The following is a 72,089-nucleotide window of genomic DNA, read 5'->3' as shown; positions in this document are numbered from 1 at the left end:
TTCTGTTTGGAACAGTTTGGGCTAGCTTCCAGTATAAGCCACTTCAGTGAGTCAGCAGTGTGGTTGTGCTCAATGAAGTGCTTACACATTTTGGTGTTGTCCTTTTTGCATCCAAAATTACTGCGGTGTTCAGTAATGCGTGTTTTGATAGGACGGGAGGTCATTCCAACATATTGGAGTTCACATGGGCATCTTGTTAGGTATATGCAGTGAGTAGTGTTGCAATTGGTATGCCCCCTCAATTCCACAAGAAGGACTCTGTTAGCTGTATTGTCTTGTATGTAGCAGTGTATGGGCAAGCGCTGCAGGAACCACAAGGGTAATGCCCTTTCACTGGTGGTAAGTGCCACAGGGTGGATTGGGAGTTTTTTTTCAGTGTACCGGGTCTGGTCTTTATCAGAATATCCTTCACATTTTTTTACCTCTTGAAAGCAAACCTCAGTAGTTCGAGGGATAGACTACCAGTGTTCAAGATTTGCCAATGGTGTTTGATGATGTTTCTTACTTTAGATAATACTGGTGTGTAAGTGGTTACACCAGTCATAGGCTCATTCTCATCCAAAGTTTTAGCCCTATTTTCCAGAAGGGCCTCTCTGTGGTTGTTCTTGGCTCTTTTTTGTGCTTTAGCTATGTCTCTACAGGGGTAACCTCTCTCAGCCAGATTTCTAGACAGGATAGCTGATTGGTTCTTGTACTCAGAGAGCCTACTGCAATTGCGCCTTACTCTCAAGAACTGTCCAAATGGCAGGTTTGTATGTAGGGCTTTAGGGTGGTGACTGGAGTAATGGAGTAAGCTATTGCGGTCAGTAGGTTTCCTAAACATAGTGGTACTCAATTGGCCTTCCGTAAGTTTGATTGTCAGGTCCAGGAACGGGATCTGTGTTTCAGAAACTGTCATGGTAAACCGCAAATAGGGGTTGAGGGTATTCATCCAGTCAAAAAATGCTTTGTAAGAGTCACTGGTACCTGTCCAGAACACCAGGATATCGTCGATGAACCTCTTCCACAATTTGATGTTGTTGTGGTAAGGGTTCATCTGGTGGTGTATGAATTTCTCTTCGAAATCCGCCATATACAGACAGGCTACCAAAGGGGCAAAAGTGCTACCCATCGAGGTACCCTGTGTCTGATGGTAAAATCTCCCCTTAAACTCGAAAAGATTCTCTGTTAAAGCTAAAGCAGCGCATTCCATTATGAATGCGGGCGGTGTATTGGACCCCCAGATTTTGTTATTTAGAATTTCTTCAATCACCCCTAGTGTGGCCTTCTGTGGGATGTTCGTGTAGAGGGCCTCCACGTCCAGGGTGATGAGGAAGTTGATCTGTCTGCTTTCCTGAAAAGTGTCAAGAAGGCGTAGTACATCGGTGGTGTCCTGTATATAGGATGGTATCCGCTTGACCAATGGTTGGAAGAAGTGATCACAAAATTGTGAAAGCGATTCGAGTATTGAGTCAATGCCTGACACAATTGGACGTCCGGGTACTGGGGTGGTCTCTTTATGGATCTTGGGGAGTACGTAGAAATAAGGGACCCGGGGGTTCTTCTTAACTAAGAACTCCGCTTCTTTTTCACTGATCCATTCCTCACACTCTGCCACCTCAATCAAGCCTGTAATCGTGCATTTAAGGCATTCCGTTGGATCAGTGGGGATGGGGGTATAATAGCAGGGTCGTTGGCTTGGGACTCTAATGTCAGCATTTCGTTTCTCGAAATATTTTGGTGATTGTGCTGATAATTAAGAGTCCTCATTTCTTTAAGTACAGCCTGTTCGTACGTGAGGATTTCATTGGGGACCATTCCACTATGGGGAGTGAATGTGGAGGGATTATGTAGGCCAGAGTCCTCAATTGTTTCACTTGGCCTACCTTCAAAGAAAGCCCTGAGTCTTATTTTGCGGAAAAATTTCTGTAGCTCGCACATCTGTTAGAAATGGTCTACCTTAGGTGTAGGGACAAACCCAAGGCCCTTCTGTAGGACTTGTTCCTCTTTCTTGGATAGTTGTCGGTCAGAAAGGTTAACTACCAAGCTTATTTTCGTGCTATTCTGCTCCGGGTGTCCATTCCCTGTGGGGGAGTTGCTGCCCACTGTACTCTTTTCTCGGGTGCGCTTCCTCGCTTGCACCCGCGCCCTCTGCCCCAACCTCTGCCTAAAAAAGGTTGGTTAATACCTTGGGGGGCATTCATTTGCAAACTGGGGTGGGTATACGGGACCGTAAGGAGGTAGGGTCTGAGGGAATTGAGGGTATTACCAAAGCGGTGGCCCTGGGTAAGGGGGGTGTTGGTAGACCTGTTTTCCACGTCCTCCACCTCCCCTCCCCCTGCGTTGTTGATGTGGTTGCCAATCGTGTCCGCTGGAATCACTTCCGCTGTTTGAGCCCCTCCTGGACGAGGCAGTACTAGAGTCTGATTGGTAACTGGTACCTGGTGGGACAAAGTCGTCCTTAAGGTACGGGTACACCTTTTTTTTGGAGAAACGTTTGATATCTTTTCGTAATTTGGTTACCTTGTGGTTCATAAGGTATTCCTTATGTTCCGCCAGTTCTTGTTAAGTTCCATCAGTTTTGTTTTGAAACATGGGTTAGGGACGGCTGCCTTGAGGGTACTCTCAGCAGCTTGAATACGGATCAAAAGTTCCTCTGCCAGGCGTTTGGCCGTGTTTACAATAAGGATGAGCAGGTCGTGGGTACATTTCCATGAAATCTGTAACCATTCAATTTTTAATTGTCCATCCTCCCAGAAACCTCTTGGGAAGTTCTTCACAATGAGGCCATTAGGTGCAATTTTAGCCTTAAAGTATTCGGCCATCAGTGCACCATGTGAAGAGATTCTGACCCATTACCTCTTTAGATCGGAAAGGGCTTCCCAGTTAGCTGTGGTACTGCCTGAGGCCGTATCTACCTCCAGGCCAAGGATGGATGGAGTTCTCAGAATGGCTGCTGTATCTTCTTCCCCAAAACTCAACCCTTGGCCGTCCATCTTGTGGAGGCCTCCAGGGAATCAAAGGGAAGGTCGTATCCCCAAGGGGGAAAACCAGATGTACTGGTAGGGGTATGGGGGTGTGTGGAACCACTCATTTTAGGTGGTGTGTACACTTTCTCCATGATGGTAGAAAGGGTAATGTGGGGGATGGAACCGGTCTTACCCACCAAAGAACAACTCCCACGGTGGTTAGCCGTGCTAGGAATGTAAACAAAATAGGGAGAGAATGATCCAATCGGATCAATGAGGGCGAAAGTACCACTCAAAGGGGAGTGGAAGGTCCAGCCACAGTCCGTGCCCTGCGCAAATATATATCCAAGAAGATGGACCAGGCTGTTCCTGAGGGGGGTAGTGTGCTAGTCACAGGAAGGAGGAAGCGTGGTGGTTAGAGTGTGTAAGCCTACCACTGGGTATCCATTATGTTGGAAATAATTGCCTCACACACCTTTGCAGGTGTCATGCTTCAACATAGTCAGTGCTCCTCGTTGGGTAGGCCGTGCATACTTCATACTTCACAACATTACAAACCTAGACACCTTACATTCATAAGGGATTACCACCACTCTAAAATGGCCGCCACGTTCCCTACCTAACCCATGCAACATACTAACACACTGCCTTTCAATAGTTGGCCGCGCCTCTTGCTCTTTTAAATGGCGTCCGGGCGATCCTACCCCCATCTACTCGATCCCGGCGGAGATGGGTAGGACGTTCGTCCACTACACGGGAGACCCAAGGTGAGTGTTGTCCCCCTCGGATGAGATCAGATGCGGTACTCTCCGCACCCGACAACCGCTAGCAGTATTAAATCTCGCCTTCCTCCTTCCACAATTCCCCGGCACCCAGTGTTAATTTAACTTTCCTCCATCACCCGCCCCCATTGACAGCTTGTTACGGGTTAACAGCGGGTGGTTTAAACCGTGACGTCTGTAAATTTAAAACTTACTTCCCACTTTAGAATTACGTAGCTCTATCCATGAGTTTGGCAGGCATTTCTCATGAGAACGGGTGGCCATTTGCATTATACTTGAATTAAACACAGAAAGGATACTGTGATTTGCAGGGTCTGTGGCCTCCCCCTGTGTTACACGATTTTTCCTATCACATACTTCTGCAGTACTCAAGGAAATACTCTTCTTTCTTTTCCCCCTGAGATATGACCATGTCTGTTATATAGTGAGTAGGATCCATGTACCAGGGTAATGCACCCTAATACTCCATCGTCTCACCTGACCTTAGTAAGGTCCATGAATTAGAACAGATGGGTAGAGATTAAGTTTCACTATGTACTGCTTGTTTGTCTTTTATTTCCATCATCTAGCCTTATATACAGAGGCCTCATCCCCGATGTACGACCCGCCGGGCATTGATGTTGTATGTAGGTCTTGACCATTAGGTGAGTTTGGTTCCCAAGCCTTTGGGTACGACCAGATTGCTGCTCCTTTGTTTTTAATATTTTAATAATTAAATATTTTTTCACTTATTCCTTCACTGAGCGCCCTAATACTAGTGTTGGACCGCACAAGAGCATGCCACCCGGTCCACTAATTAGCGTCACGCATGCTAGTTCAAACCTACAATCTAGCATGTCACATTGCGTGCACCTGGTCACTACTGTTGAGGACATTATGCCATTATTACTCATAACCAGCCTTTTTTGTTCCCCACCTCAGGCAAGGAACAGTGCAACAGAGGTACAACGCTCCCCCAACTGGTAATGAGCCTATACTTCTGACATAAAATTTGTTGTTTGTACACTATACCACATAGGTCCTGAAGAATCGCGTGTCATTGTACCAATGCGAGAAACATGTTGACCGATTTTTAAACACTTCCGAGTCTAGGCTAGAGCTAGGAAACATTAATTTCCAGTAAGCCCAGCCTAGCTTCACTTTTATACTGAAGCAAGGGACCACTCGAATAAAGTAGTCTCTGGTACCCTTGGCTCCATTTTAATTTACATTTTTGTCTACAACCTCCTGGCCCCACACCCGCACTTCACCCATAGGCAGTTGGATTAAAAGATCTCCGATAATGAGCCCCTCTTAGAGGTTTGCCCGTTGGGAATTGCACCCCCTACCCAACGAGGAGCACTGCCTATGATGAAGCATGACACCTGCAAAAGGTATGTGAGGCAAATATTTCCAACATAATGGATACCCAGTGGTAGGCTTACACACTCTAACCACCACGCTTCCTCCTTCCTGTGACTAGCACGCTACCCTCCTCAGGAACAGCCTGGTCCATCTTCTTGGATAAATAAAAAAATATCAGGTAATCACTTATTTGAAAGTGATGAAGGGTTAAAATCACGCTCTGCCATCTGATCACTAAAAACAACACTTCTTCTCTACCTTGATAGCATAAAGGTCACACATGGCCCTACCCGAGACACTCTGAAAAAATGCCTTAAAACCCTCACCTTTTGCTATGTATGATCAACAAATTAAAATTCCACACATTCCCTGAATCCTGGGGTTACAGACCCAAGGCAAAGTCCAAAAAGACATGCCTTAGTCTAACAAAATGCACTAGGCCCACAATAATGTTAAACATGCATTTCTGTTGCACTGAAAAACAACAAGGTAAAATTGGCCCACCACGAAGTGAAGAACAGTAATTTTCCACAGCATCAAGACCAATGCCCACACACGTACACAAACCCCAGCTGGTACAGGTTGACTTATCTTGGGACTTTCCACTGAAATATTGTTTTGAAACTTAGCTTGCCTAACTAAAAGCCGCAACATCTTGCAAATTCTAGCACCTGGCATAAGTTCCGCTCTCACATGCATTTTTAGAAATATGTACAGGACAAGATGTTCTTTGTTTAAGTTCTGCGGTCAAGCATGACCAACCTGCTGTTAGGACACCTGACCGCCCCCACTGTCCTAGGACAATGCGGTCAAGCCACCTGACAGTTCTGCAATTTCAGGTATAAAAGATTCACCATCACAATCAGAGGGCAGAACTCTCCATGCAGTCTTTTGGTGGTTCTCCGGTTGACCGACTATCTGATTTGGGACTGCCAAAGCCTACTCTATCAGGTGATGCCCTCCCGAATAGGATAGCATCTTAAACTCTCTTAACTATCTAGACTTTGCCAAGTGCTTTTTTTCCATCCACACCCAATTCCTTGCATTTTTAAAATATCCTTTTTAGCAATAGATACTCTAGGATTCTTCTCCCTAGGTAGATGCTTTAAGGCACTAGGCCTTACAAAAATGTATTCTGTATAATCCAGCTAAAATTCAATTGTACCCTTTGAGGATCTTAGCCTGTGATATTTTTGTTCTTGCCTAAGTGCTTAAATCCTGCAATGATGGTTCTCTTCAGGAAACTTATGTGAACGTGTTATTGAACAGGTTTTAATGCCTTCCTAAAGCTTCTATTTAAACTAAACTTATATTTTTAGTAGATAGCCATTTCTGTTTGCATCGCAGTATTTTAGAAACAATTGATATCTTGCATATACTCCTGGCAGAGTGAAGCCATGTTTTTCTTAAAGAGTGTTATTTAGCAATATGCCTTATTGATATACATGTGTTTTGTGAAAATAAAAGTGCCACTCCAACGTGGAACGTCGTCATCTCACTTTATTCTTCCTCCTTTAGCAGTGCCTGATTGAGACGGTTCTCCAGATCACAGTGAACGTGACCACACCCTCAAGGGGGCTCGGAAGAGCCTCCAGTTTCCCCTCCCTCAAAAGGAAAGATTTCTCAGAAAGAAACAGATTTGGTTAAAATTGACAGAATGACCCAAGAACAAAAGGAATCAGTGCATGCCTATTATGAAAGGTTATTGCAAGTCTTCAAGCAGTACAGTGGGTTAAAGAATATTGGAGGCAAAGATATTGGACATTTTGTGTATTGTTTTGTGTTTTGAATCAGACCAGAGATTAGTACTATGATACAGCAACATTTCATATGTTGGCAAAGCAAAACAGTGAATGAGATCCTAAGGTATGCAGAGTATTGTAGTGATGAAACTGAATCCAAGCATAAAAAGTTGAAAGAGAAAATGATGTGGGCGCAAGTGAAGGTAGCAACGAGCAAGAAAACAGTAATAAGCAAACTGGTTGCCAGATGAATGGTCAGAATCAGAAAGTTCAGGTATCCAGTGGAGGTAGAGTCAGAGGTAAAATGAGTAGAGAGGAAGTTATGAAGAAATTTCCTTGTCATGTGTGCGGAAAGCATTGACATTGGAAGAACAAGTGTAGATCTGCCAAAAGAATAACGGGGCAAATCAAAATTTAATTCCACAGATGCAGAACGAGGTGGGTGTAAATCAACAGCAGCAGCAGCAGATACTTATCTCAGAGTTACAGGTGCCACAAGCTCCCATACCAAATATTGTGAATGCTCAAGTACAGAGGTACAGTGAGAACACTGGATATTACGGAGGTGACCAGATTGGTAAGAATCAAGGTGTGGTTCTGCAGTATTGGGTGCAATCCAATGGGAGTGATTCAGACTCATCTCAATGACGGTGCCTGAGGGGGGAGGAAGCAAGCATATAAGAATGCCAGTCACAAACCCAATTGAAGTTCATATTGGAAATTTCAGAGATGTGCATTGGTTTGTGGTATGTGACTTGAGTCCAGTAAATCTCTTAGGTGGGGATTTATTGTGTAAAATGAACTACACGATCTATTGTACACCGGATGGTATTGCATTTCAGACATTAATCACAAAAAAGGGGGAGAGGGTCGAAAACAAAGTCTATCACCCCGAACCCCCAAATATCACATGTAAAAACATAAAGGGGGGAGAGGACTAGACCCAGAGAAAGTAGAAAGATAAGCAGTGACACAGATGTGTTTTTTGAAAAACTGCCCTCACTCACACACAAATGTGTGTGACATGCTTCATCATCGGGTCTGCTTACAAAACGCCCCTGCCTAGCCACGCATGGGGCGGAGCATAGGGGGGAACAAACATAAAACACAAAAACAAGGACAAACACAAATGTGACTAACAGTGATCACAAATAAAGTGTTACCCCAAGACTGGGTATGGTGATAAACAGAAGTGAAGTAAGTTAATAGTGCTCATTAAAACTGTCTCATGGATACCTGTCAGACCTTTATTCATAGGTTCCAAGGTCAGGATTAAAAATAAGTGAAGGATGGAAAGTGTTTGTGGAGGAAATCAGGTTCCTAAAACGCTCCTCCTTAAACTGCGGTAGTCAACATGTTTCGACCGTATTATAGTGCCCACATTTTAACAGGTCACGTCGGTCTTCATGAGGACATCTATCCGTTACAGTCTTATCTCCCATCTTACCTTAGTCTGGCACTCTAGAGAATAATCACGTGGAGGGCAGTTCCACCAACATGGAATACAGTTTCGAGTTCATTCTTAAATTATACTCGAACTGGCGTCAGGCGGCGAAAGCTCCAAAGAACACAACTGTTCTATCAATCAATCAATCAATCATAGCATTTGTATGGTGCACTACGCACCCGGAAGGGTCTCAAGGCGCTAGGGGGAAGGGGTCTGCTATTGCTCGAACAGCCAGGTCTTGAGTAGTCTTCTGAAGGCAAGATGGTCCTGGGTCAGCCGAAGGTGGATGGGGAGGGAGTTCCATGTCTTGGCCGCCAGGTAGGAGAAGGATCTGCCTCCGGTGGTGGCTCTTCGGATGCGTGGTACGGCGGCGAGGGCGAGGCTAGTAGAGCGTAGCTGGCGGGTGGGCGTGTAGAAGGTCAGGCGGTCTTTGAGGTACTTGGGGCCCAGGTCATGGAGAGACTTGTGTGTGTGGGTGAGGAACCTGAACGTGATCCTCTTGCTGACGGGGAGCCAGTGCAGGTCCCTCAGGTGGCCGGAGATGGGGTTGCGTCGGGGTATGTCCAGGATGAGTTGGGCTGAGGCGTTCTGGATGCGTTGGAGTCTTTTCTGTAGATTGGCTGTGGTTCCGGCGTAGAGGGTGTTTCCGTAATCCAGTCTGCTGGTGACGAGTGCCTGGGTGACCGTCTTCCTGGTTTCGGTCGGGATCCAGCGGAAGATCTTGCGGAGCATGCGAAGGGTGTTGAAGCACGATGAGGAGACGGCATTGACTTGTCTGGACATCGAGAGGGAGGAGTCCAGGATGTAGCCCAGGTTGCGTGCGTGGTCTGTAGGCTTGGGAGTGGTGCCCAGGGCGGGGGGCCACCAGGAGTCGTCCCAGGCGGAGGGCGAAGATCCCAGGATGAGGACTTCCGTCTTGTCTGAGTTAAGTTTCAGGCGGCTGTTCTTCATCCATTCGGCGACGTCTTTCATCCCTTCGTGTAGGTTGGTTCTGGCGGTGTCGGGGTCTCTGGTGAGGGAGAGGATCAGCTGTGTGTCGTCGGCGTAGGAGAGGATGTTGAGGTTGTGCTGGCGTGCGATGGCTGCAAGAGGTCTCATGTAGACTTGAAGAGGGTGGGGCTGAGTGATGATCCTTGCGGGACGCCGCAGATGACTTCGGTGGCCTCGGATCAGAACGGGGGGAGGCGGACTCCCTGTGTTCTTCCGGCGAGGAACGAGGTGATCCATTCCAGTGCCTTCTCCTGGACACCGATGTTGCTTAGGCGTTGAGCTAGGGTGCCGTGGCAGACAGTGTCGAACGCTGCAGAGAGGTCCAGGAGGATGAGTGCCGCTGTGTCCCCGTTGTCGAGCAGTGCTCGGATGTCGTTGGTGGCTGCGATGAGGGCGGTCTCGGTGCTGTGGTTGGCTCTGAAGCTGGACTGCGAGGGGTCGAGGGATCCGCTCGTCTCGAGGAAGGCGGCAAGCTGTCTGTTGACGGTCTTCTCGATGACTTTGGCAGGAAAAGGGAGGAGCAAGATGGGGCGGAAGTTTTTGAGGTCGGCGGGGTCCGCTGTTGGTTTCTTTGGAAGGGCGCTGAGTTCGGCATGCTTCCAGCTCTCTGGGAAGGTGGTGGTGTTGAAGGAGGTGTTGATGATGTCCCGGAGTTGGGGTGCGATGGTGGATTCAGCCTTGTTGAAGAGGTGGTGGGGGCAGGAGTCCGTTGGAGATCTGGAGCGGATGGTGCTCATTGTGCGGGCTGTGTCTTCGGTGGTCACCGTGGTCCAGGTGCGGAGGGTGGTGGTGGGGGGCGTTGGTTTGATGGTGGGGTGCGTGGATGGTGTGTCGAAACTGTTGTTGATGTCGGCGATCTTGCAGTGGAAGAACGAGGTGAGAGAGTCGCAGAGATCCTGTGAAGGAGTGATGTCGTTGTTGCCGGTGCTGGGGTTGGAGAACTCCTTGACGATGTTGAAGAGTTCCTTGCTGTCGTGGGTGTTGTTGTCCAGTCGTTCCTTTAGTGATTTCTTCTTGGTGGTGCGGATGAGCTGGTGGTGCTTGCGGGTGGCGTGTTTGCGGGCGTCATGTTGTCTGTGGTCTGGTCGTGGAGCCAGGCTTTCTCGAGGGTGCAGCAGTTCTTCTTAGAGTCCTTGAGTTCGTTGGTGAACCAGGATGCCTTCTTGCTTCTGGGTCTGCTGGGAGGGTTCTTTAGTGGCGCGAGGTCGTCGGCGCAGGAGGTCAGCCACTGCGTGAAGTTGCGGGCTGCTTCGTTGGGGTCCGTTGTGCTGGCGTGTGGGTTCTGGCTGAGGGAGGTGGTGAGCTGCTCGGTGGTGATCTTGCTCCAGCTCCTGTGAGGGACCTGTTGCGGGTGGTGGTGGGTCGTTGTTCTTCTGAAGCTGAAGTGGACGCAGCTGTGGTCGGTCCAGTAGAGTCCTGTGGCGTGGCTGAAGGTGATGTGCTTGCTGGAAGAGAAGACGGGATCAAGCGTGTGGCCGGCGTAGTGGGTGGGGGTGTTGACCAGTTGCTTGAGTCTGAGGTTGGCGAGGTTGTCCAGCAGGGCAGCGGTGTTGCGGTCCTTGTTGTTCTCCAGGTGGAAGTTGAGGTCCCCTAGGAGGATGTAGTCAGCGGAGGGGAGGGCGTGCGGGCTGATGAAGTCCGTGATGTCGTCGCTGAATTGTGTGCGTGGTCCCGGGGGTCTGTATATGAGGGTGCCCCTGAGCGTCCTCTTTGGGTCAGCGTGTATCTGGAAGTGGAGGTGCTCTGCGGCGGGGAAGGTGTCGTTGGAGTCGGTCGTGATGCGGATGGTTGTCTTGTGCACGATGGCGAGGCCTCCTCCGGTCTGGTTGATGCGGTCCCTCCGGGTGATCTTGTATCCGTCTGGGATGGCGATGGCGAAGTCGGTGCAGAGGAGGCGTTCATCCAGGTTTCCGTGAGGAAGGCGACGTCTGGTGAAGTCGTGTCGAGCAAGTTCCAGAGTTCGATGGCGTGTCTGTGGATGGAGCGGGTGTTGAGCAGGATGCACTTGAGGTGGGTCTTGCTGGTGCTTGGCTTGGCGGGTTCGGTGCAGGTTCGGAGGCAGGTGAACTTGCAGGCCTTGCAGGTGAAGGGTCCGTGGATGCCTCTCGGGGTGGCCCGGCAGCAGGCGGTGTTCCGGCCGGCATTGAGTGTGTTGAGGGCGGCGGCGTTGTAGGTTTGTCGGCTGGTCTCGCAACAGCGGGGGCCAGGGTTCCTGGTGCTGGGCGCGGTCCAGGCGCTGACGGGCACAGACGGGCTTGCCTTTGGCGCGCCTTCGGCCCACAATCGGTGCGCCCGCTGCGCATTACCGCTGCGCGTTCGCATGGGCGTCATAAGAGAGGAGCCGGGAGAGAGGAGCAGTTGGGTGGTGGGAGCGGGGCGGTGAATGGGCAGGAGGGGGGTGGGCCGCAGGGAGTCAGCGGCGGGAAAAAGGAGGTCCGAGGGTGGCTCAGCCGCGGCTGGGTCGTCCGGGGAGCGAGTAAAGAAAAATGGAGGCAAAAGGAAATAAAAACGAAGGGCATGAGCACAAGGCTAGGCAGGCAGCAAAACGAGAAAGAAGCAGTGGTGTGTGGGGGCGACCTCGCCTGGTTACAGGCTCGGCGGTCGCTCCATGCGCCTGAGTCCGATCCCCTTAAGAGAGGAGCGGGGAGGGAGGAGCAGCTGGGTGGCGGGAGCGGGGCGGCGAATGGGCAGGAGGGGGGCGGGGCCGCAGGGAGTCAGCGGCGGGAAAAAGGAGGTCCGAGGGCGGCTCAGCGGCGGCTGGGTCGTCCAGGGAGCGAGTAAAGAAAAACGGAGGCAAAAGGAAATAAAAACGAAGGGCAAGAGCCCAAGGCGCCTGAGTCCGATCCCCTTAAGAGAGGAGCGGGGAGGGAAGAGCAGCTAGGTGGCGGGAGCGGGGCGGCGAATGGGCAGGAGAGGGGCGGGGCCGCTCGGAGTCAGCGGCGGGAAAAAGGAGGACCGAGGGCGGCTAAGTGGCGGCTGGGTCATCCGGGGAGCGAGTAAGAAAAACGCAGGCAAAAAGAAATAAAAACAAAGGGCAAGAGCCCAAGGCTAGGCAGGCAGCAAAACGAGGCAGAAGCAGTGGTGTGTGGGGGCGACCTCGCCTGGTTACAGGCTCGGCGGTCGCTCCCTGCGCCTGAGTGCGATCCCCTTAAGAAAGGAGATGGGAGGGAGGAGCAGCTGGGTGGCGGGAGCGGGGCGGCGAATGGGCAGGAGGGGGGCAGGGCCGCAGGGAGTCAGCGGCGGGAAAAAGGAGGTCCGAGGGCGGCTCAGCGGCGGCTGGGTTGTCCGGAGAGCGAGTAAAGAAAACGGAGGCAAAAGGAAATAAAAACAAAGGGCAAGAGCCCAAGGCTAGGCAGGCAGCAAAACGAGGCAGAAGCAGTGGTGTGTGGGGGCGACCTCGTCTGCTTACAGGCTTGGCGGTCGCTGAAGGGGTCTCCAGCACCAGTCGTGCCTGTGTACTGAACCGCCGTGTTTTCATTGCATTTCAGACACCTGATGAGGATGTCAAATTTAAAATGATGCTCACGAAGCAAGGGACAGAAGTGGATGAGTTGTTTTCACTTGTGACAGAAGATAATCTGCCTGATGAGTTGAAAAGTAGAGTAAGATCGGATGTGTGGGATATCACAGGAAAGGAAATTGGCCTAATGGCAAATGTAGATCCGATTCAGATTGCATTAAAAGAGGGTGCTGTATATCCAAACACACCTCAGTACAACATGAGTCCAGAGTAATGGCAGGAGTTTCTCCTGTGACCGACCATGATTGAACAGGGAATTCTAAAAGAAAATCTGAGCAGTCCTTGTAATTCGCCCATTATAGGAATTATAAAGCTCAACGGAAAATACAGAGTAGTGCAGGATTTAAGAAACATTAATCAAATTGTAGTACCTTGTTGTCCAATTGTGCCAAATCCAGCAGTGATCCTTTATCAAATTCCTGATACTGAATGGTACACAGTGATTGATTTGTGGCAAGCGTTTTTCTCAATTCCTTTGCATTCGGAAAGCCAGTATTTATTTGCTTTTCGGTTCGGAGACCGTATTTTGGCATGGTGCCGAGTTTCTCAAGGGTACACTGAGTGCCTCAATCTTTAATCAGATCTTGAAAAAATGTCTGGAGATTTTAATCATGCCAGGAAATTTGGTTTTGGTTCAATACATTGATGACCTATTGGTGGTATCACAGACTCAAGAAGCATGTGTGACAGACACAGTTGCCCTATTGAACCATTTGGAAGAAGGAGAACACAGAGTGCCCTTAGCAAAATTACAATTTTGTAAACAGGAAGTACAGTACCGAGGACACAAAATAGAAAAAGGAGTTAGAAAAGTCACCCTAGAAAGAATCAATGTGATCAAACAGATGAATCCACTCAAAACTCAGAAAGAAGTACGAATGTTTTTGTGAATGGTTGGATACTGTTGGCAGTGGATCAGTGATTTCTCACTGATTACAAAACTTCTACAGAGGTTGGTATGAAAGGATGTGAAAGATCCAATTGTTCTGGATGATGAAAGTATGGGTGCTTTTACAAAATTGAGAAGCAGTCTTTGTCGACCACCTGCATTAGGTATGCCAGATTATACAAAGGAATTTGCATTGTACTGTTGTGAGAGAGATGGATATGCACTTTCAATCCTAACTCAGAAACATGGAATGGCACGAAGTCCAGTAGCATTTGTTTCTGCTACTTTGGATTCAGGGGCTGCAGCATTACTAGGCTCTTTGAAAGCAGTAGCTGCCACTTGTGTGAGTCTTGAACAAAGTGAACCGATTGTGATGGGATATCCAGTCAAGGTGTATGTGCCAAATTCTGTTGAGATTATTTTGTCGCGTACCAGTACACAGTATTTAACTTCTTGTCGGTTGACTAAGTATGAAAGAGTAATTAATTCTGGGTGCTGAAAATTTGACTTTGGTTAGGTGTACGACTGTATATCCGGCAACTCTTTTGCTGAATTCCCGTTGTAAAGAAGTGAGAGAGGAAGCGAATCATGATGTTTGGATGTGACAGAATTGTGTACCAAACCTAGACCAGATAAAGAAGACAGTCCGTTGGAATAATCAGAATGTGAAATATTTGTTGATGGATCATGTTTGAGAAACGAACAAGGTGAATCATGCACTGCCTATGCTGTTTGCACCACAGCAGGGGTTCTTGAAGCATCCTGTCTAAAAGGAGTAAACTACGCCCAAATAGCTGAATTGATAGCTCTGATTAGAGGGTTCAAAATTACCAAAGGCCTGATAGTAACAATATTTACAGACAGCCAATATGGGTTTGAGAGTGTCCATGATTTTGGACCGCTATGGATGCAAAGGGGATTTCTTACTTCTTCAGGTTCCCCTTTTAGAAACAGCAACACTGTAAAAGAATTATTGGATGCTTTACAATTGCTCAAAAGAATTGCAGTGGTCCAATGTGCCGCACATAAACCAGGAGAGGATTATGTGATGAAGGGCAACACTGACCAAATAGCGCATTTCTCTGCACAAAATGTAATGGCTTTAAACGGGTCAATTGAAAGAGGAAATACCGAATGCCATCATATGTTCACAACCACATTTGAAACTTGGGATGAAGTTAGACAGATGCAAGAGAGGCAAGTGAAGAGGAAAAATTGAAAATTTGAGTAATTCCGGCTGTAGGAGAGCAGAGGACGAATTGTGGGTCCATATTGACGAAAGACCAGTTTAGCCAGATTCTTTACTGGCCAGGGTATACCATGGAATTTCGCATTTTTGAAGAGATGCAATAATCAGTCTCTTCAGGCAGTCATGGTATAACCTAGAGTTCAGGGTCCTCGCAGAGAGCCTTTGCCAGAGGTGCGTTACCTGTCAGCAGCAAAATCCAGGCAGAAAGACAGTTGTTAGTTGGAGAGGAATTGGAAGAGCAAGAGGTCCATTTACTCGACTCCAACTGGACTTTAGCGAACTTCCCCCATGTGATGGGTTGAAGTATTTGTTAGTTATTGTCTGCTTGTTCTCTCACTGGGTGGAAGCCTATCCCAGGAGAAGAAATGCAGCCTTACTGTGGCTAAAGTGCTTATGAGAGAACTGGTTCCTAGATACGGAATTCCAGTCACTTTAGAAACAGATAGAGGAACCCATTTTAATAATGAGATAATTCGGCTGATTTGTGCAGCAATTAATATTGAACAAAAGCTAACTTGTGCCTATCGACCTAAAGCCTCTGCAGTGGTTGAGCAAATCAATGGCACTATAAAATCCAGGTTAGGGAAAGTATGTGCATCCACATTACTGAAATGACCTCATGCTTTACCCCTTGTACTGATGAGTCTAAGAAGTATTCCTGATAAAAATAGGGGATTGAGTCCTCGTGAAATCCTAATGGGAAGATCCACGAGACAAGCATATATACCAGCAAACAAACTGATGAGTATATTTGATGATCTGGTACCTGACTATTGCAGAGAATTAGCTGAATTGGTACGTTCTGCGTCTCACCAGGTTTGAGAAGATGTCACAACAATACAGGGAAATGTGAGAAAATCGTGTTTAGAGCCCAGGTGGAATGGACCCTATCAAATCATACTGGTGATGACAACTAGGCCTGGGCAGTAAATTCCGTTCTGTTCGCGGAATTTCCGGAATTTGGGTAATTTTGCGTTCCGTGGAGAACGCGTAATTGCCCCAAATTCTACGTTCTGCGAGTTCGCGAAATTTTTTGCTTGTTCGTGTTCTCAAATGCACGTTAGCGACATATTTCCCCCTGAGCACGCAAATAGCGATTGCGAATAGTAAAAAAGCATCGCGAACAAGCAATTCAGCGTGTTTTGTGAATTTCTGCATCTTCGCTGAACTTTTTTACCGGTTCGCGGAGATTTGCGTAACGCGATTATGCAAATTGCGCCCACCCCTAATGACAATGGCTGTGAAGTGTGCCGGTCTGCCAAATTGGATTCATGCAAGCCCTACCAGACGAGTCCTAGATCCACTTGAATGACCAAAAGAGCAACAACTGGTGAAACAAAGTCAAAGACCAGTGGCTGAAGTGTGGGAAGCTGAAGAATCTAGAATAACAGATTCTGATAAAGAAACAGATGGTGAACAGTTGAGCACAAGTCAAGTAGAGTGGGTACCAGACTCTAGGACTCAAGAGACTGCTGTTGAGAAAGAGGGAAGAGAGTTCACTACTGATCCAGAAGAAGGTGAATTCACAGCTGAACCAGAAACAAGGGAGACTGTTGTTGAACCAAAGGGAAGTGAGTTCACAGTTTAAAGTGAAGTTACTGTTGAATCAACAGAAACAGAAGTTGCAGAAAATCAGGAAGAAGCAGAGCAGGTAGAAGAAAGGCCAAATAAAAGAACTTGAGAGCCAGACGCAGAAGGTGAAAAGATTGAAGTATACCCTTGTGAGAAGAAAGTCAAAGAAAAGCCCAGAGCAAAGTAATGAGGTCTCAAGTCAAACAGAATAGTAAGGAAAATAATTAGTATGGAAAACATGAAGAGTAAGAGTTCCAAGCAAGAAATACAGAGCACCTGAAATGTCATTGTGGAAGAAATTGAAAGCTCAGATCATAGGGAAGAAAAGGACAATTCTGCCACTGAGCAAGTTGATGAAAACAAACTAAGGCCTCCTTAAGAGAATTGTGACAAATTAAGGTGCAACCTTGCTGACTGAAAGAAACAACATTTTAAAGACTCCAAAAAATCTAAATAAAATAAATAATATAAGGGGGTAAAGAAGAAAGCATTGACGTGTAGCATTACCCAAATATTTTAGAATATTGTTTTAATAGATTTAGGATTTTTATAGTTTTAGATAGATTTGAGTTTTTGATAGAGAATACAAAATGGCTAATGCAGAAGCGACTGAACTTTCAGAATCTAGTCTAAAAAGTAGATGTATTAAAGCTTGCTTATGTAGTTTTTCTATTAACCCTCATGTGGTTATTATTAACTGTCCTTGTACCTATTCTAATGGTAACTGATAAAGGAAACAATACTAATGATGTAACAAACGAAAGAATAAATGATGTCACTAATGAAACCCCAAATACTAATGTGGTACAATTTGATGGAAGCGTTCTCCATCATGATAAATCAATTAGTGATTTCTCGTTAAATGTCTTTACTAAGTTACTTTATGAGTACATTAACACAATGGCTGTTATGTGTGCAAGCAATTACCTTCGTCTGTCTCAGAGGGTGTCACATATCACCACCTTCCTTTAACATATGGTGTGTCTTGCAGTATACTAACCAACCTGTTCTATGTGACGGGAAGCTCGAAATCCCACTTTTCCAATATAGATTTAGTATTTTCAGAAATACCCGTTATTAAAGAACTGAATAAAGTTTTAAGTAGTAAGAATGCACGATAAAACTTTAGATATAGAATATGCTTATAAGAACAACTTGACTTATAGCTTGCGGGTTGAAGAAAAGATTTTCATAGAAATGGTAGAAAATAGAAGAGAAAATTTCCAAAAGAAAGCTGCTGAACAGAAATCAAAGGTACCACCATGGGCTTTTAGAGAAGGAAATTATGAGAAGGGCGGGACATACACTGCAATGTCCTTGGACTGGTCTCAGAAGGGAAACATTTGTTTGTGTAGAATGAAAACTAACTATAACAATTATTTTAGTTCTAGTGAATGTAAGCATACTTTCCAAATTACAGGACATTGGGGATTGAAGGGTGGAACTGATCCTGTCTTTCTAGGAGTCTATTATGTGTGTTTCTAAGAAAGTCTATTATAGGTTGCCTGCACATTGGTATGGTAGTTGCTATTTTGCTATTGTCTTTCCTGAGGTCTATCACATGAACCGAAACAATCACAAATTGAATGAAGTGAAACAAGGACTAACATGTAACAAGAGAGCAAGTTTCTCAGAAATAGTAGGTGATATTTTTGGTGCACTGATACCCTCGGTTGGGTGGAGTTCTGAATTCACACAAGAATTCGAAAATTGTCCACTGTGGTTGATCGTTTATTGACAAATACTGCTGGTGGATTGTTCATGATTGACACGGAAATGGTTGCAATCAGATCAATGGTTTTGCAAAATCGACTTGCCCTTGATATTTTATTAGCAAAAGAGGTTGACCTCTGTGGTATGTTAAAAACTCAACACTGCTGCACTTATATCTCTGATAAAAGTAAATGATTTGAGGGATATATAAAGAATATCACGAAATTACACAAAGATTTGACCCAACTGGAGGTTGATGGTGTTTGGGAGAGAGTTGGTAAGAGTTTCTCTTCTGTAAGTACATGAATTTCTACTTTTGGAAGTAGTTTATTAGGAAAAATAATAATGCCAGTCGTTTCAGTAGCCACCATAGTTTTAGTGATAATAACAACATATAAATGTTGTAAGTGGAAGAGTGGAATAAGAGCCGTGACAGAATCAAAGAATCAACGAAGAGCAAGGAAGAGAATAAGAGAAGAGATAGAAATAGAAGTAATGAAAGGAGAATACTATGATATGATGAAAGATTAAGACGAGGGTGGCATAAAAAGAGAAAAGAGTTCTGAGTTTTAAATAATGGAATATGGTACTCGGTATGGTAGGTACTTTATGATGGCTCCTAAAAGCCATCAGAGGGGGGACAGATGTAGCAGGGTTTCGCAAAAAGAAACCTGCTCGAATTATACCCCCATTATACCTACTAACAGTAAGTAGTAATAAGAAACAAACGTACAGGTTACATAAACACTGGGGAAATTGCTTTTGCGCATGCATGAATTAACATGAAATAATATATGAAAGACTTAGAAGAGTAGTAAGCTTTGAGCCTTGTAAGAAACAAGACATATTGCATGATTAGGCCGCATGTGCATTATTAGTTTGCATGTTGCATTTTGCTTTGAAATAATAAATAATGATGCTTTTTGCTAAAAGCTGATGCTAAGTAACACTAATGGGGAATAACACAAAGGTGGGTTGTAAACAGTGAAGGTTGCATTAACATATAATTAATAAATGTTCATATTTAATTTAATATATTGAGCTGGTTGAAACGCCTCCTTAAGTTGGCTGAAGAGGGAGGGGGTGAGCAGAGGAGTAAATCCGATCTGTCAGAGGCAAGGGAGACGTGCTGTGCACTGCAAAAAAGATGTACGAGTCGAAGGCCAATGTAACGATTGACTGCCAAATGATGTGCCCAGTCGTGGGACCAGAGACTCATTGTGCGGATGATGCTAAAATTTTAGGAATAAAGATTGTTTAATTGTATCATATGTAGAATTCATGAGAATGAGCTGAGAACCAATCCCTGGGAAAGGATGTGGAATAATAAATTAACTGAATAGTAGGCAAAGTCACATTGGTGTGACAACGCCACCTCCCAAACCCACCAATCCACTTGCGAGTTACATGAAAGTTTGCAACAAATGTGGGATGGACATGTACGTTTTAGGGTATATTTGGGGTACCTTTAGGGGTGTGGTTTAAGATTAGGCTGGCAGGAGAGAAAAAAGGGAGATGCGTCGCTGTCCGTTGGTTTGCAGAGAGGCCTAGCTGTTCCTGACCTGTCTTGTTCCTGTCCCTTTTATTCTTTGTTCCCTGATCCAATTTTGGGGAACCCCCATCATCATCTAGGCCGAGGGGGTGGTTTTCTACAGACCATTAGGTTTGTATTTAGTTTAACTCGCTTTGAAATCTCATTTACAAATGTAATTTGTCTCTGAAACTTTTATCTCTTCACAAATCCACTCCGTCATTGATATATTGATAAGTTATTATTTATATGAAACTATTGTCTCTTCATCTATCCCCCTGTTAGGTTTATTTTTTTCTGCATATGATTTTGCAGAAATCTTTGCCTCTTAATCTATCCACTCCTTCATTGCATAAAGTCCTTGCTTATAGATGAGTTTGTATTCATTTGAAGTTGCATATGGTATCTCTCTCTTTGTGAGATTCATTGTTTGTATTTTGTGACCATATGCAGTTGAGCATCAATCTTATATTTGAGATAAAAAATATTATTAACTTTACCGAGAATATGTGATTATTTAGCTGACTGAAAAGTTAGTTAGATAGCATTATCGTTGCTATCAACTATTCAATTAATTGGTCCAGCGACCAAATGGAAGAAAGTTGATGTATAAGTTAGAAATGTATACTCAGATGTCACATAAGAATATATGAAAGAAAAGGATTGAAAGTACATATAAATTGAGCCCAGCACATCAGGGATTCTGGGTGAATGTGTATGGGCCATTGTAGTATGATGGTAATTAAGTATTGATCCCTGATCAGTTATTGGTGTCGCGCTGGATCTATGTGATTAATAATAAGCTGTTGTTGTAAGTTGTAGCTTAGTGAATAGTTGTGCAATATAATTGACTGAAAGTCTGTTCAAGTATTATGACTTGTTGCAGGCACGCACACGGCTCCCTCTTGACCCTGGGAGAGACTGGCTCCACATATCCATGACACGGCATGAATGCACCATCACCCCCTTCATACATGTGTTCTGGCCCACACAGACACAAGAGTCGAGTTGTGGGTGTGCCTTTTGTTCATTTCGAATCAGCCCGTGGTGGCTCCTCCACTAAGGTGGAGAGCATCGCCCGACTGAGCAGGGCAAAAAGGCAAAAAATAAAATAATAATAACGCATTATTATCTTTTTATTTTTTGTCCTTGCTCAGCTCACATAGCAGGGAAGGAGTGGTTTGATAACTTCAAGTGCGCAAGACGCTTTTGCTGTCCTTTTATATTTCCGGCCAAACTGCCATGCACACTTTGCATGTTCTGCACCAGGCAGAGTAACAGAACTACGGAAACGCTCTATATCTGGATGTTCTTAAATCTCTGCTAAAGTGGCTTCAAATTGTTTAAAAGGTGGCAGCTGTGTGCTTCTTCGTCCACCTAGGCTTACTTCTACAGCCAGTTTACTTTGTACTTTGCACTGGCTGTGTATTGAGCAGTGGGTCCAATTAAAGACTTTATGCAATATGCATAAGTGCCTTGCTAATACAGGCAGGGACGGACTGGCCATAGCAGGCACCAGGCTGCCTGGGTGGGGGCCAGTTTTGGACCCCCGGTGGGCCGTTTTTGTTACAGTGGTCCGGTTCTGCAATATCGGCCCCCTGTAACAAAATCAGCTGCAGTGTTTTCCATGCGCACCCCCCTCCACTGTTCTACCTGCTCATTTCAATTGCCAGGACCGGTTTGCGTTCCTAGTCCGGCCTTGAATACAGGGCCACTGTATTTAGGATCTCTGGTGTCTGAATATGTGTCCAACCACGCTCTGTGTTCAAGCCAACTTGTTCTGGCCATGATTCCCAGGATCAGGAAGTCCCGGCAGGGTGGTCAGTCTTTTGCATATCTTGGCCCTAAATTGAGGAACAGTCTACTACTTTCCTTGAGAGCTTGTAATTCGCTCAGAGTGTTTATGAAGAAACTGAAGAATTGGCTGTTTTCATCTGCATACTATGCTGTATTGGTTTACTATCAAGACCTGGCTGTTTCCATCCGCATAATACTATTTAATATATTGAGCACTCTTGTTTGATAAGGAGTAACCCTGGGCGGAGTTCCACTATGCGGAACTCCATGAAGTGCAAAAAAAACTACGCGGAGCTCCGCAAGCGGCAGAGTACGATAGAAAAATGCCTTTTGCGGTGATTGCACAGTGCCAGAAGCTTGTCTGCACTGTGCAATCATTGCGAACGGCACAACCCATGGTGCAAGTGGTCCTTACTTCCCTTTTCTGCCGCTTGAGAAGATTTTTCCTCGAGCTGCAGCTTTCTCAATGCGAACTGGCAGTTTCTCAATGTGAGCTGTCGCGAGCATACGCGACCATTCACAATGAGAAACCTGACCCTCCCGCGTTGAGAAATCTCAACAGGATGTTGATTTTCCAACTTGACGCTGATGAACTCGAGCAAAGAAAAAACTCTGCTCCACAACGCGAAGCAGAGTTTTTCAGAACTCCACGATCTCCGCATATTGCGGAGTGCAGAAAACTCCACGAGCAGGGCGGAGTTCACCGCCCAGAGTTAATGAGGAGGCCAACGCTTGGAAACCTGACAAGGTAGCCATGTGCTTTACAAGTCACTTTGACATAACATAACAGGAGCAGTAAACAGGGGCATCGAGTCCGTGGCAGGAGGCCACCGGTGAAGGCCATTCTCCACCTGACCGAAGGCGACCACTCACCGAGGTGTGGCACAAACATTTTAACATTTGTCAACAGAAATGTATATGGAGCAGTCTGAGGAGCTGGTAACAAAGCTTGAAAACAGAGCATTTACAAGTAAGGTGGTGAAAAGAAAGGGCTTAACACTCCCTGTGATGCCCAGCTGGAAATGAACGAGAGGCATTAGGAGATCTGTTTGCCAGTAGTTACGACTTTTGACCCGATGGTAACAAGATTCCGACAGATTATTAGAAAACACTGGTCATTGTTGAACACAAATTACTCCAAAATGCTTCCCCCGAAGTTTGCCTTCATGAGAGCCTCCACCTTGAGAAACTGGTTGGTCATCACCCGCCCCATCCAACGTACAAAAGAGTCTGGCATTCCATCTGGTTACTTCCCATGTGGTGGCTGCTTGATGTGTGATTTAATGGAGTCAACAAAAAGTGTGAATTTGGTGAACGGTAAGACATGGCACTTTCACAAATTTAGCAATTGCAATACTACCAATGTAATATATAAACTCACCTGCGCCTGCGAACTGCATTATATTGGTTTAACATCATGTAAAATCGACGTAAGGATTCAGGAACATATTAGCACACTAAAGGTAGCAAAACTGACCACACGCTTTGTTCACCATTTCCAAGAGCAGCAACACAATTTTAGGGACTGGAGATGGACGATGCTAGAAAGTTTAGTGGCAGATGTACAAAGTCTCAAAAGCATACTGGTTAGGAAGGAGGCACAATGAATTTTTTATCAGAGAAAGTGGACCAAGTGAGCCTGAATAACTGTATCGAATGGAACAAAGTAGATAGATAGTCCATCCAAGAAGTGTGCAATGTAGCTTTTCTGGTTATGATCAGAAAAACAAAAGGAACCTGCTGATTGTAGGGGTTAAAATACCACAGGGTTTCAGTGTCCCAAATGATTTTTTGCAGCATTGTCATTGATGGCAGTGATGGTAGGTATTTTCTATATAAATAAAATTCTCTGCCATTACAGACAGAAACCGGGTAGAATCAGAATAACAGTAATGATCTGTATGGTATTGGTGGATGAGTTGTTACTGTTTCCGACATGCCTACACTACCACTATGGCATCTAAGCAATTTTTATAACCATGGTACCTGGGGTGCAGTAAGGAGGGTTTCCACAAGTGATTGTCTCCAATCATGTGGTTGAAGGGGGCCCACTGTAAATGCATTATGAGTGGAGTTCCAGAACTGCAGTAGAACAATAGTAATGAATGACATGGTACTGGGGGATGACTGACAATGTTCTTAATACGGTCTTATCCTTTAGGATAGTATTTCCAAGATAATTGATGCATTGACGGTAGGGTCTTCCCGCAGAATTGTCATAAGTTTCTTATTTGAGGAAACTCATTGAGGAAAATCATTGTAATAATATGTATAACATCTTTACATTGGATAGACAACGTTGCCGATATGATGGTATTTTATAATCAGGACACTTAAGGGATTTCCCACAGAATTGTCATAAGTTTCTTGTTTGAACACTCCATGAAGAAAATTTCTACATTTAAATACACATACACGATACCATTCCAACATGGCGCTGACTAATGATTCATGGAATGGATTGTGTTGTCATGAGGTAAGTAGGCGGAGTCTTTTATGCCCTTCGGTTCACACTCTTGAAGGAGCACGTGAACCCTACGGGTGACTGAGTGGAGTGCAAGCTGGACTCGCGCTGCTATGCGGTAAGAGTATGTGTGCGTGCTGAAGGGTGGTGAGAGAACCGGGTGGTTTTGACACTCACTAGATGAGGTATTGTAGATGCGGGCCATTGAGCCTTCAATAATGCACAGATTGGAGCGACTAGGCTTTTTAACAAAGTAGGAGTACCGGAAACTGGGTAACATGGGGTGTGAGTGCCTGAGATGTCCGATGGTGGTCGCCACAGAATTTATAAATAAGATCATAATATAGATATACCCCTGTGTTAGTCGGTATAAATACTAAAATACTGAGCAGATAAATTGATGAAGGGTATTTATTTATTTATTTGACTTTTATAGAGCGCTGGCTAGACCCGGAGGTATTAGAGCGCTTTACATAGGGTTCCACAAAGTTACAAAATTACATCAGTTACCAGTTACATCAGTTACTAGAAAACATTTCAAGACAGTAAAGACGAGATAAATGGAGCTTATAAGGGAGAGGGGGTAGGGTAAAGGGGTTGGAGGTAAAGGGGTAGGAAGAAATGGGCTGGAGAGACGAGGGAGAGTCTGCCCAAAGTCTGGCTGGGTAGGTGACGGCCGAGGGGGAAGTCCACTGTCCATCTCCTCTACAGCTATCAGGTAGCTCCACCGGTCATCAGCCAAATAGCTATGTCTCAACGGAAAAACATTTAAAAAGCATAGGGGATGAAACAAAATGGAGGATAGAGGAGAAAAGGGGGTTGGGTAAAGGGGTGGGAGAGAGAATGTGAAGGCGAGATGAAGGAAGGTCTGCCCAAAGTCCGGCTGGGTAGGTGATGGCCAAAGAGGGCCATCTCCTCTAGGCATATGATTTCGCATGCAGAGGGGAATATGCAAAACACTCCACAATGTGTATTAATTTATTGATCCACATGTGTGTATATACCCACAGGTTTACAGGGGTTGACTGCGTGTATCCATAGGGTATGCGTGGCTAATGAATCAAGAATACTCCCCAGGAGGTGTGTTGCCGGTGTGAATTCTGATGGCAATCACTATGTAGTCCCCTTTGGACCCTACAGGAGGGTGGTCAGCCACGGGAAAAGGTAAAAATGTGGAACAGGAAGTGGGCTAAACTATCTTTTGATTCCTGGGCATTGACTCTGAACAATATGAAACTGGTTCTAGGGAGTGATCCGGAATCTGCCAGCAATAAAGTAAACCAATGGCTGGAGACATCATTAGACACCCTAAGTCCAAAAAAGTGGACAACCAGCAAAAAAGTCGAGCACGGTGCACCTTGGTCCTGTCTCAAACTTAGGGAAATTAAACAACTATGTAAGCGCCTGGAGAGAAACTGGAGAAGGGATTTCGCCATCACGGAAAAAACTAAATACAGAGCTGCCATGAGAGCTTACCAGACAGAAATTAGAACCGCCCAATCTGGCTACTATGAAAAGAAAATTATCTCTGCTGCCAACTCCCCCGGGAAATCTTTAAAATAACTAGGGGCCAGATGTAGGTCGGTCGGTAACGGCCGAAAATCGGTATTTTCAGCCGTTACCGATCGGTAAATAGGTGATCGCTATGTAGGGGGCATTATTTTACTGAATCGGTAAAATTACCGATTTGGTAATTTTACCGATTCGGTAAAATAAAAAATCGGTAAATTTACTGAATGTGAGCCACCCAGATGTAGGTGGGACTCTTCAGAGTCCCAAAGGCCTTATCGAATCGGTATTTTACCATCAAATCCAATTTGATGGTAAAATACCTATTCCGGTATGCATGCACATGTGTGCATGCACACCTATGCCATGTGACAGGCAGACCTGCCCTTAGGGCATGTATGCCTGCCACATGGCACCCGAGCCTGTTTTGGGGGTGCCAGAGGGTGTCAAAGTGACACCCCTTGCACCCTTGTGAAATTCGGTATTTACCGATTCGGTAAATACCGAATCGATAAATACCGAAATCATCCGATTCGGTATTCCAGCACATCTGGAATACCTACATGTCCACCCCATAGATTTACCGATTTTTAATTACCAAATTGGTAAAATTCGGTAATTGAAAATTGGTAAATCTATTTCACCTACATCGGGCCCTAAGTCCCTTCTGAAACTGCCATCTATAGGAAAATCGAAAATATCTACTCCACTTTCCCCCCTATCAGTGCCAACAAGGCCCGAGCTGTCTGAGTATCCTTCTCAACTCCCTGTCCCCATTATTGACTCAATCCCCCCCATGGATATAAAAGCTCTAAAAATCTACTGTGCCCAATTGAAATCCGGCTCTCCATTCGATATCGCTCCCCCCACCATCCCTAATCAGGTCTTCGATTCAATTGCCCCTGTTATCCTCCTTTTCCTCCGGGACTGTCCCCTCCTCCTGGAAACGGGCAATGGTCAGAACCCTGTTGAAGAAACCAACCTTGGACCCTCAAGTCTTTGCGAATTACCGCCCAATCTCCCTTCTGCCCTTCTGCCTGGGATAGCCAAAATAAGTGAAAAATAAGTGAAAAATACATTAACTCTGTTCTCTCCACATTCCTTGAGCAAAACAATTGTTTACACCCTTCGCAAACTGGCTTCAGACCCAACCAAGGCACAGAGACTGCCTTACTAGTGGTGATCTAGGAGTCAAGGAAAATTCTGGATGCCGGAGGGTCCGCAGCTATCATATTACTTGACCTCAGCACGGCCTTCGACACTGTCAACCACCACCTCCTAGTGGTAAGACTAAGAGAAAGCGGGGTGACAGGAATGCTTCTAAATTGGCTTAAGTCTTTCCTGATAGAAAGGTCATTCCAGGTCTTTGAAGATAATGTCATCTCAGATAGGATTAAGGGTGTGCGTAAAATCCGTTTCGCGGGCGAATTTGCGGATTTTCTGCGATTTCGAGATCCACGAATCTCGCGAAATCGCGGTAAAATCCGCGAATCCGTGGGGACGAATTTTCAGCCAAGCAATGGGTTACAGCAGCAGGTGCAGAAGTTGAACCTAATTTCTTTGTAACCTTTTACAAAACGGTTACAAACAAATTAACTTCAACTTGGACACCTGCTGCTAATTGCTTCCTGGCGCCTCGTTATCTACTTGCAACTATTCTCTGACCCTGCTCTGACCCTTGAAGCAGGGTCAGAGAATAGTTACAAGTAGGCAATGACTAGCAAAAAAAAGGTCAGGGGTTCTGCCCACTTAACCCTCCCATACCTGAGCAGGGGACATCCTAGGATGAAAAAGTAGCAACAAAGGGTATCGAAGGGATTGATCCAAATTTAATTCTCGAACAAGAAACAATTAATTCTCTTGTGAAACAGAAATTAAACATGAAATATATACATATATAAATTCATCAACACATATGAGCTGGCATCAAGGGAAGCACAATAACCGACAATCTATCTACAAAATATCACATATACATATATACAAATATACATCACATTTACAATATCAAATACCTATGTACCCCAAACACAAGATATATATAAACAAAATATATATATATATCCTAATTCGAATCAGTGCCTCAACTCAATTTATAATGAGAGCACAAAACAATGGTAGTCCCAAAAGAAAAGCACCTGGGGGTTACTGAATCATCCCAGACTGTATTTGTGTTGGTGCCAAGACATAAATCAAACAAATTATTTGTTGGTACCAAGGGACTCCAATTGAAATAAAAGGTGTCGACGCAGTCGCGGTCGCGTTTCAGCCAGATGATGTAGGCTTCATCAGGACAATGGGTACTCTATTCATAAAGTCCTCGTGACGTCAAGGGCAGATGCCGGCAGCCAGCAGACATAACCGCCCACACAAAGGTGGGGGGTAGGGGCAGGAATCACTCTCAAACCCCAGTACAAGGAATTATCCTTTATATATAACAACAGACAGTCCACTTGGATAAGGCAAGAGGAGGGCAGGCGTGGCTTGAATAACACGTCCTATCTGCAGTATTTTGAGCACGGCGACACGGACAGCCGGTGTACGCTACAACGAGAAAGAATCTCAAGGCAATGAGGCACCTGTCCAAGGAATTAAACCTCATCAGGAAGCACTTACAGATATAAAAAACAGGAAGAAGGGAGAGGATGGCAAATACACCCATTTTGAGTTGGCAGAAGGGGTTAAACTAAAAGAGACCTTTACAGCACAATTTTCATATGCATTTTGCTAAAAATAAAAAGCTGTATGTTCTGTAGGGGCAACTCAGGAATCTGGCCCTTCAGAGATCCGGCCTCTCTTTCTTTCTCTCGTTCTCTCTCTCCCTCTCTCTTTCCCTCTCTTTTTCTCTCTTTCTATCTATCTATCTATCTATCTATCTATCTATCTATCTATCTATCTATCTATCTATCTATCTATCTATCTATCTATCCATCTATCTATCTCTCTCTCCCTCTCCCATAAACGACTGCATGGGTAACTTCGCTATGCAAGCGGCTCGCGAAGACGCAAAAAGCCCCGCGAACACGCAAAAAAACGCGAACACGCAAAAAAATTCCGCGAACATGCAAAAAAACAAAAATCCACAAATTCGCCCAAATTCGTGAATTTTGCGGATCACGAATTCGCAAATCCGCAAATTCGCGGATCGCGAATTCGCAAAATTTGCCCATGCTTAGATAGGATGCCTTTGAGATAAAGGTTGCCTTAGGGCTCTTCCCTGAGCCTCACGCTTTTTAATGTCGATATGCGCCCCCTGGCGGAGGAGGTCAAGCCCTTTGGGGTTAGGATCGTCACCTACGCTGATGACACCCAGTTTATTGTGTCCCTTAATCCTTCGGACAATATTAACCCCAGTCTGGAAAAGTGCCGGGAAAAAGTGTCTATGTGGATGGACAGCTCTTTTTTAAAATTGAATGCTGCTAAAACGGAGCTGATATTTTTGGGCAAGCCCACCAACCTGGAGTCCAGCACTTTTTGTCTGAATTGTCTAGATTCTATGCCTCCCCCCAAAGACCATATTAAAAGTCTTGGGATATGGTTGGACCACAACCTGTACTTTGGGAAACAGACACGCAGGGTAGCAGGTACCTGTTATGGCATCCTCAAAATGGTTAGAAAGATTCTACCCCTCTTGCCCTTTAGCCCCAGGAAACTGCTGGTACAAGCCTTGATTCTCTCTCTGCTTGATTATGCCAATGAAATTGCCGCAAGGTATTGACAATGAAACATGTTGGCCTTTCCTAATTGAAATGGTTTGTAACATACCACTCTTTTTTAACCTGAGTGGGCTCACAGCTAGGCCTGGGCCGTGAACATAGTTCCGTTCATGCCCCCACCCTGTCCCAATACAGGGTCTCCCTGGAGTCCTGTCTGGGAGGTAGTCACACCTCTCTGTGACAGGAAACATATTGTCCTGCCTTCCCCTGCTCGAGCTTGGCTCAGCTGCAGGAGGGCAGAATGGTGTCTCTGGTTGGCAGCAGCCATAGTTTGCTGTCCAGGTCTAGAAGACGTACCAGGAGCACTGAGGGCCTTCCAGAGGAGCTTTACAGTACATGGAATTATACCGCCTACACCATTTATGCTGTGGGGGTATGATTCCAACATGTTTCATACCTAATACAACAGGTTTAGTTACACTTGTTTAGAGATAGCCATCACTTAATGACGCATGGCCACTCTATGTATCTTAATGGTTGATGCACTTGCAACCGAATGGACTGTGAAGGCTGAAGGGGTGTCCTGCTCATGCAGGGGCACCCTCACTCTTTGAAACAAGCTCCCTGCCTTCAGGATTGAAAGGCCTGCCTCAGGGGTGACTTATAGGTTTTAAGTGCAGTGACCTCAGATATAAGGAAACCTATACCTGTCATAAGTGGTGCTAGCACTAGCTTACACAGGCTATAATGGCAGGCCTGTAGTCACAGTTTGAGTTGTCTTCAATAGGTGGCATAATACATGCTTCATCCCATGGGAGACCCCTGGTGTAACTATGCCCTGGGTACCTTAGTACCATGTACTAGGGACTCACAAGTGTAACTCAGTAGCCAATCTGGAGTGTACCTAAGTAATCACCATTATCAATTCAGGTAGGAAGCACAGAGAATGGGGTCCTGATTAGCAGGATCCCAGTCAGACTAGTCAGAAAACATAGCATCACCAGGCAAAAAGTGGGGGTAACCATGCAGAAGGATCCTGCCTTCCAACAACCTTTCTGAAATCCGCATTGTGATCTGGATGACAATCGCTGTAATCACCGCTCAGCCTTCCAGAGCCTGCATCTACCCCTTGCACTGCAGCCGCCGCAATCACCACTCGGCCTTCCTGAAAATCTGCAACAAAAAACAAAACGAAAACTACAAGTAAAGGTACCCAACTGACGCACACAAGCACATGCTGCAAATTGAGTTTTGTGTGAGTGTCTCAAACTATATAATTCCTAAGGCAACAGGCTTTCCTTACTTCTTTGAGTAACTGGAGATTTTGGTTTGTGGCACGCATGACTAATAGCTTGGAACATTTAGCACAAGCAACTTGATAACCTGATGCTCTTGCTGAAAATTCCTTTTCTAAAAATTACTAAGAATCCTGGTTCTTAGAGTCAAATGATACCTCACTTGTGTGGGTGTCCAATGCAGAGTCAACTTAAAAACGTATAAAAACAAAAATATAGCACTTAGAACTCACTGTGCTATCCTCTCAATCTCTATGTTTTTGACCTTTCCCAGTCACAGGGCCTCGCCCACCCACAAACGTGAGGTATCATTTTACTCGGGAGACTTAGGGGAACACTGGGTTGTAGAAAACATGTGCCGGCAAAGCTATTCTCCCACAGAAATTTGATTTTTTTACAAACTTTGAGGTTTTGCAGGGGATTCTTGGTTAGGAAACTTTGGGCAATCCACACAAGCCACACATCCTTGGACTCCTCTAGGTGTATAGTTTTTAGAAATGACTGGGTTTGGTAGGTTTCCCTGCATGGCCGCTGAGTCCTAGACCAAAAACGCAGGTGAGCCCCTTGCAAAACCAGGTCGTTTTATGACTGATCATTTTTGATGGCTCCACAATATATTTTGGGCCTTTCCCGGTGGCGGACACTTGGCCCACCCACACAAGTGAGGTACTATTTTTATTGGGAGACCTGGGGAAATGCTAGGAGGTATGGGATTTGTGGCTTCTTTCTGATTTTGGCAGAATAAGGCACAGTAATGCAAGGAAAATGTGTGTCTGTAGCCACATTTAGAGGTTTGGGGGGCATTTTGGGTAAGAAAGCGTATTGGGATCCATGGGAGGGACACCACCCTGTAGTCCCCTGGGTTTCTACTTTATAAAAATATTAAGAATTGGTAGATTTTCCCTAGAGACAATGTACACCCTGGCAGAGAAAGACAGAAAATGCAATATTACTTCAAAACCAACTATTCCTTAAGCGTACATACATACTGGTTGGATTTGGCACGAGGGTGAGTGAAGGTTCAGAGCGTAAAATTTTATCAACAAGAGATTTCACAAAAAGGAAATGCACTGTTAATAGTTAAAAAGTTACAAACCTGAACCAATGACTCACAGCTTGTGACCTGTAAAGCCACGACAAGGCACCAACCTCTTTACAGGCCATTCACACACCTTTCATTGGTGACAGATACAAGACCATTCCCACTGCCAGCCAAATTATAACACTCACATCAACAGGCAGCGCCATTCAAGGGCCCATCACTTTCATACACCCACTTGCCTGAAACAACAATCACACCTGCTGATGGAGTGTGTGGACTTTGTGTTTGGCTAGCATTCTGTGTAGTGACCAGCAGCAAGTCACTACTCACACACCACCAACCAAGCGCCAGTCCACACACAATCAAAGCCAAGTGCAAGTCCACACACATTGCCAGCCAAGCATCAGTCCACACATACCACCAGCCAAGCACCATTCCATGGACACCCCCAGCCTGTTATGTGGCAGTTTAGGCTCCGAGTGAATTTTCCCGATTCATGCCCTTATATAGGTACAATTCACATTGCCTTAATACAGGCATAGAAATCAAGCCCTCATTTAGACATAACCCATGCAGACCAAACACAGGCTTGGCTATTTCCAATGTACCAAACATCACAATGATTTCTTGGAAAAATGGCTTAAGCAGTCGGGGACCTTCCCTTGCTTGAATATTGATTTATCAAAGAACTCATGTACTTTGCAAAGAACGACTATTCCCTAGGAACTATACTACATGGCGCACAATGTTTGGTAAGGCACTAATTTAACGCTAGATACTAAAGTAACTCAGTCGTGCTTTTCTCAGAGACCCCTTTTTCCCGTAAAATACTCCAATAGACGTCTGGAGTGGGTAAATATCCGCCATAACTGAGTAGGATGAAAATCCTATCTATTAGTTTTGGTTTGTTCAACGTTGAAGGATACAGTGTTCCAAAATATTGTGTACCATATCTTTGTTTCCTTGAAACGTACTCTGCAAACTTTCAGTCAACATATTGCCGGATAGCAACACGAGGACGATGGAGCTACAGGCAATAATGCACCTCGTCAATGAACAATCCTTTGTTTCCTGTCTCCAAACCAGACAATACATATCGTCTAATTTTGGATTACAGACATTTAAACTCCTGTTGCAAAACTTTTGCAGTACAAAATGCACACAGGGCAGCATTAATAACCAATATTGTGCGTAAAAAATATAAAACGACATTAGATATTTCAAATGGCTTCTTCTGTCAAAACATTGCACCAGAAAGCAAGTATTTGACTGCTTTCTCAACCATGGGGACATAGCGTCAATTCTGTCATCTCCCCCAGGGATTCAAGAATAGTCCTGGGATATTTTCAGCCAGAGTAATAAAGTTACTACAAACTTATGATGATGAAGCATTATCATATGTCAATGCCATCTATCTAACAGACGATGACTTGGACAGGCACTTGAACAGGGTGAACACCATATTATTGTCCCTCTGAGGGGTATAAATTCAATTAAAAAAAATCCCGAATTGCCCACCTCAACGTCCTGTTTCTAGGATATGAATTATCAAGTGAAGACAAAAGCCTGGCGGCAAACTTTCTAGAGAAATGTGCGCTGCTCCGACCTCCAAAAAAGCTGAAACACTTACAGTCAATTCTAGGTTTCCTAAATTTTGGAAGAACTTACATTCTAAATTATGCAGAACGAGTTAAACCTCTCTACGAATTATTCAAATCTGATTTCAAAACAGTTAATTGGACTCAAAAACACACAGAAACTTTACTTTCTGTACAAACAGACATGTTAGCGGCAACACATTTACAAACACGCGTAAATTTATGCAACTTAGTGATCCAAATCATTCTGGGAAGATGCGGATTCACGTACTTAACCTTTAATGAAGGAGAAAAAGTACTGATAGCTCAAAAATCACACTTGTACACACAAGCAGAAATGAAATTCACTTCTACAGAAAAATTTCTGACAGAGGTTCAAACTGCAGTAGCAAACGAGAGCCTTAGAGGCAGTGACAAAAGCGAGTAATCCAAATGCAAAGGCTTTACATCCGAGATGGATACAATGGGTTAATTCTCTTTCTGCAACAGACGTTGAATACGTTTTTGACCCCTATTTGAAAACACAAGAATTTCTACAATACGAACAAGAATGTCCTCTGCCCACTGAGATTCTTCCTCTAGAACAGTACGGATGATCAGCACAACCCGCAACTGGGGGTAAACAAGCTTATAGTGCTGCGTGCGTGATTGTTAAAGGTCGCTGATGCAATGGTAAATTCCGACCTATGGTCACTAAAACACAATCTCTAGGAGATTGTACAGCTCAGCGAGCTGAACTACAAGCATTCAAGATGGCGCTTGAAAATACTGATCGCGAATTCCCCACACTCATAGTGTACTATTCCTATTATTGCATTCAATCTTATAATGAATATTTGCAGAACTGGATTGAAAATGGTTTGAAAGATGCGAAAGGTTGCACAATCAAGCATAGGTTGCTTTGGGTACCAGTAGTTCAGTTATGAAAAAAACTACAAAAAGCTCACGTGATCCATACACTGAATCAACAACGTGATGGTGTTCACATTGCAGGGAATTCATTGGCTGATGAAGCCGTGAAGGCAGCTGTGCAAACGGCTTCCGTAGCTGCAATCACGCGTTCAAAAACGAAAACAGACTGCGAAATAATACAAGCTGTCAATGCTTCAAGCAAAGACAGTGGTAAAACATTATCAAAAGGCTATCCTCTCAAATACTCACACATAACTGATGCAAACAATGTTCCTTTTGCTCGAATCCCCTGGAGTGGGGGATAGAGTAATTCCAAACATGGAACATAGATTAGGACTAATCTTAGCAGCACATGAAGGGCTCGCCTCTGCACGCGTAGGTGTTTCCGCTACAGTATCATTACTAAAACAGAGATACTGGTGGCCGCACATGAGGAAACAAACCAGAAACTATGTTTTGGAATGATGAAAGTCTCTACAGTGGTTCCAGCGATTTCATCGAATCCTGAAGCAATCCCCACAATTGACAGAACTGCCTCTGGCTATTTTATTAACTTTGATACGCTTTCCAAGGATCCCAGCGAACCTGAAACGACGCCAGCTAAAATAACTTTTAAAGAACAAGCAACAGAGCTCTTTCAGCAACTGGAAAAAACATATCTGGTTTCACCATGGGTTGAAGTATGGATTGTTTTAAGTGTTCTTTTTCTTATACTTTGGTTGACTCTGGTATTTACCTTGCGAATGCTGATCAATGGGAGATATAGTAGAAAGGACAAAGCAAGTAAAAACATCAACTTACTCCTCAAGCCACACAAATCATCCCATCGTGAACAAAGAGACTTGTCATCAATGAACATCACAGCTGTTCCTATACCTGGTGGTATAGCTTGGGACAGAACTGATTATGACATCTTTAGTCCTGCAGAGCTCTTGAAGATTCCATACCAATTCAAGGTTTCCTTGAGTGCCTTTGTTTCAACCAGCACCTTTTCTGATGATTGGGACTTTGAGACTGTTAATAATATGATGTCGGACTTAGAAATGTCTGCAGAATTTACAAATCATGAATACTTAGAAGGTTCATAAGATTATGAACAAATGTACTGTTATAATCACTATGGGCATCATTTGTTGCATAAATCTGCAAACCCTAGAAATGTACTGAAATTTAACCAATGGGAACATTGTCCAACGCCATTGAAAGGTAGCTCAAAAACATTTTATGACAAATTTCCATACTTTTCTTTAAAAATGTTAATAGGACAGGAATGAAAAGTATGTTGACGAATACAAAGCAAATTTATTATGCGGCCTTTTATGCTCAGCTGTCTACATTAGGCTTTGACTTTTGGAAAGATACCATTGAGACTAAGCATGTGCGAATTTTGCGAATTCGCGATCCGCAAATTTGCGGATTTGCGAATTCGCGATCCGCAAAATTTGCGAATTTGTGCGAATTTGCGGATTTTTTTTTGCGTGTTCGCAGGGTTTTTTGCGTGTTCGCTGGGTTTTTTGCGTGTTCGCGGGACTTTTGCGTCTTCGCGAGCCACTTGCATAGCGAAGTTACCCATGCAGTCGTTTATGGGAGAGGGAGAGAGAGATAGATAGATTGATAGATAGATAGATAGATAGATAGATAGATAGATAGATAGATAGATAGATAGATAGATAGATAGATAGATAGATAGATAGAGAGAGAAAGAGAGGGAAAGAGAGGGAGAGAGAGAACGAGAGAGAGAACGAGAGAAAGAAAGAGAGGCCGGATCTCTGAAGGGCCAGATTCCTGAGTTGCCCCTACAGAACATACAGCTTTTTATTTTTAGCAAAATGCATATGAAAATTGTGCTGTAAAGGTCTCTTTTAGTTTAACCCCTCCTGACAACTCAAAATGGGTGTCCTGTTTTTTATATCTGTAAGTGCTTCCTGATGAGGTTTAATTCCTTGGACAGGTGCCTCGTTGCCTACTTGTAACTATTCTTTGACCCTGCTTCAAGGGTCAGAGCAGGGTCAGAGATTAGTTGCAAGTAGGCAACGAGGCGCCAGGAAGCAATTAGCAGCAGGTGTCCAAGTTGAAGTTAATTTGTTTGTAACTATTCTCTGACCCTGCTTCAAGGGTCAGAGCAGGGTCAGAGATTAGTTGCAAGTAGGCAACGAGGCGCCAGGAAGCAATTAGCAGCAGGTGTCCAAGTTGAAGTTAATTTGTTTGTAACCCTTTTGTAAAAGGTTACAAAAAAATTAGGTTCAGCTTTTGCACCTGCTGCTGTAACCCTTGCTTGGCTGAAAATTCGTCCCTGCTGACTCGCGGATTTTACCGCGATTTCGCGAGATTCGCGGATCGCGAAATCGCGGGAAAATCCGGAAATTCGCCCGCGAAACGGATTTTACGCCCACCCTTAATTGAGACAAAAATGGTCTGGGGCACAAAGGCATGGCAGGTGCAGGGATTAGAAGCCTTATTTAGAGCCTGCATTATCCCAGAACAAATAATGTTTTTGAAGGACACTGTTCAACAGACATCTTATCTTGGATTACCTAAAATAAAAGATTTAAACAAACCGTCCATACCTACACCTAAACCGGATAGTGAAAACACCACAGAAGGAGTGGTCGACGTAAATAATATTTTACTTAACAACAGAACAGATCCTGAATGGAAAAAATGGTTAATCTGACCCACAGACACAAACAACTGTCAATATAGATTCCTGAATAAGACACAAGGGTCCATATTCACTAGGCCAGATCCAATATATGTCCAGAGACATCATCCAGCGATAATAACATCATGCAGTGTGGGAAAACTGTGCCTTGAATGGCTAAAAAAATCTACTTTGAAAGAAGTAAAACAATACTTATCTTTATTTAAAGATGGCGTTGATTTGAGGGACTTATTACAAGGACCCACCAAACCGCGTCATAACTGTTTTATATATGCCGGTATCTATGCCCTATATAATGAAGCATGGAAAACAAAGCAAGCAGAGACTTCAGAACGAATACGAGAAATTGTTCGTAATAATTCAGAGAAATCTCTCTCTGTAGTTGACAATGGGTTAACAACTCTGTCATCCAGAATATAGTCTTTGGACAGCATAGTATCCTCTGCCATAGACATAATGGAACAGGACTTGGTCATGTTACAACATGGTCAGTCACAATTGTGTTCTATATTGCTTTTGGGCTGGACGTTACAAAACCTTCGTTCTGGCTGTTTGCCTTGGCGTCTAATCAACACCACATCATTGTTTTCTGAATTTAACCTTACAGATAAACAAATCACATTGGCACAGAGGGGAGCAGACTATACGTTGCTGAGCATTGAAAAACTGGAAAGATTACCATTAACTGTTTCTGGGAAACCAGCAACAGAATGGATAATACAGGGTACAGTCACACGATTTTCCATTTTCAGTATGGTTAAAACATAAACCAGCAGGCCTATATGAAAGGTTGGGTAAAGGATACATCAAGACATCCTGGGATTTACCTTATACACACAAATGTTGGAGTGGGGGAGAAGAAGTGTTTCTTAGTGGTACGAATTAAGAAAATGCACTAAGTGGTTCGGTCTTATTATGAATGATCGCAGCTGCTGTGGCATGTTGCCAGGAACCCCCTACCTCGAAACTGTGTCAGCCAGGGTCACTTGCTGTATGCAAGCATTGTTTCCTAAAACTAAGACAGACAGGGAGTCGCCATTATGGCCTTCACTGAACATATCTTCTATACGAATTGATACTTTAAGCAGAATGAAAGCCATTCTTTTACAAAAAACTGTGCCACTGACCTCGGCCAAAAAGATGTATGACCTGCAAGTTGCAAGGACTTCTGCAAAGATACATGCGCTTTTATCGACAAACTGCCCTATACATTTCTCAGAAATGTTATGTCGTATCTTAAACATGTCTGATATGAGTGGTATTGTACATGTATTTAGGACAGTTTTTTCTTGACTGTTAGCACTCTTTGAAGCAGTCCTAGGCATATTTCCAAACTACGTGCACTCTGCATTTGGCGGCCTGCCTCTCGTTTTGGGACTCGTAGCAAGGATACTATTTTTGCTCATTCTGCTCCGATATGGCAAGCCAAGTCACCATCGACACCCAGATCACCTTGGAGAACACTATCCTGGTAATGAGGTGTCGTGAGCGCATGATATAAATACTGGGATTGACTCGTTTAAGAGATTTGAATACCACGTGGTATCTATCATTCTGACCAATCTGGCAAGATAGCATACTACCTGTTCTATGATACCTGCTATGTGGATAGGAATGCGTGCTGGACATCTGTCTGACACTCCCCATCAGTGCTGCCAACGGAAGTTGATACTTTGTTTGAACCAGTAACGGCTCATGCACTGTGTTGTCCCCAGCGGCTACCAATCCTGATGACGGCATTCATTGAGATATCACAGACGCAAAATGCAGACAGTGCGATACGTGGAGCAACAGGAGCACAGGTACCATCTACTACGAACATTGCTAATGCGTCTGACGCTGACGGCGATGCTTCTCATCTATGTTCGGTTGATCTGCTGAACGAGGTAGTCCAACTTTCACCTACAATAGTAGACAAATTCTTTACAAGCTTAGAAGATTTGATGTTTTCTCCAAACAATGACAGACTTTTGAAGCTAGCACACAGTGTTCTGTGACACTCTGAATTCGACCTTCACTTTGAAAACAAGCTTCTAACTTGGGAACTCTATATTTCTATGATCAGATTTTTTTCCAAATTTTTACTTTTTTTTGGGCACAAAGTAATCTGCTTAAAGTAGACGTATTCATAGAGAACTAAAATTCTTTGAAAACTTCCAAAGAGACAATATTTGACCTTGTCCAAACTTCACATATTCTGTCATGGAATGGTATCGACTTTTCTTCTGTATTAAAGAACCATTTCATAAATGTATTTTCCTGATTCATTCGGATAGCATTTTCAAATGTCATCTATATGCTCTGAATGAAATATTGCTTTTAAATGCGTACAGTACAAATGCTCTTTTCGTATACAACCAATTCCAATGCATTTTTTTAACGTTTTTTGGGTGGGATTTTAACACATCATGTTTAGATATGTTTTATGTGTTTAGAACTTAGTAATGTCAAACATAATAAAGTGGAGTGGGCGTTGTGTGGCGTTTTAGGCTCCGAGTTAATTTTCCCGATTCATGCCCTTATATAGGTACAATTCACATTGCCCTAATATAGGCATAGAATTCAAGCCCTTATTTAGACATAACCCATGCAGACCAAATATTGGCATGGCTACTTCCACCCATACCAACGTCACAACGGTTTCTCAGAAAAACGGCTGAAGCAGTCAGGGACCTTCCCTTGCTTGAATATTGATTTATCCAAGAACTCATGTATTTAGCAAAGAACGACTATTCCCTAGGGGTTCTTTCCTGATGTTATTATGCCCGACTTTACATAAAACGATGGCATTCTTAGACACCTTCAAGGTATAAATATACCTTCACTTGCTCTAGCAAGACACGGTGGTTCGGAGCACTTCGACTATCTACTTGCCCGACGCAGCTCGCTACACCAAGTGCCGAAGGAAGCCGACCCTCCAGCTGACGCACTGATAGAGAGACTGTCTTTCTCTTGCCGAGAATCCAGCTCCAGTGTTTCCAAGCTCCCCTTGCGGGGTGTTGAGAAATCGAGTACCGAGACTGAGATACCAGACCTCCTTCATTCTAAACTAAGGTAAGGAGCTGATTAGAACCTAGAGAAATCTTGGAAAGATTCTTGGCAAAGAAAACTAAAACCTATGCTACACAATACTTACTTCTTCCTGTGTACTAGACTTAGGTTAGGTACATTGGGGTAGGCGTATTTTAGAAGCACCAGTTGAGTGTTTTTAGTCACTGTAATTTATGTATGTGTTTACATATGGAACCATACAATGCTCTTACAGTATTATTTTATAATATTGTTCTCGCTGTACGCATTATACTTTGCAGTCTGCATTACGATTGTAGCTGTTCACTTTTTTGCATGAGAAAGAAGACAGTTCAATAAACCTTTTATTGAAAACGCCCGCCTCTCTATTTCTCTGTAACTCTGTAGAAATGAAGCATGCATGTGTGACTGAGTGAAATACTTATCTATTGGTTCCGCAACTCTAGAGATAAATTTCTTATTCTTGTGAAACAAAGTTGTCATGTTTATGCGGTTGTCAGAAACTAATCCCTTCTTGTAAATTTGAGAAAGTTTCTAGTGACCTCTGAGCTAGCTGGCACTCACTAGTAAGTTTAATATATTCGATAGAGACCTAGTCGACCTCAGTCCTACGTCTAATCTATAGTATATATTATTCCAATGGGCAGAGCCTATTGGGAATATAGGAACTACACTACATGGCGCCCAATGTTTGGTAAGACACTAATTAACGCTAGATACTAAAGTAACTCAGTCGTGCTTTTCTCAGAGACCCCTTTTTTCCCGTAAAATACTCCATTAGACCTACGCCTGATCTATTAGGATATATTATTCCAATGCGCAGAGCCTATTGGGAATATAGGAACTATACTACAAGCCAAACTCCAGTCTATGCATACCACCAGCCAAATTCCAATCCACAAACACCATCTGCTGAATGCCAGTCCATGCACACTACCAGCCAAGCACCAGTCTCACACACTGCCAGCCAAGTGCCAGTCCACGCACACCACCAGCCAAGCACCAGTCCACACACACCTCTAGCGAAGCGCCAGTCCATGCACACCAACAGCCAAATGCCGGACCACACACACTGCCAACTAAGCACTAGTCCACACCCACTGCCGGCCAAGGACCAGTCAACTCACACCGCCAGCCAATCGCTGGTCCATGCACATCTTCAGCCAAGTGCCAGTCCAAACATACCACCAGCCAAACGCCAGTCCACGCACACCACCAGTCAAATGCCAATCCACAGACACCGCCAGCTAAGCGCCAGTCCATGCACACCGCCAACCAAGCACCAGTCCACACACACTACCAGCCAAGTGCCAGTTAACACAAACCATCAGCCAAGTGCCAGTCCACACACATGGCCAGCCAAGCCCCAGTTCACGCACACAACCAGCCAAATGCCAGTCCATGCACACCCCCTGTAAAATTCTTACACACCGCCATCACATTGTTTATGTAAAAAGGAAAACACAAACCAATTAAAAACTATAACTACAAACACAACAGCTCTATCTAAATACATCACACTTATGCCGACCATGAAATCTGAAAAAAAAATCATACAGACCAGTCAGTTTACTTTTACGCTCATGGTTGTAACCAAAAACTCCGTTGAACGTGGTACAATTTAAAGCATGTGGGCACATGCAGCCCAAGATTAGAAGGACAACAGGGGCACTACATACGCCTCTCCTTCCGCACACCTATTCGGGCTCAGACTCTACATTTCTTAGCGGAAAGGACTATTTTGGCTGTGGGAGGCGGGTGATCAGGAAAGTGGCGATCTTTCAATCTAGCCACATCCTCCACCACTGCTTCTCTAGGAACTCCTGCCTGTTCCACTAAAATAAGGCTGCCTATCAGAAACTGCTGAAACTGAATGACTGTCATCTTTGACTGTAGAGAAAAATCCTTAATTACAACTACTAAGTGCATTTCTCCATCTACTATTAACTATACAAGTGACCTTTAATTTAAGAAAAATAAGAGTCACTTGCTGTTTTTATTTATTGGATTGAACTTTTTGTTCAGATGAATTATAGGAATAATTTAGAAATGTATTTTTAATTTGAAAGCATTACAATCAGCTTTAACTGTTGAAATGTACTCTATGAATGATAAATATATATTTAAAAGAAATATTTTTTGATAAGAAAGATTTCCTGTTTCTTCATTTTTAATTTTGATTGTTCTACTTAAATGATTTTCCTGTCCAATTGGTAGACAAACAATTTAATAGAGATCAGATACCAATTTTGATTGAACATACTAATATATATAAATAAGATTCAAGTCTGAAATCTGGTAATAATTTCTTCAAATGAATTCCCTTGCTGGCATCTTCTAAACTTTTAATTACAACAAAGGCATTGGAGCTTGCTAAATGAAATAAATGAATAGCCAACCTCTTATACCAAACATACCCCTTACAATTAGCAATGTAATATTCCAGCCTCTGACATACATCACCCATGTGCTTATTGTAGGCTTAAATGCTCACATGTTAGCGCACTTCAGCAACCTGGCCCCAAACAGTCACAGGCGAAGTACTTTCATCATAGATCGTAGTCAGCATATAGACATCTATCCTGTCAGAAAATTTCACAGCTAGAAGCTCCTCATTACGCAATGCACAGCACTGTCCCTTCACAAGTGTTTTACAAACCAGCTCTTTTGGGTAATCTTTAGGGATAAAGTGGATTGTGTCCAAGCAACAGTGTCCAATTTGAACAATTCCATGGACCATGGCACACCAGTGTATAAGTTATCTACATATAAATGGTTACTTTTGTTAAAAAGTCCTCTATCAAGTTCCCACATAATTTTCTCCGTAACTCTGAAAGTGGACGGACAACCAGGTGGTTAAGACTGGAATTCTTACCAGTGTAAACACTAAAATTATAGACATATCCATTACTACTCTCAGACAGCATATACATCTTGATTCCATAAAGTCCCCTCTTACTAGGAATGTACTGCCAAAATACCAATAAGACCAAGAAAGGGACCAAGGACTCAGTCACAGCTATTTCTTTCCCTGGCACATAGACCTCTAAAATTGATCTACAAAGTGATCAGGGACAGACTGAAGCTTAAAAAGACAGTCACAATCAGGGTGATCTCAGGCAACGCTAAAGCATTATCAACAAAATGCATCATCCGAAGAAGAAGCAAATACCGATTATGACTCATGGTTGCAGGAATATGGATTAGTAGACCAATAGGAAGTCAAAGACAGCTTTCTTATCAGGCCCTTCAGAAAAGTTAAGCACAAGAACTTCTTCAGCTCATCCAGATTTGTGGGTGTCCACCGGGTAGCTCTAGAGTGGGGCTCAAGTCTGGCTCTGTTGTCCCTCAAATACTGTTCAGCATAAAAATTAGTCTGCTCGATAATCTCAGCCAAAAATACATTGTCCATAAACAACTGAAAGAAATTTATAGGCAATTATTTTTCCAAAATTCACTCTACACCCTTCAACACCACTAAAGACATGCAACACTGGCTGCACCATGTTTGGGTCAACCCAGAGTCCAGCATTTCCAATGGGAAGCCTTGCAGGCCCAGGCTGCAATCCAGATGCCTCTTGCTGCAATATCGGCACATCAGTGTCCTCCTCTAAAAGAGGCACTTATCCGCACTAAGAGTAGCTTCATCAGCACTGAGAGTAGCTTCATCATCAGATAGTTTCTCCATGACAGAAAATTCACTGCCAGAATCCTGGCCTTCCTTCTCTGCCTCAGATGCAGAGTCAGTCTCATAATCATGGTCAGAAGAAGACTTGAAAAAACCCCCAACAACCTGCTGAATGGTCATCCTGCGGCTAGTCATAATCCTTAGTTATACACGTAACTTGACAAATAAGTCAACTGTACCCAACACAGTGTAAAAAAGTATTAAACAAAGTGTGGATTTATAAAACAAAAAGAAAAACTATAGGCATATAGCAGCTGCAAGGTAAATTCAATCAAAGCAAAGCAATCAATCAATCACTATATTTTTAAAGCGTGCTATATACCCACAAGGGTCTCAAGGCACTGAGTGTGGGGGGGGGGCTGCTACTTATTGAAGAGCCAGGTCTTGAGAAGTCTTCTGAAGGTGAGAGGTCCTGGGTCTGCCTTAGGTGGGTGGGGAGGGTGTTCCAGGTCTTGGCGGTGAGGAAGGAGAATGATCTGCCACCGGAGGTCGCCCGGTGGATGCGGGGGACTGCGGCGAGGGCGAGGTTGGCTGAGCGGAACTGCCGGGTAGGGGTGTAAAAGCTGAGTCGGTCGTTGAGGTAGGCTGGTACGGTGATGTGGAGGGCTTTGTATGCGTGGGTGAGTAGTTTGAAGATGATCCTCTTTTTGACGGGGAGCCAGTAAAGATCTCTCAGGTGGGGGTTGATATGGGTGCGGCGAGGGATGTTGAGGATCAGTCGGACGGAGGCGTTCTGCATGTGTTGCAGTCGTCGCAGGTGGTTGGCCAGGATGCCTGCATTGAGTGCATTGCCGTAGTATAGCTTGCTGCTGACGAGGGCCTGGGTCACAGTCCTTCTTGTTCCGGTGGGGATCCACTTGTAGATCCTGCGGAGTGTGTTGAAGCAGGAGGAGGAGACGGCGTTGACCTGCTTTGACATGGTGAGGGAGGAGTCCAGGATGATTCCAAGGTTGCGTGCGTGGTCGGTGGGAGTAGGTGCTGTTCCTAACGTGGTTGGCCACCAGGTGTCGTCCCAAGCTGAGGGTGTGGGGCCGAGGATGAGGACCTTCCGAGTTCAGCTTCAGTCGGCTGTTCCTCATCCATTCGGCGACTGCTTTCAATCCATCGTGGAGGTTGGTTTTGGCGGTGGTCGAGTCCTTGGCGAGGGAAAGGATCAGTGGGTGTCATCTGCATAGGAGATAATGTTGAGGTCATGTTGGTGGACGACTAGTACGAGGGGGGCCATGTAGATGTTGAACAGCGTCGGGCTGAGGAAAGATCCCTGGGGTACGCCACAGATGATGGTGGTGGCTTCGGAGCAGAAGGGGGGGAGGTGCACACTCTGTGTTCTGCTGGCGAGGAAGGATGTAATCCAGTCCAGGGCCTTTTCTTGGACACCTGCTTCTTGAAGGCGTGCTTTTAGTGTGCGGTGGCAGACTGTGTCGAAGGCGGCTGATAGGTCCAGGAGGATGTGGGCCAAAGTTTCTCCGTTGGCTAGTTTAGTCCTGCTGTTGTCTGTGGCTGCGATGAGGGCTGTTTCGGTGCTGTGGTTTCTTTGGAATCCGGAATGGGTCAAGGATGTTGTTATCCTCGAGGTAGTGGGTCAGCTGCACGTTGATGACTTTCTCGATGACCTTTACCGGGAACGGGAGCAGGGAGATGGGCCGGAAATTCTTGAGGTCCTTGGGATCCGCCTTGAGTTTCTTCAGAAGGGCGTTGATTTCGGCGTACTTCCAGCTCTCCGGGAAGGTGGTAGTCTCCAGGGAGATGTTGATAACGTTCTGTAGTTGGGGGGCGATGGCAGTGTCAGCTTTGTTGAAGATGTGGTGTGGGCAGGGGTCTGCTGGTGATCCTGAGTGGATGGAGTACATGGTCTTGCGTGTTTCGTTGACGGTGACTTTGGTCCAGGAGGTCAGGCGGTTGCCATGGGTGGAGTTCCCTGGGGCGGTGGGGTCCAGTGTGGTAGGAGCAGTTGCGTTGTGGAAGCTGGCGTGGATGTCAGCAATTTTCCCGTAGAAGAAGGTGGCCAGTGAGTCGCACAGTTCTTAAGAGGGCGGGATGTCGTTTGCGTTGGCGCTGGGGTGGGAGAGTTCCTTCACAATGCTGAGGAGCTCTTTACTGTTGTGTGCGTTGTTTTCTAGGTGGCTTTTGAAGGTCGCTCTCTTGGCTAGTCTGATGAGGTGGTTATGTCTGCGAGAGGCGTGCTTGTGGGCTGCGCAGTTGTCTGGTGTTCATTCGTGTAGCTATTTCTTTTCCTGTTTACGACACATCCGTTTGGAGGTCTGGAGTTCTTCGGTGTTCTGGGCCAATAAAACTCCTCAGGGTCAAAGCGATGCTCAAATGGTATCCACCTCTCAACCGCCCAAAATCTGCATTTATACAATAAGCAGACTTATAGATGATTAAGCGAGGGAAATATGTGATTATCAAGGAAGGAAAGGATGGGGACAGCGGGGAGGGAGATCTGTCAGAAGACACAACACAGAAAGAATAATAAGCTACACTCTTGACTCCTTTCCTTTCTCTATTCAAACATAATTCTACAGTACTAACCTGTAAAGAAAATTATTATTATCAAGGATGCAGAAGAAGTGTACACAGTATCTTTCTTGTTCATGAAGCTGAAACAAACAACAACATACGTAAGGATACTAGATTTGATTCGTAGCACATATCCTTACTGCGAGAGAAACACATATACCTTTCATGCCGAAAGAAACCTCTTTATCCATACGCACTCCTGCATATGAGAAAAGAAAACATCACTCAATGGTTAAAACAATTGCCTGTAACGATAGCACCTTTTTGCTGACTTTTGCCACACGAAACATGAAACTTCACTTGAATTTCAGCTTATACTTAACCATGTGAATTAATTCACTGATTAAAGAAGAGAAATTCTCAATCTTCTTTCTCTTCCACAAGACCTCTAATACATCAAGTATTTTACATAAGACATTGTGCACCATGCCCTATTAGAGATAAACATTTACTTTGTTCTCACATTAGAAATAACAATCAAGCTTATTTCAATTTAGAACATTGATGGTCATCAGACTATACCAAAGCTTGTCACCACGATTCTCTCCCACACAAGAACTTTACAAACCAGCCGGTATTGCAAAGCCTTCAAACGAAGGGAAAAAAGGTATCTCCATAAATCCAAAGTACATTTAAATGTTTTTTCTTTATCCAGCACACTGATGAAACAAAAACGACTGGCATCCGTTTCACTGTCCTTAATGGCAGTCTCAATAATTCCAAATGATACACAACTGTATTTTCCCAAAACTGCTTAGTCCGGAATGCAGAGTTCTCAGTCCCACAGCCAACTTGTACAGATAATTACTCCCGTTCTCGGTGCATACCTCTGAAAACCGGATACCACAGGATGCCTCCTCAAGGTATGAATATAACTGAATCTTTGGTGAACTTCACCCTTACCACACCAGGAGCTTCATCATCCAGTACGGGAACCGCAGGCAAGAATAATCGGCAGCGTTCTGCCCGATTCCACCGGTGTTATGCACTTCCGCCCACGTGACCCGGATACCATCCGATCACGTCGTGCGCGTCGCGCATTGTACTGGGAAATGTAGTCACAGCCAGTACATCGCCGTCTGTGCCCCGTTATGCCTCAATGCCCCCTAACATTCGGTGAACCAGGTGGCTTTTTTGCTGGTGCTGCTGTTGGGTGGTTTCTTGAGTGGGGCGAGGGTGTTGGCACCGATGTTGATCCATTGGTTGCGTGCGGCGGCGTCTGGGTCCGTATTGTCGATGGGAGGGTTCTGGGCGAGGGAGGCGGACAGCTGGTCCTTGGTGACTTTGCTCCAGCACCGGCGGGGCAGATGTTGGGTGCAGTGGTGCGTGGTGGTTTTCTTGTAGGTGAAGTGGACGCATCGGTGGTCAGTCCAGTGGAGTTCAATGGTGTGGTTGAAGGTGACGTGTGGGCTTATGGAGAAGATAGGGTCAAGCGTGTGGCCAGCGTCGTGCGTTGGAGCCGTGACGAGTTGTCTGAGGCCGAGGTTGTCGATCAGGGTGGTGCAATTGGTGTTGTTGTTGTTCTCGAGGTGGAAGTTCAAGTCCCCAATGAGGATGTAGTCCGTGGAGGCGAGTGCGTGGTTTCTGGCGAGGTCGGTGAGGGAGTCACTGAACTGAGGCCGGGGTCCAGGTGGTCTGTAGATGACTGTTCCTCTGAGGGTGGTGTTTGGGTCGGTGTGGACCCGGAAGTGTAAGTGTTTGGTGGTACTGAGGGTGTCATCTGAGGGGAGGAGACCTTAAGGGTGGACTTGTGGACGATGGCTATTCCTCCTCCAGACCTGTTGTTGTGGTCTCTGCGGGTGACCTTGTAGCCGTCCGGGATGGCTGTGGCGATGTCGGGTGCCGAGGAGTTGTTCCACCAGGTCTCGGTCAGGAAGTCGACATCTGGGACGAGGGTATCGAGCAGGTCCCAGAGCTCGACGGCGTGTTTGCGTGTGGAGCGGGTGTTGAGGAGTATGCACCGGAGGTAATTGGCACCTGTCCTGGAGGGTTTGGCGGCTCTGTTGCAGGAGAAGCTGCAGGTGCGGCAGGAGAAAGATCAGTGGGTGACTTCTGGGGCACAAAGACCTATATTCTGTAAAACAATACCACTCACAGAGACCTCTAGACTCACCAGCACCTATTCTGCACAGACACAGCAAGCACTGATTTCCCACTAAAAAAGAAAACCAAATGAAAATTACACACAAGGCAAACAATACACATTGTGCACCAATACAATGGAAATGTTTTCAGCAGGTCATTGATACTCATTTGTCATAAACAATATAAATGAAGATTCCTTGCCAAACACTTGCAACTACACAAACTGCACCTCTACCAGCAGCAAAACCGCAAGCACAAATTACACCAAAGTAAAATAAAAGCTGTTCACTAAAATGGAAAGGAGAAATTTTTTTTAGGATCATTCATTCATTCATTCATTAAATGTTTAAAAGATACACAATAAACAGTTTGTACATGTTTGATTTTAAAAACATGTTTTAAAATTAAGATTGTTTTTGATATTGACAGTAACACCGGCAAAGAAAATGTTACCGATAAAATGTAATAAAAAGATGCCAATCTTCACGACAGCAACCAAAGTGCAGGTGCTTTTGAAAGTGCATATAGACAAAATGAAACAAAACGAGACAAGTTCGTTCAGACCACTACCCATTTTCAAAGTGCAAGTGCAATAATAAGAAAGTACATGCTGGAAATTACAGCTACACATTAAAACATTAAAATGTCAGGCCTTTTTTCTCTCTTAATATACCCACAGTGAAAAAGTACCTACTGATACTAAAAACACTTTTCTGTAAGGTATTAGTTTTTAGTATTCTAAACGCTTCAGAACAAGACCTGGTTCCCAGGTTTAGACAAATGGGTTTAATCCATTTTTTACTTTGCATGGCAAACACAGGGCAAAGATATGTATCTCATTTTCTGGTGAATTGTGTTAATTAAGACACTGCAGTCATCATGATTAGTCACATCAGTCCTTTGACTCCATTTCCCTGTGTTTGCAGTATACCATAGCGAAATTTCATATACAATGTTTTTTTCAACTGGGGCTGTACCTCATCCAGGTATTGTTCAAAAATTGGGAATGGTTTTATAAACAGGAATTGAGACGTTAATCTGCCTGTGTCTCGGTCGTGGGAAACACTATTCTGAATAAAAGCCCAGAAAGCAGTTTTCAATGTCTTTTTGGCTGTTGTTGTCTATAGAAGAAGAGTTTCCCAAAAGTGCTTTAGCCCAAGTTTATCAAACCATGTATTCATATGCTTAACCCATTGATGAGTATTTCTTGTGTCAAACTCTAGGCTCTCCTCTAACCCTTCCTTGTTGATAGCTAGTTCTGTTGTAGTCCGTATTCGTACCCAAAACAACAAAGGTCTCAATATGGCCTGATGGTCAATGCGTTTTATGTCCAGATCCATAACAATGGGTATGATAGGTGTTCGCACAGGAAGATGTAGCAGTGATCTAAAAACGTATTTTCTTGCCTGGCAAATGTGTTCCTACAGCTAGCCCCCCATATTTTTGCACTGTAGAGGGATGCTGCTTGTGCCCTGTATTTATATACTTCCTTGCGGGAGACACTTGCTTTGTGATGCAGTTCCTGCGTTTTTTATTTTTTGTCTGGAGTTTTGACTCAGGATAGTTTTATTTTTTTTCCAAATGCGGGTGCTAGGTCAGTTTGATGTCTAGTGTTATGCCTAGATAGTTAAATTTTGTCACATATTCTAACTTTTGTTTTTGGACAGTTATATTCTTCTTTAATAACTGTGTGGATAGACTGCAATATATTTTGTTTTGCCAAAGTTAATTTTTAGGCCCTTGGAATCGCAGTAGACACTAAAATAATCTACCAGACCTTAAAGACCCTTCGGGGTCTGCGACACTAAAATAGTGTCTAAAAACGTAATCAATGGTACTACTCTTGGCTCTAAACCCAGCCTCGTATTTGAATAAAATGTGATTCTCCTCAATCCAATCGTTTAATTTTGATAAAATCTGCTTGGCATATGTTTTTTGAAGAACAGCAATTAAACTTATTGGCCAGTAATTAGCAGGGTTTTTGGGGTCTCCTTTTTAAAAAAATAGTAATGATTTGAGCTCCTTTCCAGGACTCGGGTATTGGAGCACCTGCTGCCACAGCATTGCAGAGGCAGTTGACACCTATGGCCCCCATACAGCTTAATTGTGCTTTAGCAGGTTGCCAGGTAGTTAACTGGGCCTGGGGCTTTCCCTGGTTTTATTGAATTGAGTGATGCTAGGGTGTCCTCTAGACTAACGGATGGTGTTGTTATTGCAGAATTTGTTGTTTTACCTTGCTGGATGTTTACTGTATCCGTTGTAGTTCCTGAAAACATTTTAGAGAAGTGGTCTAGCCAAGTACCTGGTTCTAAAAAGAGATCTTTGGTACCTTTAGCTACCAAACTCCAGAAACGTACACAATCCTTACTTTTTGCTGCAATAATCAGTTCCGGGTAGACACTATCATCCCACTCTTTCTTGGTTTGAGTTAACAATTTTTTTTATATTTTAACCTTTTATCTCTTGGTATAATACCATCATTATTTCTTGCTACCGTAATTAATTCACACTTGGCTTTACAAAACTCTGTATTATACCATTGGTTTACTGGATAGTTGATAGCTATCCTACCCCCCTACTTTCACCCCTGGCATCCTAGTCAGAATTTGTTTTAATTTGTCTGTTATTATGTTGTAGATCTGTATTATTGGAAACTCTGCAGTAGCAAGTCAATATATGGGGAGATAACGTCTGAAAAGATGTTATAAATATGTGTCATGATCTCATCTTTACCTACTACAGAAGGCCATTTCAGAGCTCTACAATTATTAGTAACTGTGGGTTCAATTGAAGGATGAATATTGTCATTGTCTTCCCAAATAGTAGGATTGAAATAATTACCTGCTATTGTGAGACACAGAGGATAGTGATCACAGTCATCTCTATTTTCATCCTTTAAGTCATGGACATTTGACCAAAGTTTGGTGGGGACCGGTATGTAATCGATGATGCCCTTGCTGAATGTAGCAGCAATTGGTCTATCGGGCGGTAAACGACCATTGCAGGTCCTGAGTGCATGCTCTTTGACTAGTTGAGTAAGTTGCAATACTAAAACTGTACAGGGTTACTATCCAATGGAGGAATATTATTTGCAATGTCCTCCTCTTCAAAAATATTTTCTAAACCGACTACTGGTTTGTACTTGCAGTTGAAATCTCCCCCCACAATTACTATAGCCCTTGGATCTATTGTGCTTAAGTACTCATCTAATAGCTCTAGTACAGGGGATTCCATACTCAATGGCTTGGTATTTTGTAGATGTTTACTATATGTATTTTAGTTTTATCACTTGTAGAGGTTTTTATTCCAATTATATCCTGTGATGCAAAGACCAATTGGGTTATATCAACAGTGAGGTTGATATTAACCCATATAACTAGCTCACCCGACGGTCTGCCTCTTAATGAGGGGGTGGCATTCATACAATATGTTTCATACCCAAGCTTGTATGGGGTTTCCAGGGCCCATGTTTCTTGTAGCAAGCAAACTTCATTATTATCAATATATTCATGCCATTCAGTGTCCTACAACTTCCTTTTCAGTCCTGCTATACTCCATGATCTTAATTGTAGTATAGATAGCTGGCTTAGTACATTTGGTGTGTCTTTTTTTTATCAAGGAGTCGGTTTACTCTAGTTTCTTAAGCTTCATGGTTAATATTATGGGGGCCAGGGGAATATGATTAAACTCTAGGTAAGTCAAGTTCCTTGTAGTATAGTGGCGTACAAGTCAGAGACACAGGTGGGGCCAGTCAATCCACCTTGTCTAAGACTGAATATGGCCCTGGCTGTGCGACAGGACGCTTTTTGGCTTGGGGCTGGGACATACTATTTACGTTATATTTCATCTTTAAGCCTGTCGGAGTAGGTGGACATGCTCTCACTTCCAATGCTATTAAATTATGCACCAGGTTGCCCTCTCTTAAATGTAACTCGATTCAATCCAATTGAGTATCATGGTAACTCAGCCTCTTGGCCCATAATATGTCATCTGGGATGACCGATCTACAACCCCTAACCTTTCTGATCCAATGGATTGATTTATTAATTAGGGAATTGGGGTCTTCCTATGTATTGTGTAACTGTATTTTGAGCACATTTACCAGGAAGATGTCTTTGACGAGGAATTGGACAGTACAAGTGAGTCACTCGTGTATCACTTGTTGTTATTCTTTGATATGTTATTTCTACCTACTTTTCTACCATCTAGTTCCTGAGCCTTTGTGTACAATGATTTTATAGGGGGGCATGTAGAAAACGACATTAGAGGAAGGATGTTGGGCATGGAATTTCGAGGAGCCACATTTATCTGGTGCGAAAGAGGGAGTGTTACGGGATCACTGGAATAGTCTGAAGCGCAAGTTTTGGGTGGTAGTTGTTTGACCTGATCTTTGAGGTCTAAAATTAGTAATTTAAGTGAAATGAATTCTGCCTTAGGTAATTGATAATCCCGGTCAAATCCGTCCCCAGAGTGGACTTTCCTGACTTGGTCCTGTTTTTATCAATGTTACACTCGTACTATTCTTGCTCACCACATGCAAGACCTAAACTAGGCAAATGTGTCTCCATCCCTACCACAATCACCCTCTACATTGTTGTCTATTAAACCTAGTAGAGGAGAAGATCTATTAGTCAAGGGGATTCTGGACAGGATATTCAAACTATCTATTTCACCAATATCGCCATTTACCTCAACTGTCTGACTTCTATCATCAGCTAGAGAAGAACCGTATATTCCTGGTGCTTCGTCGTTGGGGTTTGCCACTGACTTCGTTGCCCTACTGGAGCGGCGAGACTTGTTATTTGTGCTCCTAGTAGCACGTTTGGTAAAGATGGAAGGGATTTGTGCAGCGGTCTTCAGTTTTGTACTCATAAGAGGTACAGTCTCATCTGGAGCGTGACGATTATCTATGGGAGATGGATTAGAGTCTGGAGCTAAGATACCTTGACACTCCTCTAGAAGATCGTCTATGCTATTTTGCACACAATTATTAGCTGCTGATCTATGGGCAACTTTTATTCTACTACATTTTCAATGAGGCCCATCAGGCTTTGCAGTTCCCTCACTAGTAGTGGTCTTCCTTTTCCCCATTTTGTCAAAGAGAGGATAAATCCTAAAACAATGAGATTGGAAGCAGTCATAGACTTTAGACAGCCCAACTGGTTAATTGTTAATGTAGAAACCAAGTTAATGACCTAAAAAAATATAGCAAATGTTGCAAAAATCCCAAAGTACAGATTTGAAGAGTATTTCGGAACTCACGTTTTGTGTCTTGTCGAGCAAAATTGTCCCAAACCCTGCAAAGGTTCTTACACAACCAAGGGGGGTGGCCCAGCCCAGCCTTGTCCAGCCACGGACAGGCACAGAGGGGCGGGATCCAGCAAGTACCCTTAACACACCTCCAGACGCGGCATGCAGCGTCAGTGGTGGCGTCTGCTTAAGGGCAGCTGGGAGTAGTAGTTCCTTGTTGGCCGTTCCCCTCATGGCTAAATGTAAGGATCACAAGTAATGGAAAAACGCTCAGACCATCAGCCGAACTACAATTATCACAAAAACTTTCCATGGTGGTCAAGTGGCCTCTGCCCCCCCCGACCCCCTTGGGGCACTTGGGATTAAAAATACACAGCCTATCTGCCCCCAAATGGGGCTGAAACAGCCTGCATATTGACCCCCAAAAGGGGACGACCCTTGCCGAAGGATCGACTCCCCAAACATTTTATGCCATAAACAATAAAATCCCTCATGGTCTAGCAGATTCTGCCCCCCCTTGGGGCAGATGGGCCTAAAAATATAAGACCAATCTGCCCCCAAGGGGGGCAGAAATAGTAAAAACCTTCACCCAAAATAGGGGAGTGACCTTTGCCCAAAGGGCCACTCCCCAAAACATTTCTTGGCTAGATCTGCAGGAAAAATGGCTGATCTAGGCCCATGAGAGTCCGAAACACAGAAAAAAGGAAATCATCCCTATGGGAATGGTCCATTCCAAGAAGTCGCTCTGGTGTCTACTGGGTTTCAGCCCCCTGATCGGACTAAAAATGGCAGTGAGCGCACTAACTTAATTAGATTGCAGAGGGAGGGGTTGGGGGTGGCAGTGGAGGTTTTTCCACTGCCATCCCCAGTGGGGGCTTGTGGGGGGCGGCCCATTTCACCATTCTATGCCAAGAATGCAACGGTTATGTCCTCTGCACAGTACCACCGCTGCCGAGGACGTAACCATTAAATTATTGGCATAGAAGGGGTTAAACATGGTACAATGATCTTACACCCAATTGGCACATTCAATTAAATAATAACAATAAAGAGCATTGATAAAGCGCACAGCTACCTCCAGCGAGGTGTCCTGGCGCTAGCGCAATGGACAGCAGAGTAGAGGAACCCGAGCAGCTATTCCCATTGCTTAATGAGCCAGGTTTCAGCATCTTTCTGAACTCCAGCTCTGAGTTCAACATGTATAAGTGTGGAGGCAAGTTGTTCGATAGTTTGGCAATTCCCCCTGAGAAAGACGTACCCCCCTGCCTGGCTTTGAATAAGCGGGGACAGTGAGGTAACATCAAAGGTTGGATCTTAAGGTCCTCTCTTGGCGGTACGGGCAAAGTCTCTTCCTCAGATAGCCAGGGCCCTTGCCATTGTAGGAGCGGAATGCAATAGTCAGGGCCTTATATTCAATTTCCCTAGCTAATGGGAGCCAATGAAGTTGTTTGAGGTGCAAGGAGATGTGCTGGTTCAGCGGTACCTTGCAGATTAGCCTAGCTGCTGTGTTTTGCACCATTTGGAGCCTTTTAACCAAGAACCCAGGGAGGCACAGGTAAAGGCTTTTTGCGTAGTCCAGGTGAGAAGTTCCTAGGGCATGAACCATGGTCCTTCGGCTTTTTCTGGCAGGAAGCCCAGAAATGTTATGATGGTTCGTGTCTTTCCAAAGCACGCTACTAAATTTGCCGTACTTGAGCCGAGAGGGCTAAGATCTTGTCCCACCTGGCTCCAAGGTTTTTAACTGAGTCTTTCTGTACTGGTGGGGAGCCAAGTTCCCCAGGCCACAATAGGCTGAGGGAGGTGGGGAAGCTTGATTAAAAAATAAAACCTCTGTCTTATTGGCATTCAGTTTTCGTTCATCCAGCCTGCAATGTCTTGTAAACAGTCTTTGAATGAATCGAACGGTGCAACAGAGTGATCATTGAAGGAAAACACTAGCTGGGTGTCCTCCGCATAGGAGATCAGCTTGATCCCTCTCCTAGCTATGAGGGCCTCCAGGGGAGTGATGTAGATATTAAAAAGCGGCGGGCTTAATGCTGAGCCCTGGGGCACTCCACATTTGAGTGGTTTCACTGAGGAACTGAACGGGTGGAGAAGGAATTTCTGGCCTCAGCTCATGAGATAGGAGGCAACCCACTCAAGTGCCCTCCCCTGCACCCCTATCTGCTTAAGTCTATCCAGCAGGATTGTGTGCAACACAGTATTGAATGCTGCATACAGGTCTAAATGCACCACCATAGCCTATGAGTTGCGGTCCACAGACAGCCAAATGGAGTCTGCGACTTCAAGCAGTGCTATTTCTGTGCTGTACCCTGTGCAGAAGCCAGATTGTGAGTCATGTAACAGCTCATTGGCTTTCACATAAATGGTTTACTGTAACTGGGCCTGCTTCTCTAGCACTTTGGCAGGTGCAGACAGTTGGAAAATAGGCCTGAAGTTGCAGGGTACTTCTGGGTTGGCGTTACCCTTCTTTAGGAGAGGTAATAGGTAAGCATTTTTCCCCATGGCACTGTAGATTCCTGTCCTAAAAGAAGTATTCCAAATGTGGTTTAAGACCGGGTATAGCCACTCAGCCAGTAGCCTGAACTGCAGCACCGGGCAGGGATCCCCTGGTGACCCCGAATTGCATTTCCGCAGTTCAGCCAAAGATACTTCTGCAGTATTCGGGAGGAAGGATGGGAAGACAGGCTGGTAATTAAGGGGGCTGTGGTTGTCTCCAGTTATTTTGGGTTCAGATGCCGGAGGAAAAGAGGAATAGAGCTGCTTTATCTTTTCTTTAAAGAAATTCAAAAGGCTAGTGCAAAGGTCCTGAGATGGTCCGAAGCCGTGTTCTAGTGCTGCGGGATTAGTGAAGTATTTCACTATCCTAAAAACCTACGACGAGGAAATTTTGGTGCTGGCAATGCGGTCTGACTAAAATTCCCTTCTCTTGCAGTTGAGTAATTTATGGTACTCTTTCAAGGCATTTTGTAGATGTTTTTGGTGTCTTGAAAGTTGGACTTTCTGCATTCATGTTCCAATCTTTTACATTTGCTCTTTTCGCACCTGACTTCCTCTGAGAACCATGGGGCAGACAGGGTGGATCTAGTAAGGCTAACAGATTTCAGAGGGGCAGGTTTGTCAAGCATGACCGTCAATAATGAGTTAAAACTCGCAGTGGGATTGTCCGAGAGGGGAGGCCTAGAGTCAGCCAGTACAGGGCCTTTGGTCTCGGAGGTGACCCTACCCCAGATCCTTTTGACTTCATTGGGTTGGGTGGTGTCCGTCGGTGTGGACTTCAGGGAAAACTGTAAAGGGACCAGGCAGTAGTCTGACCAGATAATATCTAGCGGTTAATCGAACCTCAGCTCCAGCATGTTCGTGCAGATGAGGTCAAGTGTGAGGTCCACCTTGTGAGTTTGGAATAAGACCAACTGAGCAAGATTAAAGCCCGCCAGGGCCGTTATGAAATTTGCACTATGTGTGCATTCGGGGTTGCTGAAGTGCAGATTGAAGTCCCCTAGGACGGTAAAGTTAGCTTAGCAAGTGGATATCTGGGCGATGCAGTCTGCCAATATCGGTGTGATACTATGACTGCAATCCGGCAGTCTGTAAAGCAGAAGCCCAGAGAAAGAGAAAGAGGGGGATAGTTTAATACAGAAGGAGAGTCCTTCAATGTCTTATCTGGGGTGGAGGTGGCAATCTCCAAGGCCTCCTTATAAACAATTGCCACCCTGCCCCCCTGCCTATCGCCGCCTCTATTGGCACAAACTATGCGCTAGCCAGGGGGTTTTGCCAGGGTTACCGCAGGGTTCGTGTCCTCTCTTAGCCAGAACATAACATCCCACTTGTTATCCTCGAGGGATTGGTAGACCGGAAGTGAGTGCCTAGGTAGGGATCTGCAGTTGTTTAGACTGGATTTTATTTCATTGGGGCTAGGAGTCTGAGGCATGCCACGACAAGCTTTAGGGACCTGCGAGATAAGTCTGAAATAAAAGTCAAAATTACTTTCTTGTAAGTCTCTAGTAAAGTGGTGCTACCTGTACCCAGGGCATGCGATTTTAATGCTACTAGTGGGCCTGCAGCACCAAGTGCCCCACCCACTAAAGTAGCCTTTTAAACATGTTTCAGGCCTACCATTACAGCCTGTGTGTACATTTTCTAAACTGCCATTGCCACCTGGCAAAATACATCTTTTGCCAGGCCTAAATCTTCCTTTTTATTACATATACATCATCCCTACGGTAGGGTCTTAAAACGTTTTATATTCACCTTTAACTTTTACATGTACTGGTAGTCAAAAACTATTACTGCAAAGCCGGCCTCTCCCATAGGATAATATTGGGTTATTTCATTACATTCAATAAGTGATAACTTTAATTTGGGACAAGGTAGGAATGTTGAGTTTGGTGTCTAAAGAATTTAACCCCTTCACTGCGGGGTGTTTTCCCCACTGCTGTGCGGGGGGGGGGGACCGCGCACGCCGCCGCCGTGCTGGTGACGAGCTCAGCTCGTCATGAGGCGCAGCGGAGCTGCACTCATGACAAGCTGAGCTCGTCACGGCCACACCCGTTTTTAGAACGTTCAGCACAGTGGGGTATTTACCCCTGCATGCGAACGTTCCAACGGCTGTGACGAGCTCAGCTCATCATGAGTTTGACGAGCTGAGCTCGTCACCAGCACCCATGTGGTTACATTTAAAACCCTCATTAGTCGTAAAGTCTGATTTTAAGTAACAATTCTGAAAATGTCACTTTTAGAAAGTTGACATTTTCTTTCACCAACCGTTTGGTGCCTGTATCCTGGGTCACATGGCTAGGTGTAGCTGGCAGTTGGTTTTTGTGTATTGCTTTCAGACAGTGTGACAAGGGGAAATAGGTTTTGGATGGGCTTTCTCTGACTTGATATGAGGGAAGAGCTGTCACCTACCATACTTACACATGAAAAAGGCTCTGCCTCAGCCTGAGCACAAAAGCGGTTCCACAATAGTCTTTTAAGCCCCCAGACAATCTGGGGCCAGGGCAGGGAGGCAGATATTCCAAATACCTCTAAGGGTGGAAACCTCTAGAGCCTTCTCTTACTTCAGAGCTGGCTCCAGGTGTAAATATTGGTCCCTCAGACCCAACTCTTCAATTCAACTCTCGACCTGTGGAAGACTCAGAAGGAATGCTGTTCTGCTCTGCTACAAGAAGCACTGTTAGTCTACAGCCCCGCTGTCTGAATGGAAAGGACTGGAACTGTATCTTGAATCTAGGACAGCCAGAGTGCCTTCAAGGGCTAGTTGGCTGGCCTCCTGGTCAGAGCCTCAAGAACAGAAAAGGCTCCAACCACGTGAACCCAGAACCTGGACTTTGTCTGCTGGGAGTCTTGCCCTGTTGGAAGTAGGCCTGAAGGTGCTCTAGCAACCCAGCTGTGGTCTCTTAGGCAGAAATGAGACAGTCCTATGCATTTCCTCACAGCTCTGCTTCGGAACCGTCTCTGCACAACACATCACTGATGCAGGACCTCACATCTCCTCAGTACTTCCTCTGCACAATGCATCGCTCACACAGGACCCCACAACCCTTCGGAACCAATGCTGCGTGATGCCTCAATAACACAAGACCTTGATTCACAGACCCGCAAACTCCTCAGAACCACTGCTACACAATGCATTCTTGATTCAGGACATCGCATTGCAGCCCCACAGCTTCCTGGAATCGCCACTGCTTGATGCATCCTCAATGCAGGACTGCACATCGCAAGCCTCTGTTGACAGCATCCTTGAAGACAATATAAGTAACATTTTGTAATTGAATTCTCCCTACTGGGTTTGGACAAACCTAGCAAATGGCCCCCCTCCTTCTTTTTGGCGTAGACAATGGCATAAAGTGACGTTAGATGATTTTCAGAAGGCATTAGTTAAGCTCCTCATTACAGCTTCTGAGAACATTGAATCAGCCCGATCAAAGTTTAACTCTGCCATTTCAACTGCGGTTGACTCTTTGGTCCCCATGAAATTATGTAAACAGCTCCCCACCTCTTGTCAGGAGGCGTGGTATACTGATCAATTACGGTCAGATAAACAGGCTTGTAGAAAGTTAGAAAAAGCCTGGAGAAAAACGCATTATGAGGAAGATAAAAAGGGTTATTATACTGCCCTGTCTACATATCACATAAATATTAGACTGGCCCGAAAAAAACACATTGCCTCGCAATTAGTGGAGCCAGGCAACTCCTCTAAGGTATTATACCGGATTTTACAAGCCTTCACTAAACCTACAGCTTGTGAAAGTCTTGATGTACCCTCACAATCATTATGTGATGATATCTCCCTCTTTTTTAGAAATAAAATAGAGTTGATATATGACAAAATCATAAAGACCACAAACCCTATGGATGGCCCCCCCCACACCCCCTCATCACTCCCGGACCATTGATACCGCCACACTCACTGCCTTCCCAGCAGTCAGTCAGAGCGATATTGAGACACAATTTAATGTCAAATTAAGACAGGGCCTCCTTTAGATCTTATCCCTGCCAGAATTGTCTCCTCTTTGGGCAATTCCCTTTGTCCCACGATTCAGACTCTGGTGAATCTCTCTCTTGCTGAGGGTCAGGTACCACAGGAATGGAAGAAAGCTCTTGTACATCCCATCCGTAAGAACTCTGCTCTTCCCTGGACGGACTTATCCAAACTTCGCCCCATATCTCTTCTCCCATACCTGAGCAAGATAACAGAAAAGCAAATCAACACCCATCTGTCGAATTTCATCGAGCTGACTGGAGGGTTAGACCATTCCCAGTCCGGATTCAGGCCCAACTACAGCACGGAATCGGCGCTCCTCTCTGTGACTGATACCATCAGAATGTCACAGGATAAGGGGAGCTCTGTGATTTTGGTGCTGTTGGACCTGTCCGCAGCCTTCGACACGATATCGCATGAAATTTTGCTCAGTCGTCTGCAGGAGGATGGGGTCTGGGGTTTGGCTCTGTCCTGGTGGAAGAGTTTTCTATAAGGCCGCTCGCAGAGTGTCAGTTTGGGTCCCTTCCGTTCGGCCCCTGTGGAGCTTACCAAGGGGGTGCCACAGTGCTCGTGTTTGAGTCCCACACTTTTAAATGTGTATGTGGCCCCCCCGGCTGATCTTATGAGATTCTATGGATTTATTCCTGTGTTGTACGCTGACAACACTCAGCTGCTTTTTCCTTTTCAGACTCTGACTGCTGCAGTTAAGCACTCCTTTTCTGAAGGTATGAGGGCTGTGTCTCGATGGATGGCCTCGAAGTTCCTGCAATGTAATGTAGGGAAAACCGAGGTTATGCTGTTTATGGAGGCTCCACTATTGTGGTCACTGGACTGGTGGCCATTAGATCTGGGCCCTGTCCCCAGTCCTAAGCAGACAGTAAAGAACCTGGGTGTTCGGTTGGACCCAGGGCTGTCTTTAAAGCAGCACGTCAATCAAACAGCTGGGTCCTGTTTCCATGTTATCGGACTCCTTAGACAAGTGTTTCCTTTACTGCCAGACGCTTCTAGAAAGACCCTTGACCAGGCTTTAGTGCTCAGCCGCCTGGACTACTGTAATGAGCTACTAATATCAGCAAACGACAACCTGCTAAGTAGGCTCCAGGTGGCTCAGAACACCGCTGCAAGGTTAGTTCTTAATGCCCCACCCAGTGCCCCCTCCCGTCCTCTGCTGGAAAAGCTTAATTGGCTACCAATCCGACAACGGGTTAAATTCAAAACCTGCTGTATTATCCATAAGAGTATTTATGGCTCAGGCCTTCTGTACCTGGCGGAAAAGTTTGCCCCTTACAATCCTGTACGTACCCTCCGCTTCAGCAATCAATATCTTCTACAGATTCCGTCCATTAGAAGGGCGAGACTGGGCGAAAGAGCTCTTTCATTTTTGGGCCTCACACTCTGGAACAAACTGCCTGCTACTCTCAGGCTATGCACTAATCATCTAGCCTTCAGGAAATTGTTGAAGACCTTTTTGTTTTAAATATAGCGTCTTCCTCTCTGCTAGATCCTGAGAACACTGTCCCTTCTGCCTGCTGGGTGAACTAAGCGCAGAGATACTCCTTCGGGAGTCGAGTCTAGCGCTATACAAGCCTATAAATAAATAAATAAATAAGATCTTGCATCCCAAGCCTCGTCAATGGCAGCTGCTGAGTGAAGCATCCTCCATGCGGGATTTCACAACACTACGCAACCAGTATTTAAGGTATTTTGTTCAGCGGACCTACTTTGGTCCCTGTATCCGGCCCGTGTTCAATCGCTGTTGGCCTATACTTGTGACTTGTGTCTTGGTCCGCATGACCATATAACCACAGTTCAGCAACAAGGATTAGAGATCAAGGCTAATGTGCCTGCACCGGTACTGAAATACCACAAATATAGATTTTAAAGGAAGGTGTTAGTAACCAGGAACGCAACCCCTATACGTTCCAAAAGGGGAAAGGTGAAAAGACCCCGATTCCCTCAACAACATTCACAAAAGATGACCCTGCACCCTTCCGATATTCAATATATTTCTTAAATATTCCAGACAATGATCACATTATATTCAATTCAACCATAGTTGATGGTTTTCCCAAGATAATGTGAAAGGAGACGCAAATAAGCACGATCCGTCAAAGCTGTGGTCAGATGACCACAGCTTTGATGGATCGTGCTTATTTGCAGCTTTTACACTTCGCCTGAGAGACTATACTTGAATAAACTCTTTCCTTTGGAATCTTATCTACACTAATTCTAATGTTGATTGATAGTTACCAGTATCTAAAGAATTGAATTATGACTGTTATGATGCTAAAAAAAGCCCTGAAGAAGTCCGGTAACGGACGAAACGCGTTGGCTATCCATTGTAAACAGAAAATTGAATGAATAATTGAACTCAACTGAAGAGCCTCCTTTCACTTTATCTTGGGAAAACCATCAACTATTGTTGAATTGAATATAATGTGATCATTGTCCTGAATATTTAAGAAATATGTTGAATATCTGAAGGATGCAGGGCCATCTTTTGTGAATATAACCACAGTTGACACTTTGTGATTTTAGGCACTATTTTCACTTAAAACTTTAAAATTGCATATCTCCACGTATACTGGTTGGAATTTTATTTTGGTGTCAAATAATTTATTACATTTTACTCTATTTTTCTATATTGTGTAGGATTTTTCTTGTTTTGTATTTCCACTTTATTAGCTTTGGTGTGCTGCATAAACGCTTTACCCATTGCCTCTAAGTTAAGCCAGACAGCTTTCATGCCAAGCTACTAGAGGGCTAAGGACAGGTTGATTTGGGGTTGTTTATGGCTTCTCCCTGACAGGAATTGTGGTTTCTGCTTAAGTAGGGTTTCACCCTCCTCAACCTGTAGCCCAATTTCTTACATGTCTCATTATTGATGCCATGCCTTCTGGGGTTATATAAAGAGGCACTTAAGACTGGTACACTATCACATGACATGCGGGGGCAGTATAATCATGATTCTCCCCAAACCTGGTTGCCTAGTGGACTCTTGCACTTTATATAGTCCCATCTCACTTATTAGCACGGAAGCAAAGATTATAGTCAAGGTCCTGGCCACTAGGTTCAGGGGGAAAATCTACACACTAGTTCGCTGTGGGCAAAGGGCATCATGCAGGTAAGGAATACCTGACACTTCCTCAGGTGCTTACACATGGCGAAGGCAAATTTGAGTGTTTAACAACACAAGTCTGTGCTTATGTCAATAGACTTTGACAAGGCCTTTGACACAGTACATTGGCGCTTCATGCACGGTGTGTTGTGTACAATAACTTTCCGTCAATGTTTCCTAGGTTATGTTAAGATGGTATATTCCTCCCAGTGGGCTCATGTCCATGTCAATTGTGCCTTGTCAGCGCCATTTCCAATTGGTTGGAGGATGCACCAGGTGTGCCCTCTGTCACCCCTGTAGTTCAAATTACTGGTGGAGCACCAGCTGGAGTAAATTCACCAAGACGCATGCTTGTGGGGCTTCCAATGGTGTAGTGCTCTTTACACCGACATTTTGCTATTGTATATGCAGTGACTCGAGTAAAGATTCCCAGTGCTTTTCGAATCATATAGGTTAATGGAATGGCTTAAGTCCTCATGGTTAATTGGAGCCAGTCCATTATCATGCCCCTAACTGGTAGTGTGTCTAGTGCACTCAACATCCCGCAGCTGAAGGGTGCTACGACGCATTTGAAATATTTAGGTCTATTAGTCGCCTGGGATACCAATCTAAGCCAAGAACTCAATATTGCAACCTTGGTGAATAGAACCAGAAAGGACATTGAGAGCTGTACCACGTTGCTGCATACTATAATGGGTCAGGTGCTTTATTTCAAATGTTGGTTCTCCTGAGATATTTATATGTTCTCCAGTGCTATCCATATGCCCTCACCGATGTTTTTTCATCCTTGCATTAAATTATCACCCAGTTCTTTTTTTATATCTCAATTCGTTTATTGATTTTTCATGTGCAAACAACATCAATCAATCAATTAATCAATCAGGGTATTTATAAAGCGAGCTACTCACCCATGAGGGTCTCAAGGCGTGGGGGTAGGCACCTCTGGATCAATCGAAGAGCCAGGTCATGAGGTTCTTCCTGAAGGTGTGGAGGGTGGGGGAGCGTCTGATGTTCACAGGGAGCTCACTCCAGGCTTTGGCTGTGACGCAGGAGAATGCTCTTCCTCCTGCTCTGGCTCTGCGGGGTCTCTGTGAGGATGAGGTCTGCAGAGCAAAGATTTCTTTTGGGTGCATGAAACTAGACTCTCTCTTTGAGGTATTTGGGTCCAATGTTGTGGAGGGATTTGTAGGCGTTGGTGAGCAGTTTGAAGGTAACTCTCTACTCTACTGGGAGCCAGTAGAGGTCGCTTAGGTGTTGGGTCATGTGTTCACGTCGTGGGGATCCGAGGATGAGTCTGGCTGTGGCGTTCTGGATGGTCTGAAGCCTGTGTAGGAGAGTTTTTTTTATTCTGGCGTAGAGGGTGTTGCTGTAGTCTAATCTGCTGGTTATGAGTGCGCGGGTGACAGTTTTTGGAGTTGATCTGGTGGCTCATGGTGAGGGAGGAGTCGAAGATGATGCTGAGGTTGCGTGCGTGGTTCATCGGGATGGGCGGACTCCCAGGGGGGAGGGCCACCAGGTGTTGCCCCAGGCTGAGGTGGTGGGTCCGAGGATGAGGACCTCAATCTTCTCAGAGTTGAGCTTCAGACAGCTGCTTTTCATTCAGGTGGCTATGTCTCCTTCCTTCCTGGAAGCAGAGTCTGGTGTCTTCGGGGTTCTTCGTGAGGGAGGGGATGAGCTGGGTGTCATCGGCGTAATATACTATGTGGAGCCCGTGTTGTCTGACGATGACGGCGAGGGGGCCATGTAGATGTTGAAAAGCGTAGGGCTGAGCAATGACCCTCGGGGAACTCCGCAGTTTATCTGTGTGGATTCGGAGAGGAAGGGAGGGAGTCTGATCCTCTGGGTTCTGCTGGAGGGAAATGAACAGATCCAGTAGAGTGCGGTTACTCGTATTCCTGCGTCATGAAGTATGGCCACAGGAGTGCGATTTGAGACGGTGTCAAAGGCTGCGGAGAGGTCTAGCAGGATAAGGGCTGCAGTGTGCCCCTCATCTAGTTGCATGTGGTTGTCGTCGGTGGCGGCGAGGAGGGCCGTCTCTGTGCTGTGGTTGCTGCAGAATCCGGACTGGGAGGCGTCTAGGATGGAGTTTTCCTTGATGAAGGCGGTCAGCTGGGTGTTTACGAGTCTTTCAGTGACTTTGGCAGTGAAGGGGAGGAGAGAGCTGGAACGGTAGTTTTTCAGGTCTGTCGGATCGGTCGTGGGCTTCTTGAGGAGAGGTTTGACCTCAGCCCGCTTCCAGTCATCGAGGAAGATGCCAGATTTGAATGGTGCGCCCAAGTTCGGGTGCGATGGTGGCCGCAGCCCGTGGTAGATGTGCAGTGGGCAGGGGTCCGTGGGGGATCCTGAGTGCATTTACTTCATGGTCACAGTGGTGAGTTCGATGGTGGCAGGATTCCAGGTGGTGATGATCAACTCTTTGTCTGTGGTGGTGGGGCGTGGGGTGGTGTTCCATGTCTCTTCGCTAAAGTTGGCGTAAAGGGCCTTGATTTTAAGATGAAAGCAGGAGCTTAGCTTGTTACCTAGTTTCTGAGATGGTATGATGTCCTTGGCTTCGCTGGGGTTTTGGTGAATTCCTGTATGACATTGAAGAGTTCTTTGGCGTTGGTTGCGTTGGTGTGGATTTTGTTCCTGATGAAAGCCCTCTTGGTGTCTCTTACACGCTGGTGGTAATGCTTCAGGGCGTTCCGGTAGCTGTTCTGGTCTTCTGTTGTTTTCCGTTTTGCCAGGTTTTCTCGAGGTGTCTGCCTTAGCGCCTGGCTGCCTGGAGATCGGTGGTGAACCCCACTGCTTTCGAGGGGCGTTGTTTGCCAGGGTGGCGTAGGGGTGCAAGCTTGTTGGCCCAGCTGGACATCCAGCGGTGTAGTCCCTGGGCTGCCGAGTTGGCATCGGTCGTGGTGCAGGGAGGGTCTAGGAGGAGGATGGCATTAATGTTCTACTCTGTGATCTTGCTCCAGTTCCTTTGAGGCAGGTGTTGGGGGGATTTGGGTCCGGTGGATGCGTTGAAGGTAGTCCGTTCAGGGGAGCTGTGAGGTGTGGCTGAAATGGATGTTCTTCCCTCCTGCAAAGATGGGGTCGAGGGTGTGTCAAGCTCTGTGCATGGGTGTGATGATGAGCTGCTTCAGTCCTAGGTTGGAGAGGTTGTCAAGGAGGGTGATGGAGTCGGGGTCTCTGCAGTTGTTGATGTGGAAATTGAGGTCTCAAGTAGAATGGAGTCCGTGGAAGCGATGGCGTGGGGTGCGACGAGATCGGCGATGGTGGTTGCGGACTGAGTGTGTGGTCTGGTGGGTCTGTAGGCAAGGGTGCCCCATAGCATGGTCCTGGGGTTGATCTGGAACTGAAAGTGGATGTGTTCTGTGTTGGAGTGAGGGTCGCTCGTGTTGGAGGTGGAGGGTCGAAGGGAGGTCTTGTGAGTGATGGCGAGTCCTCCTCCTGGGAGGTGGGGGCTGTCCCTTCTCTGGATCTTGTGTCCTTTTGGGATGGTGGTGGCGATGTTGGGGGCAGATTTAGCGTTTGTCCAGATTTCGATGAGGAAGGAAACGTCAGGCGAGAGGGTGTCGAGCAGGACCCAGATCTTTATGGTGTGTCTGTGTAGGGAGTGTACGTTGAAGAGGATGCATGTAAGGGCACCGGTGGTACGGGAGGCCAGCGAGTTTTCGGCGGTCTTCGTAGCGCAGTCGATGGTGAAGGATTGTCCGCAGTGTCTGCAGGAGAACTGTCCTTGTGTGGTGTTTAGTGTGGCTCTTTGGCAGCCATTGAGGCTTCCGGGGTTGAGTGCATGGAGGTGGCCGAGGTCGGGTCGCGGACGGGTGCAGTCGAGCTTGCCTTAGGCTCTACCGCACAGCGGCCGCCATAAATAGGGGAGGGGGCGGGACTGATGGAAGGGAGGCGGGAGATGGGGCTTGTTGGGGGAGGGGCCGCAGGGGCAGCAGCGGCAGGAAAAGGAGAGTGAGTGGTGGTGATAGAATAAAATAAATAAATAAAATACCCGAGGAGAATGGGTAAAAAGGTGCCCAGAAAGGCAGGAAGATTGAGACCGAGGGGCGAAGGCTGATCGCCTAATCATCTGCGGTGGGCTGTCGGCGCGAACCTCGGTAAAGGAGGGCTTAGCAACTGGCGATGCAGCAATGAGCAGGAGCTGAAAGATTGTCAGTTCACTGTGTAACAAGAACTTCTGAGAAGACATTAATTACTGGAAAAACAATACGTAACATAACCCCTCCAGATACAGGTGATGCAGCTCAGAAGATCTCCCAGATGAGCAGGGAAGGAGGACGAGGGGAACAAGAGCGGAAGGGACAAGGGAACAGAACAGAGAAGTTGAGGTGTCAGAACCCCTGGCCGCCACCCAAGAAGCCAACTTCCACCCTGGAAGTAGCCAAGGTCTGTGTATAGAGGACGGAACCAGACTGATTGATGTCAGTGTCCACAGGTACCCGTTTAGGGAGGGACCCTAAACTACCTTAAAATGTTGCAGTTGGTTGTTGAGCTTATAACTAAGTCTTTCATTAGCGGCCATGTTGTTCATTTTTGACAGCCAGGTACTGGGAAACAAAGGTGTGGGGGATTTCCAATGGTGCAAGATGTCCACCTTTGCCATTGCAAGGACCATAGCCAACCAGCGCTTACCATGGCGCGTTAAGTTTGGGAAAATTGTCAGACGGCACCACGACCCCACTCCAGTCAGTGGTGGCAGACCCCTCCACGTGGCTCTAGCGATCCAAGCCAGTCAGCGGGGGCCTATAAGAGCCCCCACCTCCTGCACTAAAGTCCCAGGGGCCAACTGGGCACAGAAGCGAGTTCCTGAGGTAAGTGCCTGTGGGTGGGGCCGAACCTTTGACCAGGGCCTTGCTAGCTGGGAGCTTTACCCAGTTCTAATGGGCACGAGACATCCCACGGATTTCTTTTGCTAAATTGAGGAACAGTGCAGAGGTAATGACCTCTGTGCTCTGGTTGAAGAGACTCTTATAAGTCTTGGGAAACGCACAAAAATATGGTTGAGATGGACGCAGTGGGAGGGAGAAAGTGTCTTCCAGGAGGAGGTTTTTCTTGGTGTTGGGAGTGCTACCTGAATTTTCAGATCAATGTTAGGGTCTCGTGCACTTTTAAACAAAGCTGAAGATGGTTAGTGTGCACTTAAATCATACACCTTGGTGTATTTCTGCTTCACATCAAAAGCTGTTGTCATTTGTTGTTGCAAACGAGCTTGTGAAATTAAAATGAAGATCGTTATAAGGCAAATTAGGAGCTAAAAGATCGACAAGCAGGTTTTAAACCATTTTTAGACCATTTCATCCAAAATAAAACCATCTCAAGGAAACATCTGACATCTTTCAAGTACCCTATTAAGTGTGGTGTGGCGCTGTGGTCTCTAAGATGAGTCATCTTTTCTTCAGGCAATTAAGGAGACTCAACAGACATTCTCCACATTCAGTCCTTGACAGATTGCGATACTAGAGACTTCCTAGGTTTTATTACACTTTGGAGCCTTCGCAGGACACTGCAGAAGATGTATAACAATTATGCTTTGAGAACATTAAAGCAGTCCTGATATTACGGTGTAGAGATATCCCTCAAGTGCCCTGCATTTTTCTTGGGATCCAGTGAAATTAATAGAATTTTCGTATTGGTTTACGGTGCAATTAGCCTTTCGCCAATACAGTTTAGTCAAGATCAAGTAAAGATGGGCTACTTGATTGGTGGATTTTCTAGATCTACATTGGCCTGAGCAACTCCTTTTGTAACAAATTCAGATGCTTGTCCGGAGACATATGCTAATTTACAACTAGTATTTAAGATAATTTTTTAACATCCTCACCTTGGGTATTCTGCTTAGAAATCAATGTGTAATATTCATCAAGGTGTAATGGTTGTACCGACTTATATGACAAATTTTTGTGATTTGGCATCTGGCACTACCTGGGTCGGAAGTACCTACAGGCAAATGCGTCAAAGGAAAAACCGGTCGCAAAAGGGCAGATTCTCAGAATCTGCCCCTTTGCGAACGGAATTTTTGCATTTGGGATGCATCATCCCAAATGCAAAAATCACAATATAAGGAATCTCTGAATTGCGAGTCCTTAAATTGCGATTGCATTTAAGGAATTCCAAATTGAGATTCCTTAAATGCAATGCATGAAAGTTAAAAAATTTGCGATTTCGCTATTAGGAGTAGCAAATTACCATGAAGTTGAACTTCATGGTAATTTGCAAAAACTTTGAAAAATTCACTTTTGTGCATTTTTCAAAGTTTCATGTTGCGCACACACATGCCCTTAGGACATGTGTGTGTGCAACATATGTGCACAGATCAATTTCAGGGATGCAACAGGGTGTCATTTTGACACCCTTGTACCCTTTAAATTGCATGAGCAATTTGCAAGTACCTATTGGTACTCGCAAATTGCTCATGCAATCTCCAATTCATTCATATGGGCCTGGAGGCAAATAGGAATGAATGGGACAGCATTTCTTAATTGCGACTAGCAATTAAGGAATGTGTAGGAATCGCTATTTTTATAGTAATTCCTACATGCATAGGCTTTTGCGATTCCTAAATAGCTATTCCTTAAAAATCGCTATTTAGGAATCGCAATTCCTTCTGTTGATGCATGTGGCAGTTAGATGATTATTTTTTGACTGGTTTGAATGATCAATTAACCGCTTCGCCGCGGCGGCTTTTCCCGCTGTGCGCGGCATTTTAAAAAATCCTGCGTAACGTGACAAAGCCAGCTCGTCATCCGCGCAGCGCAGGTAACGCCCATGACGAGCTGGCTTTGTCATCCGCGTCGAAGGGGTTAAGGACAAGTAGGCTCATTCACAGCATCCTACTTAATTTTCTGAACTCATTGATTTAGTGCTTTTTATTGAATACAAACTAAAAGAGGGTAGAAAGAAAAGAAAGAAGTCCAGAGGAAGCTAGTCTAATGTATTTAGAGGTTTCACTCGGCACATTGCTTCAAGAGCCTACACAAGTAGGGGCAGCTAGGGGAGTGTGACTGGGCAAGACCAATCGAACCTGGCACTATTGCTATTCTTAGAGGTATTTAATCCGAACTAGATAAAGAGAATGTGAGACTTTTTTTGTAGGAGAATTGTCAAAGCAATTTCTTCATCTGCTGAGGCACCTTTGTTTTTTGTATCAAAGGAAGATTAAGAGCTTCAACTTTGTATGATCAAAGATAGATATCCATTAATGCTTATAACTGGAACAAAAGCGTCAACTCTACTTGATTTACAGTTCAAGTTCAAGTTCGGGCATTTGTATAGCACACTACTCACCCAGAGGGTCTCAAGGCGCTAGGGGAAGGGGTTCATTATTTGTCGAATAACCAGGTTTTAAGTTCTTTTCTGAAGGAGTGGCAATTGCGGTTAAAGCGCTACGATACCCAGAGTTCAGGGAGCCTGGGGGAGCGAGCGATGCTGCACGAGTCAGGCTACTATCATTCTTTGCTTAAAAGGCAATGAGTAGAAAATAGTTTCCGCACCCCGATTGCCCTTTTAACTTTTGTGTAATGCCATTTGACTTGTGCAATGTTTTCCCTTTTTCATTTGTTTATGGATTCATTGTTCTGATGTGTTGAATTCAACAAAATGAATGTACTCCAGTCCCAACCTATCTGTGATCTGATTGAAGACCTAAAATTGGATGTAACAATAATGTGTCATGACTTCGCCATGTCTGGTCATAGAGGAGTTAAAACAAAATTGGGTTTCCTTTTACAATCTTTTTGTTGGCCAACAGTTCCTTCTGATATTCAAGAAGGATTGTGTGTCTGTCTGATCTGTGCCAAACATAAATAAATACATTCAAAGCATTTTGGATATTTACTCCAGGTACCAGTGGTTCCTGAACCTTTGCATATGACTTCTACAAATTATATAACAGATCTTCTGCCTTCAGAATGATATCGTATAATAATAGTAATCATAGTCACTTTTGCAAATATGACAATTTATCTCCTTCATTCAAGTTACCAACAGCGTAAGAAATGGCCTAAAGTTTTTTGACTGATATTTTTCATCTTCATTGATTATTTATACTATAATTTCTAATAGAGGTACTCAATACCTTCCACTTTTTGGGGAGATTTCTGTGTAAGACATTAAGAATGTATCATGCTCTTTCTTGTGGTTTTCATCCCCAATCAAATGGGCAAGCAAATCAAATAAAACCTTGGATTAAATCTATGAGATTACTGTAATGCTACTCAAGATAATTGGGCTTCTTAGTTACCAATTGTGGAATTTTCTTATATTTCTAAAACTCATGATGCCACCAAGGTGTCATCCTTTTTTGTATGCAAGTATTACATATACAAAGGCTTCTAATATAACTTCTTCAAATGGAGTATCAATTATAACTTGTGGAAGCCAATCCCGCTCTGATAGTATTAAATCATTTGAGCCTTTTAATTGAATCCAGAAAATCACTGAAATTGTCTGCTCATTTTCTCCTTCAAGACAAAGATAAATTTCAAGAATGAACTCATATTCACTCAACTGTCTATATGACGTATTAGCCTGGGTGTAAGCAGTAGTCTTTTTTGTTTTGTTTGTTGGGGGCCGGGGGGGGGGGGGGGTTTGAGTGTAAGGTGAGTTATTATGATTTCAGTTGCGGAAAATATTGCTGCTTTTGCAATGATCCTATCCTGTTACCTCTCCTATGTAAATAGGCTTGTCCTTTTTCAAGTCCTACTTAAGAGTGGGTACTTTTTTACGGATCGGTGAAGAATGAGAAATTGTCTCTATGTAGCATTTTTTATATCTCAAGTTGTAGCTCCCATGGAGTTCTTCATCTGTACAATATTATTGAAAAATTTCCTACAGATTCCACCCAGGGCTTCCAAATTCTGTTTGTGAGGTCCAGCTTAATAAATTAGGTTTTAATTGGGATTTTTTTATGGTACAGAGAGATAATGTTCAGCATCTCTATTTCTTGACACTCTTGTGGAGTCGCAACATTTTTTTGCTGCATGACCAAAAGGGCTCCATCACTTTTTATTTTTCTAAGGACAATGTCTGCTCCAGTGTATATATTTCCTTTTAATTTATTTCACACCAAGATCCTTTTGTATTTATTTGAGGACCACTGGCATTATTGCTATGGATGGAATACCATGTGCAGTAGTAGTGTACAATTTTGCAAATATGCTTCCATAGGCCTGATAATGTTGAATATTGGGTACCATTCCCACTGGAAGGTGCATGCTCATTATTTAGTGTTTATTTTATGCGTAGAACAGCTTTAATCTG

Source organism: Lissotriton vulgaris, chromosome 4_1 (assembly GCF_964263255.1).
Source record: "Lissotriton vulgaris chromosome 4_1, aLisVul1.2, whole genome shotgun sequence".
Lineage (NCBI taxonomy): Eukaryota > Metazoa > Chordata > Amphibia > Caudata > Salamandridae > Lissotriton > Lissotriton vulgaris.
Note: the sequence above shows the minus strand (reverse complement) of the source record.